Source organism: Cibotium barometz, chromosome 46 (assembly GCF_041138505.1).
Source record: "Cibotium barometz isolate CiBa-2024 chromosome 46, ASM4113850v1, whole genome shotgun sequence".
Taxonomy (NCBI): domain Eukaryota; kingdom Viridiplantae; phylum Streptophyta; class Polypodiopsida; order Cyatheales; family Cibotiaceae; genus Cibotium; species Cibotium barometz.
In genome coordinates, this window is record NC_141091.1 from 44,402,301 (window position 1) to 44,474,389 (window position 72,089).

A 72,089-nucleotide genomic window follows, 5' to 3' on the forward strand; every position below is an offset into this window, starting at 1 on the left:
TTGCTGAAGTCATTAACGTCATTCTAGCTACGAACATTATCACAGGGACTCGTCCCATTCATCCTCATTGCGGTTTCGCTCAGCTTATTACATTTCAACCAAATTTCAGGGATCATCATTTTTCAATCAGAATCCAAATCAACTCATCAGTTCTCAACCAGAATTTAAAAATCATATCAACCACATTCGAATTCATCATCTGGATAGCATGAATGCTTATAATTTCAAGTCTTAGATTTACTCATAAATACTGCCAGTAAAGAACTGCAGTTATACCCTCGGTATATACGGGTAGTCATGGTTCTTGGAACTATAAGGTAAATACCATCTTGTCTAGGCCTCAAGCAAGTCAGGGATTCCATACAATTGCGGTACTTCCATCTGAAGACCCAATTACCAATTTACGAATTTCACTTTGAATATGAAATTGTATGAATTTTATCACACAATTACAACCTTTTAGTGCTTCTTGATAAATTTTTGACATATTTGGCTTCTCGGTTGATCCTCATTAGTCGAATAGCTTTTCCTTAACGTAGTCAAAAGTCTTAATTAACTGAACTAATCTGACCGAACTCGTGTTCCATAGTCAGATCAAGGGACAAATTGCACTTGGATCATAGAGACCAACGCTCTTTTCCTCATCGAGAGGCATAGCTGTTGATTCTTTTTCCATAGAACAATTTTTGTCCGGGATTTACTTCATCTATCAAACTAAATAGAAATTGAGTCTCGATTTACAGATCCATCAATCGAGCCTAACCCCATCTAGTCCCATGGGTTAGCCAACCACCCAACCACTATAGTGATGGGATTTATGATGAAAATCACTCTTTTAATATAAAAGAAATTCTTTTATGCATAAATTTATACATACAAATCATTTATGATAAAAATCACTCTTTTAATATAAAAGAATTTCTTTTATGCATATATTTATGCATACAAATCATTTATGATGAAAATCACACTTTTAATATAAAAATTATATCTTTTATGCATAAAAATCATTTACGATAAAAGTAACACTTTTATAATAAAAAAATTATTCTTTTATGCATAGAAATCAATAATGATAAACGTAACACTTTTATAATTTTAAAAAAATATTCTTTTATGCATACTTTTATGTATAAAAATCAATACGATGAAAGTAATTCTAAAAATTATACTTTTATGCAATATTTTATGCATAAAAATCCATAATGAAGAAAGTAACACTTTCATAATAAAAAATTTATCATAAGGATCTTTCATAGAGTTTAATTCTATTGAAAATCATTCTTTTATAAAAATTAATCAATATGCATCTTTCTATGTATGAATGCAAATGACACTTTTAGAATACTCTAACGATGGGGATTACTCTTTTTGATTAATAAAAGATGAAATTTATTTCACAAATTTTCAAAAAATTTCACCATAACCTCCTTTGTATGGTTGACCATTTTTTAATTTTTAATTCACTAAAATTAATTAGAAGTTCACCAAGAGTATTTAAATCATTCTAATGTAAACATTTTCTACTTATTTAAGAGAAACATTATGAAAAACTTGATTTTATCCAATAATCAATCATCTAGGATAAAGAATGGTTGGATTTACTAAAGAAGAGAGGGGAATGCCTTTTCTCGATAAGGCATAACATCATTTGATTGTAGAGAAGACAAAAATCATAAAAAACCATAAAAGAAATAGAAAAGAGAAGAATCTCCAACTTACATAGATAATTTGAGAGCTTTCCTTTGGCTTGATGGTTTGAGGGTTCTACTCCTGTTTGAAAACAAGAGTGGCCACCAATCTTTTAGAAGAGGGAAGGTCAAAAACTAATGAATTATGAGTAAAATTCATTGTTTTTGGCACTTGGGAGAGACAGGGTAACAGTGCAAAAACACTATTGAGTTTCAACAAAGGGGAAGGCTTCTATTTATAAGAAAAAGTGAGCTTCTAACCAAGCAAACTGATTCTAGAATTTTTCGGATCAGTTTGGTCAATTTTTGACCATTTTTAGGTCACTTTTGCTCACTTTTTGGATCTAGTTGAAACAGGAGAGAGGAGAGATAAAAATATCTCTTTATTTGGGATTTTAAAACTCATTCAAGCATGTGAAATAGGCACCTCATTCATGAGGGGAATTGCCCCATACTGAGGTGTCAAAAATGCATCATTTCATCTAAATATCTCTCTTTTTTAACTATTAACCTTGTCCTTAGGCAACTCTTCATCTTATGTGAGTATTAACTCATTTTTGGGGGATTTTCCTTTTATTCTTCTATTTATCTCCTCCCTACATTTGGATGAATCTTATTGGTCCATAGGAACCTTAATTTAAAATTTTGAAAAAATCTTCACCCCCAGGATAATGCCTCTTGAACAGATTATACTTAATTTCTAATGCACCTTCTCAAAATCTTTTTGAACTTCTGTTTCAGGGGAACTTATTTTAATAAGATGATATATTTTTCTATCTAAAAATATTTAAAAACTGAATTACTACTCTCTAGAAGATTTTCTCTCTCTAGGCCTGGTAGAAACAAGATCTTTTATATTTCTGAAGAGGGATTTGACTACAGGGGAAGATTCTATACATCCTGAGAGGATGGGGAGGAATCTTACACACGAGATGCCTACATAACCATTTGACATTTATATCAGTAGTGGGTTTGGTAGGTGGCACCGACATTTCTTTGCCAGACATTCTACATCTGGACTATATCTACCGACTCCTCTTAGCCTGTTCTTATTATGGACCGCTTGTATATACTCTATTATGTATGTTAGTCACTTTATCTTCTTTTTATACCTCTTTTGTTGTGTGAAGAAGAAGAAGAATTTCAGCCTCTCACCTTGTGTGCTCTCTTCTAGGGTTGTGTGAGTGTGTGTGTGCTTGCAAGAGCTCAATCTCTCTTCTCTCCTACATCTTTTCATGGTATCAGAGCGTGGTTCATGCTAAGGGCTCAGTGGCAAGCAAGAGAAGAATAGGAAGCGGTACAAGGGTAAGAGCTTCATCTACTCTTTCCCCTTTGTGTTGGCTACTACACCCTTGTCTCGGGAGCTCTTTGGGAGGCACCGACAAGCGAACGCTGATTAAGGAGATTTCTTTGCAGGAGGAGAGCTAAAGGGAAACTATATTGTCCATTGGATCAATGTTGGATCAATGAAATATCAAGCAAAAAAGTACTCACTCTCCATCTCCAAGCTCACCCCAATTGCAACTTCGCATTGACATTATAAGATAGCCTTTTCAACTTGCAACTTAGCCTTGACATTATAAGATGTAGTCAACTCTTCCCAATTGTGGCACTTCTTTGCACTATACAATTTACTAAATTCGATGACTAGTTGCTCTTGAATGACTTTATCCTACTTCATTAGTGTGTTACACGGTCCGTCATGTAAATCTTGTCCTTAGAAGTACCCTCGGAAATCAAGATCATTCTGGCTTTTAGTTTGGACTGAATGATCTTCACCTCCTCGTCTTCTAGCCCACATAAGCATCTAAATTGAGAAGGGTTGGGCTTTCTTCCTTCAATTGACCCTTTTTCATCACCATCTATAATTTCTAGCCAGGTAGTAAAGATCTTGTTCACACAACCAACCATGTAAGACTGCTTCTATGCAAAGTAGGCACCTGTCGATGTTTCTACACTCACAATGCATTTCTACAAATATAAATGAACAAGAAAAAATAAGCAATAAGAATATCCAAAGTCTTACTTATCTATAAAATTTAAATCAGCTAGAAAACGTAAGAAATAATTACTTACATCCCAAACTGAGCAAGATACATGCTCCTTTATAAGTCTAGGTATCGGCCCTGAGGACATGATAAAAATCCAATTGGGTCCTTAAGCACTTAAGTATATCAATGTAGGCTTGTTGTTTAAACATTGTTTGGGCCTCCAAATTTGCCATCCTTAAGATAGCCACATAGAATTTTAGGGTGCATAAACGACAATCCAAGCTTTTCAAACCATATAAATATTCCTCAAAGAAATCATGTCTCAAGGCAATTGAGTCCTTAACACGACCTTGGCTACATAGATGGAATGTTTCCCATCTATGATCAAATAATCGTAATTTTGGAGCTTTTTAATTACCACCTCTTCTTTCGTCATTGCATTCCCTCCCTTTTTTCCAATCTTCTTTATTGGCATCAAATATCCACAAGACCTAGGGTTATTGGCACGCTCAACATACCACTTCACACATAGTTTGACTTTGTCCTTTTCCAATGGATGACATAAGTAATGTTTGGGAGCTTGCAGACATTTCATATCATAGAATTAAATCCTATGAAAGATACTTATTGATAATTTTTTTATTATGAAAGTGTTACTTTCTTCATTATGGATTTTTATGCATAAAATATTGCATAAAAGTATAATTTTTAGAGTTACTTTGATCATATTGATTTTTATACATAAAAGTATGCATAAAAGAATTTTTTTTAATTATGAAAGTGTTACTTTTATCATTATTGATTTCTATGCATAAAAGAATAATTTTTTTATTATAAAAGTGTTACTTTTATCATAAATGATTTTTATGCATAAAAATATATAATTTTTATATTAAAAGTGTGATTTTCATCATAAATGATTTGTATGCATAATTATATGCATAAAAGAAAATTCTTTTATATTAAAAGAGTGATTTTCATCATAAATGATTTGTATGCATAAATTTATGCATAAAAGAAGTTCTTTTATATTAAAAGAGTGATTTTCATCATAAATGAATTGTATACATAAACATATGCATAAAAGATATTTTTTTTGTGATTTTCATCATAAATGATTTGTATGCATAAAAGATATAATTTTTATATTAAAAGTGTGATTTTAATCATAAATGATTTGTATGCATAAATATATGCATAAAAGAAGTTCTTTTATATTAAAAGGGTGATTTTAATTTGTATGCATAAACATGTGCATAAAGGATATATTTTTTATATTAAAAGTGTGATTTTCATCATAAATGAATTAGATGCATAAGAGAAATTCTTTTATTCTAAAAGTGTAATTCCTACTAAATTGGATTTATGCATGGAAAGATGCATAAAGAATTTATTTTAATCCAAAAGTGTTATTTTCATCAATTTTGATTTTATGCATAAATAGATGCATAAAGTATTTATATTTTTAATTCAAAAGAGTTATTCTTATTAATATCGATTTTATGCATAGAAAGATGCATAAAAGATTTATTTTTATTTCGAAAGTATTATTTTCATTGAAATTAAATTTATGCATAGTTAGATGCATAAAAGTTTTTTTTATTTTAAAAGTGTTATTCTCATTAAATTGGAATTTATGCATAGTAAAATGTAAAAAAGGTTTTTTTTAACTCGAAAGTGTTATTTTCCTTAAAATTGAACTTATGCCTAAATAGATGCATAAAAGGATTTTTATAAAAGTATTATCCCTACTAAAATTGTCTTTATGCTTAATTAGATGCGTAAAGAATCTTTATATCAGAAAATTAGAATTCTCCTACATTCTATAAATAGATGTGACAAGATGTGATAGGAATCAGATAGATGTAAATGGATGTATAGATGTGAATGTGAATATGGATGTATGAATGTGGAATGTGGAAATGGATGTATGAATGTGGAATGTGGAAATGGATGTATGAATGTGGATGTGAAAATGGATGTATGGATGTAGATATGGATGTATGGATGAGAATGTGGATGTGGATGTGGATGTATGGATGTGGATGTGGATGTGGATGTATGGATGTATGTATGTGGATATGGATATATGAATGAGGATGTGAAAATGGATGTATGGATGTAGATGTGGACATGGATGTATGTATGTGGATGTGGATGTGGATGTGGAAATGGATGTATGGATGTGGATGTGGATGTATGGATGTATGTATGTGGATATGGATGTATAAATGAGGATGTAAAATTGGATGTATGGATGTAGATGTGGACATGGATGTATGTATGTGGATGTGGATGTGGAAATGGATGTATGGACGTGGATGTGGATATGGATGTATCAATGTGGATATGGATATGGATGTATCAATGTGGATGTGGATGTATGAATGAGGATGTGAAAATGGATGTAGATGTGGATGTGGATGTATGGATGTAGATGTGGATATGGATGTATGTATGTGGATGTGGATGTGGAAATGGATGTAAATCAATGTTTTATGTCAAGAATGCTGGGGAAGCATTTTAACTGTCTTAAGAATGTGGTTGTGGAGACCTGATAAAGTTGCAAGAGTTGACGGAGAGTCAACGGAGGAGGTCTCGCATAGCAAGGTCGGCCGAGGTCTTGACCAGCCTCGGTTCGATTTAAATTGTTTACTTCCGGTATGGTGGATGAGGGACCAAGGAAGCGGCCTATGAGTGAAGCGCTAGGTGACCTACGAAGGATCCTAGAGGGTGCTGACCATACGGTGCTCAGGCTCTGGGTCGTCGAAGATACCCACACGTGCATCGAGGAAGATATTTAGAACAAGGAGTAAGAGTTGTTTTCTAATACCGGGCATGGATCTGGTTGATTGACCTTGCTGGTCCTCAATGGATGAGTCCATGGCTCTTTTATATGGATTTGTTGGTTGATCTTGCTAATCTTCAACTTAAATAAGTAGAAAATGTTTACACTAGAATGATTTAAATACTCTTGGTGAACTTCTGATTATTTTTAGTGAATTAAAAATTGAAAAATGGTCAGCCATACAAAGGAGGTTATGGCAAAATTTAAAAATTTGTGAAATAAATTTTATCTTTTATTAATCAAAAAGAGTAATCCCCATCATTAGAGTATTCTAAAAGTGTCATTTTCATTCATACATAGAAAGATGCATATTGATTAATTTTTATAAAAGAATGATTTTCAATAGAATTAAATTCTATGAAAGATACTTATTGATAATTTTTTTATTATGAAAGTGTTACTTTCTTCATTATGGATTTTTATGCATAAAATATTGCATAAAAGTATAATTTTTAGAGTTACTTTCATCATATTGATTTTTATACATAAAAGTATGCATAAAAGAATTTTTTTAATTATAAAAGTGTTACTTTTATCATTTTTGATTTCTATGCATAAAAGAATAATTTTTTTTTATAAAATTGTTACTTTTATCATAAATGATTTTTATGCAAAAACATATGCATAAAAATATATGATTTTTATATTAAAAGTGTGATTTTTATCATAAATGATTTGTATGCATAAATATATGCATAAAAGAAATTCTTTTATATTAAAAGAGTGATTTTTATCATAAATGATTTGTATGCATAAATTTATGCATAAAAGAAATTCTTTTATATTAAAAGAGTGATTTTCATCATAAATGATTTGTATGCATAAACATATGCATAAAAGATATTTTTTTGTGATTTTCATCATAAATGATCTGTATGCATAAAAGATATAATTTTTATATTAAAAGTGTGATTTTCATCATAAATGATTTGTATACATAAATATATGCATAAAAGAAGTTCTTTTATATTAAAAGGGTGATTTTCATTTGTATGCATAAACATGTGCATAAAGGATATATTTTTTATATTAAAAGTGTGATTTTCATCATAAATGGATTTTATGCATAAATTAGATGCATAAGAGAAATTCTTTTATTCTAAAAGTGTTATTCCTACTAAATTGGATTTATGCATGGAAAGATGCATAAAGAATTTATTTTAATCCAAAAGTGTTATTTTCATCAATTTTGATTTTATGCATAAATAGATGCATAAAGTATTTTTATTTTTAATTCAAAAGAGTTATTCTTATTAATATCGATTTTATGCATAGAAAAATGCATAAAAGATTTATTTTTATTTCGAAAGTATTATTTTCATTGAAATTAAATTTATGCATAGTCAGATGCATAAAAGTTTTTTTTATTTTAAAAGTGTTATTCTCATTAAATTGAAATTTATGCATAGTAAAATGTAAAAAAGGTTTATTTTTAATTCGAAAGTGTTATTTTCCTTAAAATTGAAGTTATGCCTAAATAGATGCATAAAAGGATTTTTATAAAAGTATTATTCCTACTAAAATTGTCTTTATGCTTAATTAGATGCGTAAAGAATCTTTATATCAAAAAATTAGAATTCTCCTACATTCTATAAATAGATGTGACAAGATGTGATAGGAGTCAGATAGATGTAAATGGATGTATGGATGTGAATGTGAATATGGATGTATGAATGTGGAATGTGGAAATGGATGTATGAATGTGGAATGTAGAAATGGATGTATGAATGTGGATGTGAAAATGGATGTATGGATGTGAATGTGGATGTGGATGTGGATGTATGGATGTGGATGTATGGATGTATGTATGTGGATGTGGTGTATGAATGAGGATGTAAAATGGATGTATAGATGTAGATGTGGACGTGGATGTATGTATGTGGATGTGGATGTGGAAATGGATGTATGGATGTGGATGTGTGGATGTGGATGTATGGATGTGGATGTATGGATGTATGTATGTGCATGTGGATGTATGAATGAGGATGTGAAAATGGATGTATGGATGTAGATATGGACGTGGATGTGGATGTGGATGTATGTGGATGTGGATGTGGATGTGGAAATGGATGTATGGATGTGGATGTGGAAATGGATGTATGGATGTGGATGTGGATATGGATGTATCAATGTGGATGTGGATGTATGAAGAATGAGGATGTGAAAATGGATGTGGATGTGGATGTGGATGTGGATGTGGATGTATGGATGTAGATGTGGATATGGATGTATGTTTATGGATGTGGATGTGGAAATGGATGTATGGATGTGGATGTGGATATGGATGTATGAATGTGGATGTGGATGTATGGATGTGGATATCGATGTGTATGTATGAATGCGGATGTGGAGTTAGATGTATGATGTGGATGTACGAATGTGGATGTGTATGTAGAACAATGAATGTGAATGTGTATGTGAAATCATGTGTCGTCGTCGATATGAGTGAATGGATGAGATGTGATGACATGATGTGAATTGGGATGTGAATTTATGATATGTGATGTGAATGAAATTGATTTGATGAGATGGAAAATGATGTGATTGGATGAGAATGAGTACATATATGAAAGGGAATGTGGAATAAGTAATGTGGACTGATGAGGGATAATGTGGAAAGATGAGAGTTCAATATAGAAACTGCATTTGGGACCTGTTTGTAAATGACTGTTTTATGTCAAGAATGCTGGGGAAGCATTTTGACTGTCTTAAGAATGTGGTTGTAGAGAACTACCTGATAAAGTTACAACAGCAGACGGACAGTCAACAGAGGACGTCTCGCGTAGCAAGGTTGATCGAGGTCTTGACCAGCCTTGGTTCGATTTAAATGGTGAGCTTCCGGTACGGTGGATGAGGGACCAAGGAAGCGGCCTATGAGTGAAGCGCTAGGTGACCTGCGAAGGATCCTAGAGGTGCTGACCATACGGTGCTCGGGCTTTGGGTCACCGAAGATACCCACACGTGCATTGCCCTAGGGCCAAACTAGATTCTCTTGCAAGGTATCTTGGCCCTAGGGACAAGCTAGATTCCCTTACAAAAGGATCACTCTTGGCATGCACATGCATTGATGGGCCCAAGGGCCATTCTACCACACATGAGAATCTAGCTACCACATATAAGAGAATCTAACTTGGTCCTAATGTCAAGCTACCATGAACAAATCTACATCATCTTTGCTGGCCCTAGGGCCAAGCTAGATTCTGTTACAATGTAGCTTGGCCCTAGGGCCAAGCTAGATTCTCTTGCCAGGGTCACTCTTGCCATGCACATGCATAGATGGGCCCAAGGGCCTCTCTACCATGCAATCTTAAGAGAATGGCTCTAGGCAACATAGGAAAATCTAGCTACCACACACAAGAGAACCTAGCTTGGCCCCCGTTAAGAAATCTACATCATCTTTGCTAGAGCAGCTTGGCTTGGGCCAATATACCAGCAAAGGTGGTGTTTTTTCGTTGATGGTAGTATGGACATAGGGCCAATCTACAAGTAAAGAGAGGACGTAGATTTGTTCATGGTAGCTTGACCCTAGGTCCAAGCTAGATTTCCTTCCAAGGATCACTTCTGCTATGCACATGCAAAGATGGGCCCACGGGCCATCTTATTGTGCAATCTTGATATAATGGCACTCTGAAACACAAGAGAATCTAGCTATCACACACAAGAGAATCTAGCTTAACCCTAGGGCCAAGCTACAATAAACAAATCAACAACATCTTTGTTGGCAGCTTGGCCATAGGGCCAATCTACCAGCCAAGATGGTTTTTCTCTTATGATAGCTTGGCACTAGGGCCAAGATACTAGCAACAAAGAGGATGTTTATTTGTTCTTGGTATATTGGCCCTAGGGCCAAGCTAGATTGTCTTGCAAGGGTCACTCTAGAATATCTTGTGTTCCTCCCTATGGTATATTTGCCCTAGCACCAAGCTATATTCTCTTGCAAGTGTCACTCTAGAATATCTTGTATTCCCTATGGGCCATACTAAATTATGTCAAGATACAAGGGAGTAGAGAATGGCCCTAGGCAACACAAGATAATCTACCTTAGCCATAGGGCCAAGCTATCATGAGAAAATCTACATCACCTTTGCTAGAAACTTGGCCCTAGGGCCAAATATTAGGAAAAATGGTGTTGCTTTGTTGATGGTAGCTTTACCACAGCAAAGAGGATGCAGATTTGTTCATGGAATCCTAGCCCTTGGTAGCATGGACCTAGGGCCAAGCTACAATCTTTTGCAAGAGTAACTCTTGCCATGTACATGCATAGATGGGCCCAAGGACCTTTCTACCATGCAATAATGAGATAATAACTCTAGGGAATACAAGAGAATCTAGCTTGGCCCTCGGGCCAAGCTACCATGAACACATTTATCAGCAAAGATGGTGTTACTTTGTTGATGGTAGCTTGGCCCTAGGGCCAAGCTACCAACAAAGATGATGTAAATTTGTTCATGGTAGCTTGGTCCTAGGGTGAAGCTTCCATGAAAAAATCTACATCATCTTTGCTAGCATCTTGGCCCTATGGCCAATGTACCACAAGAAAAGATGGTGTTGTTCTGATGATGGTAGCTTGATCCTAGGGCAAAGATACCATGAACAAATCATCATCCTCTTTGCTCGCAGCTTGGCCCTAGGGCCCATCTACTAGAAAAGATGGTGTTGCTCTCGTTATGGTAGCTTGGCCCTAGGGCCAAGCTACCAGCAAATAGGATGTTGATTTGTTCTTGGTAACTTAGCCCTAGGGCCAAGCTAGATTCATGGTAGAATGGTTGTATGTCCATTATTGCCATGCACATGGAGAGATTGGCCCATTCTAAAATTCACCCATTTTTGACACACGACGTAGAATGGCCCTAAGGCCATTCCACCATGCACAATGTGCATGAAAGAATGGCCCTAGGGAAATTTTAGAGAACATAATGGATGGTATAATGGACCTAGGGCCTTTCTGTCAAGAGATTTTCCCAAGGACCATTCTAAAATCTACCAAGAGTTGATACAAGGGAGTGGAGAGTGTCTCTAGGGCCATTCTCAAGAACATTGTGCAGATAGAGTGTCCCTAGGGCCATTCTATCTGCACATTATTGTGCAGATAGAATGACCCTAGGGCCATTCTAAAGTACATTGTGAATGTAAGAATGGACCAAGGGCCATTCTACATTGCACAATCCTTGTCTTTAATGCATGCACATGTAGAGATTGTCCCTAGGGCCATCCTAAAATTCCTTATCATGTGTGAGATCCCTCTCCCCACCGAGCAACGGATTCGGGGTACTAGCAGCGGAAGTAGCACTTCTCGCGCGGGTCAGGGGTCTCACACTCGGGGCCTCATCCATGGATATCCGGACAAGAGACTAATCCGTCGGTTTTTCCAAAACCGAACCCGGAAAAACTTCCCTTACCTAGAAAGCACGGGCGATTCCACCACGATAACTTTTTACTCTAACGTAGTCAAGATCATTACTGATCACGCTGATCCGACTGCACCTATAAAGATACTCGGTCAGATCAAGGAAGAAACTTGCACTTGGATCATTGGGATCAACGCTTTTATCTCCATCAAGAGACACAGCCGTTGATTCCTATCCATAGAACAATTACTATCCGGGATTTACTTTATCTATCGTAATAACAGAAATTGAGTCTCGATTTACGGATCCATCAGTCCAGCCTAACCCCATCCAGTCCCATGGGTTAGCCAACTGCCCAACCACTGTAGTGATAGGATCCAATTAAGAATTTGGTTAGGTTTTGTCTCGGGTACCAAGGAAAAGAGTTCCAAGGCCCCCTAGCCGAAAGTTCATGCAAACAGAAAATTAGTCACACCACTTACACACCCAATATGAAATTGCCTTTTTCTTAACATCAGCTAACTTTAAAACAATCCTTTAATGAAACCATTATGTCACTGATGACAATCCTCAAAGTCTATGGTTGAATCCTTATTTTCAGTCATTCATTCATCAGTATACTTATGGCATCATTGGCAACCAGAACGCTCACCACCTGTTCACTCAGGGGCCTTTTCCATAGTTCCTAGCTCATAGTAACCGGCAATATATTCATATAATAGAATGGAATCTCCGTGGAAGATCAGCAAGATCAACCCACAGATCCATATAAAAGAGCCATGGACTCATCCGAGGTCAATCAACTAGATCCATGCCCGGTTTCAGAAAACAACTCTTACTCCTTGTTCCAATATCTTCCACGACGCACGTGTGGGTATCTTCGGCGACCCAGAGCCCGAGCACCGTATGGTCAGCACCCTCTAGGATCCTTCGCAGGTGACCTAGCGCTTCACTCATAGGCCGCTTCCTTGGTCCCTCATCCACCGTATCGGAAGCTCACCATTTAAATCGAACCGAGGCTGGTCAAGACCTCGATCGACCTTGCTACGCGAGACGTCCTCCATTGACTCTCCGTCAGCAGTTGCAACTTTATCAGTTCGGTCTTCATGACCTTAATCCTCAAGACGGTCAAAATGCTTCCCCAGCATTCTTGACATAAAACAGTCATTTACAAACAGTCACAAAATACAGTTTTTATAACGAACTCTCGTCTTTCCACATTATCCGCTCTCGGACCACATTACGTATTCCCTATTCCATTCAATGTGTACTCATTCTCATCCATTCACTCATATAGACTACACATTATTTCACATACACATTCACATTCATTATTCTACATACATATCCATGTTCGTACGTCCATATCATACATCCAATTTCACATTCATACATACGCGTCTACATGCATACATCTATTTTCACATCCTCATTCATACATCCACATTATACATACATCCAATTTCACATTCATACATACGCATCTACATGCATACATCTATTTTCACATCCCCATTCATACATCCACATTCACATACATACATCTACATCCGAATCTACATCCATACATCCACATCTTCATTCACATTCACATCCATACATCCACATCCACATACATACATCCATTTTCACATCCTCATTCATACATCCACATCCACATACACACATACATCCGTATCTACATCCATACATCCATACTACATCCATTCTCACCCTAACACATCCCGTATACATCTTATCCCATCAGATACACTCTCTACCTCGTCCCATACACATCTTAACACATCCTAACTCATCTTAACACATTCTATCACATCTCATACACCTCTTATCATATCCTATCACATCTCATACACATCTTATCACATCTTTTCACATCTCATACACCTCTTATCACATCCTATCACTTCCCATATGCATCTTATCACATCTTATCACATCTCATACACCTCTTCTCACATCCTATCACTTCCCATACGCATCTTATCACATATTATCACATCTCATTTAAAAATCAATCTTTTATGCATCTTCCTATGCTTAAATTCATTTTAAATGAAAATGATACTTTTGAATTAAAATTTCATCTCTTATGCATCTTCCTATGCATAAACTCAATTTAGATGAGAATTGACACTTTTGAATTAAAAATCCATCTATTATGCATCTTCCTATGCATAAATTCAATTTGGATGAGAATAACACTTTTGAATTGAAATTCCATTCTTTTATGCATCTTCCTATGCATAAATTCAATTTAGATGAGAATGACGCTTTGAATTTAAAAATCAATCTTTTATGCATCTTCTTATGCATAAATTCAAATTGGTAGGAATTACACTTTTAGAGTAAAAAGAATTTCTCTTATGCATCTAAGTTATGCATAAAATCCATTTATGATGAAAATCACACTTTTAGTATAAAAAGAATATCTTTTATGCATACCTCTATACATGAAATCCAATATGATAAAAGTAACACTTTTACAATAAAATAATCAACTTTTATGCATACCTCTATGCATGAAATTCAAATATGATAAAAGTCACACTTTTATAATAAAAGTATCAACTCTTATGCATACCTCTATGCATGAAATCCAAATATGATGAAAGTCACACTTTTATAATAAAATAATCAACTTTTATGCATACCTCTATGCATGAAATCCAAATATGATAAAAGTCACACTTTTATAATAAAATAATCAAATTTTTTGCATACCTCTATGCATGAAATCTAAATATGATAAAAGTCACACTTTTATAATAAAATAATCAACTTTTATGCATACCTCTATGCATGAAATCCAAATATGATAAAAGTCACACTTTTATAATAAAATAATCAACTTTTATGCATACCTCTATGCATGAAATCCAAATATGATAAAAGTCACACTTTTATAATAAAATAATCAATTTTTATGCATACCTCTATGCATGAAATCCAAATATGATAAAAGTCACACTTTTATAATAAAATAATCAATTTTTATGCATACCTCTATGCATGAAATCCAAATATGATAAAAGTCACACTTTTATAATAAAATAATCAACTTTTATGCATACTTCTATGCATGAAATCCAAATATGATAAAAGTCACACTTTTATAATAAAATAATCAACTTTTATGCATACCTCTATGCATGAAATCCAAATATGATAAAAGTCACACTTTTATAATAAGATAATCAATTTTTATGCATACGTCTATGCATGAAATCCAAATATGATAAAAGTCACACTTTTATAATAAAATAATCAATTTTAATGCATACCTCTATGCATGAAATCCAAATATGATAAAAGTAACACTTTTATAATAAAATAATCAATTTTCATACATACCTCTATGCATGAAATACAAATATGATAAAAGTAACACTTTTATAATAAAATAATCAACTTTTGTTCATACCTCTATGGATGAAATTCAAATATGATAAAAGAAACACTTTTATAATAAAATAATCAACTTTTATGCATACCTCTATGCATGAAATTCAAATATGATAAAAGAAACACTTTTATATTAAAATAATAATTCTTTTATGCATACCTCTATGCATGAAATCCGAATATGGTAAAAGAAACACTTTTATATTAAAATAATAATTCTTTTATGCATACCTCTATGCATGAAATCCAAATATGATAAAAGAAACACTTTTATATTAAAATAATAGTTCTTTTATGCATACCGCTATGCATGAAATCCAATTATGATAAAAGTAACACTTTTACAATAAAATAATCATCAATTATGCATAACATAAAAATCAATTTCTCCATGATTACAAAATAAAATTCTTTCAATTAGTCTAGGATGATAATTCCGATAATATGGTAGGAAGTTCTCTTTTCATGCTTTGAATAAAATTATTTTATGTGTAATTTTTATAAAAATTTTGCCATAGCTCCGCTACTATGACTGATAAATCTCAATTTATTTTGCAGGATAAAGCTTATCATTAAGGAAATGATTAGAATGATTCCTAATTGGATCATTAACCTAATAATGGGTTGAATCATCAATATTCATGAAATACATAAACTATAAGCATAGAAAAAAGCCATTAATTTGACCTCAAGCATAGATTAATCTTGGATTAAGGAAAAGCTTTATGAAAAGCTTCATTTGGATTGAGAATGGGTCATGAGTATGACCATTTCTTGAGTGAGAGAGAGAAATTACATAAAAACCGTTAGAATTAAGCATAAATGAAAATTTATGTAATTCTTAACTATCATTAATCAATTAACTTCAATAGCATTCATCAAATTATGTAACTCTTCACTACCATTCATCAATTAACTTCAATAGCATTCAAAAACTATTCCAATTAAGCTTCTCAAGCTTGAGAGAGGTCGAGAAGAGAGAAACATTGAGAAATTATAGAAAATGATCAAAATTCACTAATTACCTTACAAATTGCTTGATTCTTTGTTCACGGTAGAGGCCCCCAACCAATCAATTGGTTAAGTATGTTGATGGAGCCACCAATGGGGATTGAAGAAAGAGGGAAGCTCCAATTTCTTCAATTTGGAGAGAATTTTAGAGAATAGTAGAAATTAGCATTATTTCAGCATAACTCTAGTATAGTAAAATTCTTCTATTTTTTTCAAAGAACTCATGTTCTATTTATAGGAGAGGGAAGCTCTAACCAAAGCTAACTGAATTCTAGAATTTTTCAAATTTAGTTTGGTTGAATTTGGACTAGATTTGGATCTAGTTTGGTTCCTTTTAGATTTGATTTGGTTCCATTTTGATTTGGTTTGATTCAAGAGAGAGGAGAGATAAAAATATCACATTAATTTTGAGTTTAAAACTCATTCAAGCATGTGAAATATGCACCTCCTTTAATGGACTCCCCTTCCTTACATATGTGTCAAAATGGAATTATTATACCCAAAATATCTCATATTTTTAATATTGCTCATAGTTTTTTACTAATAAACCTTGTACATTTTCAACTCTTCATCTTATGTGAGCATTTACTCATTTTTGGATACCCAAAATATCTCATATTTTTGATATTACTCATAGTTTCTTACTAATAAACCTTGTACATAGTCAACTCTTCATCTTATGTGAGCATTTACTCATTTTTGGGTATCTTCTTTTACAAATTGAATTTATCTCCTCCCTACACATGGATTGATGCTATTGGCCCAAAGGAACCTTAATTGGATCATAATCTAAAATTTTTGAAAATCTAGACCCTTAGGCTAAGGTCCTTTATACCCATTTCCAATTAATTCCAATTGCACATTGGAAAATTCTTTCTGAATTTCTGTTTCAGGGGAATTCATTTTAATAAGATGAGATATTTTTCTATCCAAAAATATTAAAAATTTGAATATTCTCTCTCTAGAATATTTTCTCTCTTTATGCCAAAACAGGCAGAGAGAAGATCTCTTATATTTCTGAAGAGGGAATTGATTACAGGGGAATATGCTGGACATTTTGAGAGGCTGGGGAGGAATCTTACAATCTCTCCCACTTGAAAAACGCGAGATGTCCTCATCTCGCAAACTTGGGATAATTTCGCAAGATGCACGAATATGATACTTAGAGAAAAATTTAATTAAGATTAACCACTAATTAAAAAAGTCTTAAAGAGAGTAAGGATCAAGACAAGAACAATATTTAAACTTTATTCATTCATGGAATATATACAATAAAGATAGAAGAACTCTTTACACTTCCATAAGCCCGTCCATCATATGATCACAAAAGCAGCACTCACAAGCTGCGCACGTATAAGGTAACTCATCTATAGGAATAATTCTATTGGTTATTGCCGCACCTATCTCAGTGGTATGAGGTGATCTAACAAAAGGACCTCTGAGAGGCAAACCAAAAACGGGGTAAAGGCATATCTTTTGATGAGGAAGAAAACACGCCAGTAAGAAGACCTGCTCAGAAAACCCAAGATGTCTTGATCTCATGACGCAGTAGTATCGGGGACCCAAACCCAAAGCTTCAATAACCATGGCCAAGCGGACATTGTTACAAAAGTGCTACTGACCCTAGGGTGTTACCCTAGTTATATCTTGATAGGTTCGCCATTTAGTCTGAGCTACAGAAGTTCCTAAGTGAGGAAAAAGTGAGCGCTCATACTGTTCTGTAAAATCCTTCTTCACAAACTCGCTTGCATCTTGAAGGTGAGAAATCATCATGGATAAAACTAATTCCTGTTGCCAAGCCATGAAGGAGATTAAGAAAGAAAGGAGATCGATGGAAGTAAGATTACTGTGAGCGACAAGTAAAAGTTACGACTTATATAAAGGAAGGAGCTAGCGTAACTTAGAAGCCAACGGTATCTTGCCCACTGAAGTTTTACCATCTTTCCATGATTTGGGTTTGGCACATATTTCTATAGAAGGCATTAAGAAATTTGAGATGAGGAGATAAAAGAAGTTCGTAGGCTAAGTCACTTACTTTCTTTGGTCCACAATATCTGGGGGATAACTACTTATACTCCCCAAGAGATAAAGAACTTCTTTTGGTCCATACTCAATGAAGACCATATCTGCTTCTTTGAATTTCCTTACTGTCCTCTTCTTATCTGTATATTGTTTCTTTCGATCCTACGCACCATTTATATCTTTATGAATTGCCTACATTTATTGCTCTATGTCGCCAAGCATTTGACTGGTCATCTCGACCCTAATCAATGGTTTAGACCTGGTTAATGGAGTTAAGCAATCTTGTCCGAGACGGACCCTGATTAAATTGGTATTAAAGAATTGGTCTCTGAATTTGGGTTCTAGACTTCCCTGTGCCCTTATCATGGTAGGAGTCGGGCAGTCTTTTAACTGATGACCAAAACCTTGGCATCCAAAACATCGGTTCTCACTTCTGAACTCATTCTTCTGAATCCTTAAAATAGGTGGGCTCCTGAGAAGTATTCTGGGAAAAGTGTCTTCCCTTTTTAAACAGAATCTTTCTTTTATTTTAGAGAGGGAAGGGAGATTCTTACTCCTGCATACCTCGAAGGCTGGGGAGGAATCTTACATTCTACCCCACTTAAAAAGTGCGAGATGTCCTCATCTCGCAAAGTAGAGGACAACTCTTTTTCTTAAGATCCAATTTATTCTAGGGTTCCTTATATTCTGGTCAACCCAACAGAATACGGGGATAATTATCCCTTAAATAGAACTCATCATTAAATAACAATTCATTCAAATCATATCATTCATCTCTTTAACACGATAATGGTCCATTAGACCGAAAAATTTCTTCATGAACATTCCTCCACGAAAATTTCAGACAAGTAAGTTCTCAATTTGTCATCCCTTAACTTGATCTACCATGTCAAGTGTTAACAGTAGCAATTTGACAACACAATCCACTAATCTCATAGTGATTTGCTGAAATCATTATCATCATACTAGTTATGAATATCATCACAAGAACTCGTCCCAATCATCCACATTATGGTTTCGCTTAGTTTATTACATTTCAACCCATTTTCAGGGGTCATCATTTTTCAATCAGAATCCCAATCAATTTATCAGTTCGCAAACAGAATTAAAAATCATATCAACCACATTCAAATTCATCAACTGGATAGCATTAATGCTTATAATCTCAAGCCTTATATTTACTCGTATATACTGTCGATAAAGAGCTGCAGTTATACCCTCGGTATATACGGTTAGTCATGATACTTGGAATTATAAGGTAAATACTATCATGTCTAAGTCTCAAGCAAGTCACGGTTACATATAATTGCGGTACTTCCATTTGAAGACCCAATTACTAATTTACAAACTTAGTTTGAATATCAATTTGTATGAATTAAATCACACAATTATAACCTTTTTGTGCTACTTGATAAATTTTTGATATATTTGGTTTTTCAGTTGATCTTTATTACCCAATTCGCTCTGATACCAACTGTGAGATCCCTGTCCCCACCAAGCAACGGATTCGGGGTACTATCAGCGGAAGTAGCACTTCTCGCGTGGGACAGGGGTCTCACACTCGGGGCCTCATCCACCACAGATATCCGGACAAGAGACTAATCCGTCGGTTTTTCTAAAATCCAACCCGGAAAAACTTCCCTTACTCGGAAAGCACGGGCGATTCCACCAGGATAACTTTTTACTCTAACGTAGTCAAGATCATTACTGATCACGCTGATCCGACTGCACCTATAAAGATACTCGGTCAGATCAAGGAAGAAACTTGCACTTGGATCATTGGGATCAACGCTTTTTTCCCCATCAAGAGGCACAGCTGTTGATTCCTATCCATAGAACAATTACTATCCGGGATTTACTTTACCTATCATAATAACAGAAATTGAGTCTCGATTTACGGATCCATCAGTCCAGCCTAACCCCATCCAGTCCCATGGGTTAGCCAACCGCCCAACCACTGTAGTGATGGGATCCAATTAAGAATTTGGTTAGGTTTTGTCTCGGGTACCAAGGAAAAGAGTTCCAAACCCCCCTAGCCGGAAGTTCATGCAAACAGAAAATTAGTCACACCACTTACACACCCAATATGAAATTGCCTTTTTCTTAACATCAGCTAACTTTAAAACAATCCTTTAATGAAACCATTATGTCACTGATGACAATCCTCAAAGTCTATGGTTGAATCCTTATTTTCAGTCATTCATTCATCGGTATACTTATGGCATCATTGGCAACCAGAACGCTTCACCACCTATTCATTCAGGGGCCTTTTCCATAGTTCCTAGCTCATAGTAACCGGCAATATATTCATATAATAGAATGGAATCTCCGTGGAAGATCATCAAGATCAACCCACCACACAGATCCATATAAAAGAGCCATGGACTCATCCGTTGTTGAGGACCAGCAAGGTCAATCAACCAGATCCATGCCCGGTTTCAGAAAACAACTCTTACTCCTTGTTCTAATATCTTCCACGATGCACGTGTGGGTATCTTCGGCGACCCAGAGCCCGAGCACCGTATGGTGAGCACCCTCTAGGATCCTTCGCAGGTGACCTAGCGCTTCACTCATAGGCCGCTTCCTTGGTCCCTCATCCACCATACCGGAAGCTCACCATTTAAATGGAACCGAGGCTGGTCAAGACCTCGTTGGACCTTGCTACGCGAGACGTCCTCCATTGACTCTCCGTCACAGCAGTTGCAACTTTATCAGTTCGGTCTTCATGACCTTAATCCTCAAGATGGTCAAAATGCTTCCCCAGCATTCTTGACATAAAACAGTCATTTACAAACAGTCACAAAATACAGTTTTTATAACGAACTCTCGTCTTTCCACACTATCCACTCTCGGACCACATTACTTATTCCCTATTCCATTCACAATGTGTACTCATTCTCATCCATTCACTCATATAGACTACACATTATTTCACATACACATTCACATTCATTATTCTACATACATATCCATGTTCGTACATCCACATCATACATCCAATTTCACATTCATACATACGCATCTACATGCATACATCTATTTTCACATCCTCATTCATACATCCACATTATACAACACCATATTGGGGAATATAGGAATTTCCCACAAGTTTGGGACACGTGGTCAAAAGTTTGGATTAACCATAACTTGAACACCACAAATCCAAAATGAGCGCTTTATAGCTCTTTAGATTCCATTTTTCAAGCGCTTTCCAATGATAGGTCATATGATAGGGTTTTGAGAAACTTACAAACATGTTATCCATGTCCCCTTTTTAAGTATTCAAAAATGGGAATTAGAAAATTCTCAAATTCACTAATATGGTGTTATACATACATCCAATTTCACATTCATACATATGCATCTACATGCATACATCTATTTTCACATCCCCATTCATACATCCACATTCACATACATACATCTACATCCGAATCTACATCCATACATCCACATCCACATCTTCATTCACATTCACATCCATACATCCACATCTACATACATACATCCATTTTCACATCCTCATTCATACATCCACATCCACATACATACATCCATTTTCACATCCTCATTCATACATCCACATCCACATACATACATACATCCGTATCTACATCCATACATCCATACTACATCCATTCTCGCCCTAACACATCCCATATACATCTTATCCCATCAGATACACTCTCTACCTCGTCCCATACACATCTTAACACATCCTAACTCATCTTAACACATTCTATCACATCTCATACACCTCTTATCATATCCTATCACATCTCATACACATCTTATCACATCTTTTCACATCTTATACACCTCTTATCACATCCTATCACTTCCCATACGCATCTTATCACATCTTATCACATCTCATACAACTCTTCTCACATCCTATCACTTCCCATACGCATCTTATCACATATTATCACATCTCATTTAAAAATCAATCTTTTATGCATCTTCCTATGCATAAATTCATTTTAAATGAAAATGACACTTTTGAATTAAAATTCCATCTCTTATGCATCTTCCTATGCATAAACTCAATTTAGATGAGAATTGACACTTTTGAATTAAAAATCCATCTTTTATGCATCTTCCTATGCATAAATTCAATTTGGATGAGAATAACACTTTTGAATTGAAATTCCATTCTTTTATGCATCTTCCTATGCATAAATTCAATTTAGATGAGAATGACGCTTTGAATTTAAAAATCAATCTTTTATGCATCTTCTTATGCATAAATTCATTTTGATAGGAATTACACTTTTAGAATAAAAGAATTTCTCTTATGCATCTAAGTTATGCATAAAATCCATTTATGATGAAAATCACACTTTTAGTATAAAAAGAATATCTTTTATGCATACCTCTATACATGAAATCCAATATGATAAAAGTAACACTTTTACAATAAAATAATCAACTTTTATGCATACCTCTATGCATGAAAATCAATACAAGATAAAAGTCACACTTTTATAATAAAAGAATCAACTTTTATGCATACCTCGATGCATGAAATTCAAATATGATAAAAGTCACACTTTTATAATAAAATAATCAACTTTTATGCATACCTCTATGCATGAAATCCAAATATGATAAAAGTCACACTTTTATAATAAAATAATCAACTTTTATGCATACCTCTATGCATGAAATCCAAATATGATAAAAGTCACACTATTATAATAAAATAATCAACTTTTATGCATACCTCTATGCATGAAATCCAAATATGATAAAAGTCACACTTTTATAATAAAATAATCAACTTTTATGCATACCTCTATGCATGAAATCCAAATATGATAAAAGTCACACTTTTATAATAAAATAATCAACTTTTATGCATACCTCTATGCATGAAATCCAAATATGATAAAAGTCACACTTTTATAATAAAATAATCAATTTTAATGCATACCTCTATGCATGAAATCCAAATATGATAAAAGTCACACTTTTATAATAAAATAATCAACTTTTATGCATACCTCTATGCATGAAATCCAAATATGATAAAAGTCACACTTTTCTAATAAAATAATCAACTTTTATGCATACCTCTATGCATGAAATCCAAATATGATAAAAGTCACACTTTTATAATAAAATAATCAACTTTTATGCATACCTCTATGCATGAAATCCAAATATGATAAAAGTCACACTTTTCTAATAAAATAATCAACTTTTATGCATACCTCTATGCATGAAATCCAAATATGATAAAAGTCACACTTTTATAATAAAATAATCAGCTTTTATGCATACCTCTATGCATGAAATACAAATATGATAAAAGTCACACTTTTATAATAAAATAATCAACTTTTATGCATACCTCTATGCATGAAATCCAAATATGATGAAAGTCACACTTTTAAAATAAAATAATCAATTTTCATGCATACCTCTATGCATGAAATCCAAATATGATAAAAGTAACACTTTTATAATAAAATAATCAACTTTTATGCATACCTCTATGCATGAAATCCAAATATGATAAAAGTAACACTTTTATAATAAAATAATCAACTTTTATGCATACCTCTATGCATGAAATCCAAATATGATAAAAGTAACACTTTTATAATAAAATAATCAACTTTTATGCATACCTCTATGCATGAAATCCAAATATGATAAAAGAAACACTTTTATATTAAAATAATAATTCTTTTATGCATACCTCTATGCATGAAATTCAAATATGATAAAAGAAACACTTTTATATTAAAATAATAATTCTTTTATGCATACCTCTATGCATGAAATCCAAATATGATAAAAGAAACACTTTTATATTAAAATAATAATTTTTTTATGCATACCTCTATGCATGAAATCCAATTATGATAAAAGTAACACTTTTACAATAAAATAATCATCAATTATGCAAAACATAAAAATCAATTTCCCCATGATTACAAAATAAAATTCTTTCAATTAATCTAGGATGATAATTCCTAGAATATGGTAGGAAATTCTCTTTTCATGCTTTGAATAAAATTATTTTATGTGTAATTTTTATAAACATTTTGCCATAGCTCCGCTACTATGACTGATAAATCTCAGTTTATTTTGAAGGATAAAGCTTATCATTAAGGAAATGATTAGAATGATTCCTAATTGGATCATTAACCCAATAATGGGTTGAATCATCAATATTCATGAAATACATAAACTAAAAGCATAGGAAAAAGCCATTAATTTGACCTCAAGCATAGATTAATCTTGGATTAAGGAAAAGCTTTATGAAAAGCTTCATTTGGATTGAGAATGGGTCATGAGTATGACCATTTCTTGAGTGAGAGAGAGAAATTACATAAAAACCATTAGAATTAAGCATAAATAAAAATTTATGTGATTCTTAACTATCATTAATCAATTAACTTCAATAGCATTCATCAAATTATGTAACTCTTCACTACCATTCATCAATTAACTTCAATAGCATTCAAAAACTATTCCAATTAAGCTTCTCAAGCTTGAGAGGGGTTGAGAAGAGAGAAACATTGAGAAATTATAGAAAATGATCAAAATTCACTAATTACCTTACAAATTGCTTGATTCTTTGTTCACGGTAGAGGCCCCCAACCAATCAATTGGTTAAGTATGTTGATGGAGCCACCAATGGGGATTGAAGAAAGAGGGAAGCTCCAATTTCTTCAATTTGGAGAGAATTTTAGAGAATAGTAGAAATTAGCATTATTTCAGCATAACTCTAGTATAGTAAAATTCTTCTATTTTTTTCAAAGAACTCATGTTCTATTTATAGGAGAGGGAAGCTCTAACCAAAGCTAACTGAATTCTAGAATTTTCCAAATTCAGTTTGGTTGAATTTGGACTAGATTTGGATCTAGTTTGGTTCCTTTTAGATTTGATTTGGTTCCATTTTGATTTGGTTTGATTCAAGAGAGAGGAGAGATAAAAATATCACATTAATTTTGAGTTTAAAACTCATTCAAGCATGTGAAATATGCACCTCCTTTAATGGACTCCCCTTCCTTACATATGTGTCAAAATGGAATTATTATACCCAAAATATCTCATATTTTTAATATTGCTCATAGTTTTTTACTAATAAACCTTGTACATTTTCAACTCTTCATCTTATGTGAGCATTTACTCATTTTTGGATACCCAAAATATCTCATATTTTTTATATTACTCATAGTTTCTTACTAATAAACCTTGTACATAGTCAACTCTTCATCTTATGTGAGCATTTACTCATTTTTGTGTTGGATTTATCTCCTCCCTACACATGGATTGATGCTATTGGCCCAAAGGAACCTTAATTGGACCATAATCTAAATTTTTTGAAAATCTAGACCCTTAGGCTAAGGTCCTTTATACCCATTTCCAATTAATTCCAATTGCACATTGGAAAATTCTTTCTGAATTTCTGTTTTAGGGGAATTCATTTTAATAAGATGAGATATTTTTCTATCCAAAAATATTCAAAATCTGGATATTCTCTCTCTAGAATATTTTCTCTCTCTATGCCAAAAAACAGGCAGAGACAAGATCTCTTATATTTTTGAAGAGGGAATTGATTACAGGGGAATATGCTGGATATTTTGAGAGGCTGGGGAGGAATCTTACATCATGGGTGTTAGAATGGACTTAGGCCCTACGGCCAAGATACCAGGAAAGAGGATGTTGATTTATTCTAGATAGCTATATTCTCTTGCAAGGGTCACTCTAGATTAGCTTGAGTTCCATAGGACCATTCGAAAGTGCATCAAGATACAAGGAAGTAGAGAATGGCCCTAGCCGGGAACACAAGGTAATCTAGCTTGGCCCTAGGGCCAAGCTACCATGAGAAAATCTACATCATCTTTGCTGGCAACATGGCCCTAGGGCCAGTCTATTAGCAAATATGTTGTTGCTTTGTTGATGGTACCTCTACTAGAAAAGAGCATGTAGACTTATTCATAATAGAATCTTGGCCCGAGGGCCAAGCTAGAATCTCTTGCAAGGGAGCTCTTCCCATGCACATACATAGATGGGCCCAAGGGCCATTCTACCATGCAATCTTGAGAGTATCTCTAGGAAATACAAGAGAATCTAGCTCGGCCCTAAAAACAAGCTACAAGATGTTATTACACAAGTCTTGGGAAAGAAGGTGCCAAAGCCCCATGAAGCTGCATCAAGTTCAAAGAGGAAAAGATCTTCTCCACAAAAAGAGGGCAACATTTTGTATGTGGATGAAGCAAAGCCTGCTCCATCGAGAGTTGGAGCTTCTCAACAGGTACCTTCAGATTTGAACATTATGAATTCTAGGAATCTGGCAAGGTATACTAAAAAGGTAAAGGATTTAGATATGGGAGTATGGACAAGTATGAAAAATATTTCCCACTTGGTTTGTACACGGAGTATGAAATTCCAGTAATGAAATGTGTGCAATCTCTCAAAAATTATGTGTCATCCATTGGAAAAGGACAAAGTCAAACTATGTGTGAAATGGTATGTTGAGCGTGCGAATACCGCTAGGTCCTATGCATATTTCATGCCGATAAAGAAGATTGGAAAAAAGGGAGGGAATGCAATGACCAAAGAAGAGATGGTAATTAAAAAGCTCCAGGATTATGATTATTGGATTATAGATGGGAAACATTCCATCTATGTATCCAAGGTCATGTTAAGGACTCAATTGCCTGGAAACATGATTTATTTGAGGAATATTTATGCGGTTTGAAAAGCCTGGATTGTCGTTGATGCACCCCCAAAAGTCTGTGTGGCTATATCTCAAGGATGAAAAATTTGGAGGCCCAAACAATGTTTAAACAACAAGCCTACATTGATATACTCAAGCACTTGAGGGCCCAATGGAATTTTTATCATAAACCCTCAAGGCCGGTACCTAGACTTGTAAAGGGGCATGCATCTTGCTCAGTTTAGGATGTAACTACTTATTTCTTATGTTTTCTAGTTTTTTTAAATTTTATAGATAAGCAAGACTTTGGATATTCTTATTGCTTACATGTTTTTTGTTCATTTATATTTGTAGAAATGCATTGCGAGTGTAGAAACATCGACAAGTGCCTACTATGCATAAAAGTAGTCAGACATGGTTGGTTGTTTGGATAAAATCTTTACTACCTAGCTAGAAAATTTAGAAGGTGTTGAAAAAGAATCAATTGAAGGAAGAAAGCCCAACCCTTCAAAATTTAGATGCTTGTGCGGGCTAGAAGACGAGGAGGTGAAGATCATTCCACACTAAAAGCCAGAACAATCTTGATTTCCAAGGATACTTCTAAGGACAAGATTGACATGACGGATTGTGTAACACTAATGAAGTAGGATAAAGTCATCCAATAGCAACTAGTCATCGAATTTAGTAAATTGTATGGTGCAAAGAAGTGCCACAATTGGGGAGAGTTGATTGGGGAGAGTTGATTGCATCTTATAATGTCAATGCTAAGTTGTAGGTTGGAAAGGCTATCCTAGAATTTTCTTTGTATGTAAAAAACTACATTCAATGAATTATCACTATCAACAAACAAATTTCGGCTTCTAATGATTATCCTTCCTTGGTGTGTTTCTGTGGTGAGCTTGGAGATGGAGGGAGAGTAGTTTCTTGCTCAATATTTCATTTATCCAATGGAGAATATGTTTCCTTGTAGCTCTCCTCCGGCGAAGAAACTTCCTGAATCAGAGTTTGTTTGGTGCATTCCTAAGAGCTCCCGATAAGGGTGTAGTAGCCAACAAAAAGGGGAAAGAGTAGATGAAGCTCTTACCCTTGTACCTTTTCCTATGCTTCTCTTGCTTGCCACTCAGCTCTTAGCATAAACTAGGCTCTGATACCATGAAAATTATGTAGGGGAGAAGAGAGCTTGAGCTCTTGCAAGCACACACACACTCACACAGACCCTAAAAGAGAGCACATAAGGTGAGAGACTGAAAATACCCACTGTATATACAGGTGGTCACGGTCCTTGGTGTTATAAGGCAAATGCCATCATATCTAGGACTCAAGCAAGTCGCGGATTCCACACAATTGTGGTACTTCCATCTAAAAACTCAATTCCCAATTTATGAATTTCCATTTTGAATATCAATTCGTACGAGTTTTAACACATAATTACAATCCGTTATTGGTAAATCAGAAATTTTTGACATTTCTTACTTTTTGGCTTATCAATTTTAGCCAATTTGCTCTGATACCAGCAGTGGGATCCCTGCCCCCTCTACGCGTCGAGAATTCTGGAGTGCTAGCAAAGCGGGAGTAGCAACCTTGCGTGTGCATGGGTAGAGCTTCTCACTCGGGGCCTCGCCCACAAATGTCTGGACACGAGAATAATCCGGCGGCTCTTCCAAAACTGAACTTGAAAAAACTTCCTTCACCCAGAAAGCATAGGCAATTCCTCCGGGAGAAAAACTTCTAACGTAGTCAAAAGCCTTAACTATCCTTTCTATTCTGACCAAACCCGTGGGTCACATGGCCAAATCAAAGGAGGAACTTGCACTTGGTTCATAGAGACCAACGCTTTTTCCCCCATTAAAAGAGGCACAACCGTTGATTCTTTTCCATCTCGTAGAACAAGAATTATCCTGTGACTTACTTCAACTATCGTAACTTGAAAGGAATCCATTGATCCAGCTTAGCCCCATCCAAATCCCATGGGTTAGCAAACGACCCAACCACTGTATTGATAGGATCCATTATAAAAACTTGGTTATGTTTTGTCCTTTTCTTAGGTACGAGGGAAAAGAGTTCCCAGGCCCCCTAGCCGGCTCTCATGCAAAATTTAAAGACACACCACTTACACACCCAATAGGAAATAGCCTTTTCTCTTATTCAACTATTTCCAAAACAGCATGCAATAAAACCACAGTGTTTCCATCATAATTCTCATTATTCCATTTCCAAGTTCTATTTCCAACTTTTCTACTTCCTCACCATAAAATCCAAATTTCAATCATTCCTTCCTCAGCGTACCTATGTCATCATCGGCCAACCAGAATGCTTACCACCTGCTCACTCAGGGGCCTTTTCAATAGTTCCTAACCCATAGTACCTAGGAGTATAATCACATAAAATCCATATGGACTCTCTATTGAAGATCAGTTAGATCAATCAACAAGATCCATGTAAAAGATCCATGAACTCATCCGTTGAAGACCAGCAAGGCCAATCAACCAGATCCATGCCCGTGTTCAGAAAACAACTCCAACTCATTTTCTTCCTCGTCACACGCATGGGTATCCTGGTGGGCGACCCAAAACTTGAGTACCGTATGGTCAGCACCCTCTAGGCTCCTTCGTAGGTCACCTAGCGCTTCACTCATAGGTCACTTTCTTGGTCCCTCATCCACTATACTGGAAGCTCACCATTTTAATTGAACAACCAAGGATGGTCAAGACCTCAGCAACCTTGCCACGCGAGACGTCCTTCATTGACTCTCCGTCAGCTGTTTGCAATCTTTTCACTTAGGTCCCCCCACGACCTCATTCCAGAAGATAGTCAAAATGCTTCCCCAGCATTCTTGACATAAATCAATCTTTAAAAAGCAGGTTTCACATACAAATATAGTTCCAAATAAAATTCCCATCTTTCCTCATCATTCTACATCCTTTCACATTATTCCTCATCATTTCTCATCATTCCTCATAATTTCTCATCATCACATATCATTCCACGTCATTTCTCATTATCCCACATTTTTCTACATTAATTCACATCACATCATTTCACATCAATTCACATCCATTCACATCAATTCACATCCATTCACATCATCCCACATCATTTCACATCAATTCACATCCATTCACATTTGACATCATTTCACATCCATTCACATCATTCCACATCCATTCACATCATCCTACATCATTCCCACATTTATTTACATCATCCTACATCATTCATTCACATCATCTCATATCATTTCACGTCCATTCACATCATCCCACATCATTCCCACATTCATTCACATCATTTCTCATCCATTCACAACACCTCACATCATTTTACATCATTCGCTTCAATCCACATCACTCTACATCTTTACATACATCAACTAGATTAAAAGTATAGTTACCCTACTTTTTATATTGACACGACTTTCTAAGTCTCGACCATTACTTGAATCGGTTAAGGATAACTTTTCTCGACTCAATTCAGTTAAGTCTAAGTTTCCATTCTCTTTTGGATCCTCAATCCTTTCAAGAGTTCCCGATTCCTTTCCTAGGGAAGCTAGAAATAAGTCAATCATAATTATTCATATTTATCCAACTAGGGGTGTTTTTGGTCTTTTTTTTGGGAAATCCTTTTCCCGTTAGGAATGTACCCCAAGATTCTTTTTTTCAAGAATCTAGACATATACTTCGTACTTCCAAAAGTTAATTATGTTCGTGATTTCTCTTTTTGATTAAATTTTATCCATGATTTCTCGATTCATTTCCATGAATATTTTCTCATTCTTATCTCAATTTTTCCAAAATAAAATATACTCATTATTCCTCTTTTTGAATAAAAGATTTATGCATACGATCTTATGGGATTTACAAAATCAATAATACCCATATTTCCTCTTTTTAATTATAATTTATCTATATTTTCTCAATGCACCCCTATGAATATTTTCACCTTCTTTTTTCTATTTTCCCTAAATAGTATATCACGGAAATCCCTCTTCTAGCATAAAATATTTATGCACACGTACTAATCCATTTTATCTAAATTAATTATATTCATAATCATTTTCATAATTCTCATAAATTAAACGAATCTAGAGAATTTGTGCATAACCTTCTTTATTTTTTAAGACAAATGAATAATGCTCAAAACTCCAATTTTGCATAAAATTAACTATGCATAATTTCATTTTCTAATGATATAAAGTTTTCCATAGCTTCCCCACATTCTCTAAGAAATGATAATACTCAAAATTCCACTTTTGATATAAATGTTATTTATGCATATATTTCATTTTCTAATGATAAAGATTTTACCATAACTTCCCCATATTTTCTATGAAATGAGAATGCTTAAAATTTCACTTTTAGCATAAAAATTATTGATGCAAAAAATCATTTTTTAATAATAAAAGTCCTGCCATAGTTTCCCCACATTTTCTATGAAATAATAATACTCAAAGTTCCTCTTTTAGAATAAAAATTATTAATGCATAAACCTTCATTTTCTAGTGATAAAAGTTTACCATAACTTTCCCACATTTTTTATGAACTAAAAATAGTTAAAATAACACTTTTAACATAAAAATCATTTTATGCTTAAACCTAAGATTAAACATAAATATAATTACATTTAAGCACCTTGTTTATTTAAGAAAAAAATACTCAAATATGACTTTCATATGAAAATATTTATAAGAATGTTAGCACAAGCTCACTTTCACTTTAGAATGAATAAATATGAATTTTCTTAACATAAAAATGCTTAATGTTTATCTCTAGCTTGTTAGGCCTAGAGATTTGGTTTAAAAAATGAGATTAGGACTAAGATCTATCCTTCCACGAAGGTTTAATCCATAAAGGTGAGTATTCTTACAAAAAAGAGAGATTTACAAATCAAAAACATTACATTTAAGCATAACAGATTAGCATTAATCCATTGTAACAATATAAATCAATAAAAGAAGAACCATAGATTAAAATTATTCCCAATCATTAGGGAGGTTGGGAAGAAGATTACCATTTAGAAGAGAGTAAAACACCATTGTTTTAGGCTTACCCTTGGTTTTTGGCTTGATTCTTTAGGGAAAAGTGAATCCCACAAAGAAGAATCTTGGCCACCAAGTAAAAGAGGGTAATCTCCAAGAGAAGAAGAGGATTAGTGAAGCCCCAAAGCTTCACAACAGAGAGGCAAGGTAGAGAGATAATAGAAATATACTAAACTGAAAAATTACACTAGCATAGAGTTACTCCAGTATGAAAATACAAAGGAATGGGGGTCTATTTATAGGTGAGGGAGGCCACCAATCAAGTCCAACTAGAATCTAGAGGCTTCCAGCTCCGAGCTCCAGTTTGATCCATTTTGGACAAGTTTTAGACTAGTTTGGCTCACTTTTTGTATTTGGTTTGAACGAGGAGAGAGGAGAGAGGAGAGAGGAGAGAGGAGAGAGAAGAGAGGAGAGAGGAGAGATGAAATATCTCATTTTTTTGAATTAAAAGATTCCCCCTTGATGTGATTTCTAGGCGCCTCCTTCATGTGCCCCCTCCCCCCTTTGTGAGGTGTCAAAATTCCATTTTTATACTAATAAATCCCATTTTGTTTACTAATAAATCCCAGTACTAGTCAACTCTTCATCTTATGTGAGAATTTACTCATTTTTGGGAGATTTTCTTTTATTCTTTGCATTTTTCTCCCAACACTTGGATTAACCCTATTGGCCCTTTAGAACACTCTTTGGACCTTAATTAGAATTTTTCAGAAATTATGTACCCCTAGGCAAAGATGTCCAGTACACATAATCATTTAATTTCTAATGCACATTGAAAAACTCTTTTTAAGATTCTGTTTCAAGGGATCTCTTCCTATTTATTGGGAGAAAATACTTATCAAAAAATATTTCAAAATTTTATTATCTCTTTCTAGACCAAAAACAAGGTTAAATAATATTTTCTTGCATTCTGAAATAGGGGATGATTACAGAGACTGAAGGGGAGGTTCTTACACCTTTACATCTCAAAAGCTGGAGGGAGGAATCTTACAGTAATCAAACTATAGAATCTCTTACGAAGATATGTCGGTGCCAGCTACCAAACTTGCCAGTGATATAAATGTCGAACAGTCATGCAGGCACCTCGTGAGTGTCAGCTCATGTTGAGCTTGACATCTCAACACTTTGCTGATAGCTTAGCCCTAGGGCCAAGTACCATAACCAGAGCAACATAATCTTTTCCTATGGTGGATTGGTCCTAGGGCCAAGCTGCCAATAAAGATGATGTAGATTTGTTCATAGAAGCTTGGCCCTAGGGCCAAGCTACCATGAACAAATTTACAACACCTTTGCTAGTATATTGGCCCTAGGGCCAAGTAACCATCAACAAAGCAACACCATGTTTGCTAGTAGATTTTTTCATGGTATCTTGGCCCTAGGGCCAAGCTAGATTCTCTTGTATTCTCTAGAGCTAGTCTCTCAAGATTGCATGGTAGAATGGCCCTTGGGCCCATCTATGCATGTGCATGGGAAGAGTTCCCTTGCAAGAGATTGTAGCTTGGCCCTCGGGGCAAGCTACCAAGGGCCAAGATTCTATGAATAAATCTATATCCTCTTTTTGGATAGAGGTACCATCAACAAAGCAACAATAGTTTGCTAATAGAATGGTCCTAGGTAGCTCAAGCTAATCTAGAGTGACCTTTGTTTTGCAAGAGAATATAGCTACCAATAATAAATCAACATCCTCTTTGTTGGTAGCTTAGCCCTAGGTCCTAAGTCCATTCTAACACCCATGATGTGGAATTTTAGGATGGCCCTAGGGACAATCTCTACATGTGCATGCATTAAATATCAATATTGTGCATGGTAGAATGGCCCTTTGTCCATTCTTACATTCACAATGTACTTTAGAATGGCCCTAGGGCCATTCAATCTAGACAATGTGCTTGAGAATGGCCCTAGGGACACTCTCCACTCCCTTGTATCAACTATTGGTAAATTTTAGAATGGCAAATCTCTTTAGAGAAAGGCCCTAGGTCCATTATACCATCCATTATGTTTTCTAGAGTTTCCCTAGGGCCATTATTTCATGCACAGTGTGCATGGTTGAATGGCCCTAGGGCCATTCTACCTCTTGTATCAACAATGGGTGAATTTTAGAATGGGCCAATCTCTCCATGTGCATGGCAAGAATGGCCAAACAACCATTCTACCATGAATCTAGCTTGGCCCTAGGACCAAGTTACCAAGATTAAATAAACATTCTCTTTGCTGGTAGCTTGGCCCTAGGGCCAAGCTACCATCATCAGCGAGCAACACCATCTTTGCTTGTACATGGGCCCTAGGGCCAAGGTGCCAGCAAAGAGGATGATGATTTGTTCATGTTATCTTGGACCTAGGACCAAGCTACCATCACTAGAGCAACCCCATCTTTGCTTGGATATAGGGCCAAGATTCCAGCAAAGATGATGTAGATTGGATATAGGGCCAAGATTCTAGCAAAGATGATGTAGATTTGTTCATGGAAGCTTGGCCCTAGGACCAAGCTACCATGAACCAATCTACATCCTCTTTATTGGTAGATTGGCCCTAGGGCCAAGCTACCATCAACAAAGCAACACCATCTTTGCTGGTAGATCTGTTCATGATAGCTTTTTCCCTAGGGCCAAGTAGATTCTATTTTATCCCCTAGAGTTATTATCTCAAGATTGCATGGCACAATGGCCCTTGGGACCATCTATGCGTGTAAATGGCAATAGTTATCCTTGCAAGAGACTATAGCTTGGCCCTAGGGCCATGCTACCAAGGGCTAGGATTCCATGAACAAATCTGCATCCTCTTTGCTATGTTAAAGCTACCATCAACAAAGCAACACCATCTTTGTTAATATTTAGCCCTAGGGCAAAGTTTCCAGTAAAGAGTATGTATATTTTCTCATGGTAGCTTGGTCCTAGGGCCAAGGTAGATTATCTTGTGTTGCCTAGGGTCATTCTCTACTCCCTTATATCTAGACATACTTTAGTATGGCCCATAGGGAACACAAGATATTCTAGAGTGACCCTTGCAAGACAATCTAGCTTGGCCCTAGGAACAATATACCAAGAACAAATCATCATCCTCTTCGCTACATTCTCTTCGCTAGTAGCTTGGCCCTAGTACCAAGCTACCATCAGAGCAACACCATCTTTACTAGTAGACTGCACCTAGTGCCAAGCTGCCAGCAAAGCTAATGTTGATTTGTTTATCATAGCTTGGCCCTAGGGTTAAGCTAGATTCTCTTGTGTGTGGTAGCTAGATTCTTTTGTGGTCCCTAGTGCCATTCTATCAAGATTGCATGGTAGGATGGCCCTCGGGCCCATCTCTGCATGTGCATAGCAGCACAGTGACCCTTGGAAGAGAATCTAGCTTGGACCTAGGGCCATGCTACCATGAACAAATCTACATTCTCTTTACTCATAGATTGACCCTATGACCATATGTAAGATTCTTTCCTCTAGCTTTTGAGTTGTACAGGTGTAAGAACCTCCCCTTCTGATCTTATAATTATTCCTCTCTCTCAAATAAAAGAAAGATCTTGTTTTGCCCTATTTTAGCCTGGAGAGAGAAAATGTCTAGAGGGAGGTAATCCAAAATTGAGAAACTTTTGGATATGAAAATCCTCATAGTGTCTAAAATGGTTTCCCTTGAAACAGAAATTCAAAAAGAACTTTCCAATGTGCAATTGGAATTAATTGAAAATAGGTATAAAGGACCTTAGCCTAAGGGTCTAGATTTTCAGAAATTTTTGGATTGATTATGGTCCAATTAAGGTTCCTATGGGACCAATAGGATCAATCCAAATGTGGGGAGGAGATAAATCTAATTTATAAAAGAAAAATACCCAAAAATGAGTAAATGCCCGCATAAGATTAAGAGTTGACTAGGTACAAGCACTACTACATGTTAGCCTAATACCGGGGCTTGTACCGGCGCTATTTAACGGGGTCTAAAAAAGCCTCGTCATCGGTATAAGCGCCGGTATAAGCGTCGGAACCACAGCGTCGGTATAAGTGTCGGCTAACAATACCGACGCCTATACCGGTGCATATACCAATGCTCACCGGGGGTAATACCGACGCATAAACCAGCGTCTATACCGGTGCCTATACCGGGGTAAATACCGGGGTGTATACCGACTTTAATACCAGCAAGAATACCACGGTATATACCGACGTCGATACCGGGGCATATACCGACGCTGTAGCAGAAATTTTTTTTTGGGCAGAATAGTGCTGCCTGGCTGTTGCCTAGCTGCCTGCAATGAGCAGGATCAACAACAGCAAACAAACAGCACCATTCTGTCTACAATAGAGCACAAAAATAACCGTGCTCGTTTGCATATTTTCCTGATCGACAAACAAGAAATTAAATTAAACATTAATACTCAAGAATGTTTTGATCATATTTCATTAGTTTGAAGGTCATCTTACATCATGGTAATGCCTCCCAATTGACGGTCTCTCCTTCTTCTTCAAGCATCTCAAACAAGGCCACAAGGCCATGTTTGTGAGCGTACTTCTCCTCTCGCTTACTTGGTGGGCGATTCATGGCCAACTCCTGCACACACGATTAACAATTATAACTTTTAAAAATCAACATTTAGCCCACATACATACATTTAAATAAATAAAATTGCTACAAACACTTACGAATTCATGGCGCATGGTTTCGTAACCACCACTCCCGAGATGAGAAGCCCCTACTGTTTGGAGTCTTTCCCTTGCTGCCTCTCTTTGTTGTTGAAACCTGTCTGGTGTCTCGGTGAGCTCCTGAGCAATGGCTGCCCACTCCCTGTCATCTAGCCAAACAGGTTTCTCCTTCCCCTCTCTAAATGCGTCCCTCGCCTTTGACCTACGATGCCCCATCAAAATGCGAGCTGTATACTGTATCCACTCATTAGAGATGACATTCATAGGGTCAGATGGCTGGAACTCTTGCTTTATCTTTGTGTTTATATAATTTTTCTTCCCCTTGTCTTGCTGATCCCATTTAGTCATGACAGAGTCATGAAACTGTATAGTGCACAATTGACGAATGCGTGTCTTCATTGCCTTCCCTGCACTATCCATTATTGGTGCCCCATCCCTAATTGTGTAAATCTTGCTGTTGTCATGGTCATGTGCACCCCAGGGAGTGGAAGGTGACCCTATGGGTGTGCTATCAACAGATGAGAGCGAAGGACGACGCTCACGTGGTGGTGGTGTCACAGCATCTGTGGCACTACCACCACAACAACCTCCCCCTGAAGACCTACTACGTGAGCGCCGTCTATGTGAAGAGGTGGTAGATCGAGCTGTAAGAGGAGTGGAAGGCTGTGTGATATGAGGTGTGGGAGCTGCTGTCGTACCCACGGGTGTGGGAACTGGCGTCGAGAAGCCAGATGGTGAGGCAGATGTCCCTGCTCCAGAACCCCAATAACTCTGAGCCATGGCTCTCTGCTCTAGAGTCATGGACGAAAGAAAACCATATAACTGCTGGGGACTCATGCCCTGCGGTGTAGGATTAAATGAGAAATCTGGACTGTAGTCGTAGGGCGGTGAGTCACCCATGGCCTGTGGACAAAAAACCATATGACAAACTTGTACGAAATGAAAATTACATGGTAAACAATGAATGAAAGAACCATAAGATAAACATTAACAATGATAAACAAAATTGGTAAAACTATATCAACTTGCTCCTACAGTAGTGATTATGATGGTAAACATTAACAATGGTAAACAATGAATGGACCTTCAATGTCATAAAACCATTACAAATATGTCATAACTATTTGCATAATCATTAAGATACATCATTTTAAAAATCATTATCTATTCTATCATCCTCATTAAGATCAGTAGTCCCAAAGAGGTCTATGTCTATGTACATTTCAGCATCCTCATCATTAAAAGTCCCTTGATGAAGGATGTCTTCATCATCTATGTCCTCTTCCTCAACTTGTTTTTCAGCTTCCTTGGTTTGCACCTCTTCATTTGGATCTTGCTCTAGTTGCTCCTCTTCATTTGCTTGCTCCTCTTCATTGTTGATATCGGCTTGTTCTTGCTGCTCTCCATTACCCTGTGCATCCACATCACCTTGTTGCAGCTCCAATTCTTCAAAAATTTGCTTACTGCGGGGGGCGACTTGAACCACAAACAGCCAGCGTGGATCTTTTGGATCCGCTTTAAAGACAACCTGCTCACAATGCTCTGGGCGCACAAAAGTATCTTGCTGATCGGTCCATACCTTTGTGGAGTCCACTTGGATGAGGCCACTCTTGTCTCTACGTACAGTTGCATGTGGCCCATTCATGATTACCTTGAACCACTTCACATCAAAGATAAACAACTCAAAACTTCTGAAGCCAACCTTTAATATATCTTGAATGGTTCCAAAGTAATCAAGCATTCCAGTAATTGTGTTATCATCACTTGCACTTGCACGACTTTCTTGAACAAACTGTGCTGTGACACCACAATCAAAGGTTGCTCTTCTTTGGTCTATTCGTTCTACTCGAAAATGACGTCCATGTGACCAAAACGCCCCATATTTGTGATACTACAAATAGCACAAAAAGTTTGTTGATGGAGAATCAAACACAGAGACATGTAGAGAAAAAAAAGAGAGACATGTAGAACTTAAACACTTACATGCCAATCACATCCTTTTGTAAGCTCCTCCTCCTCCTCTGTTATAGCTAAACCAGCACGTTTGGCTTCTAAAATTGTAGCTTCTAGCCATCTACCTGTGGGAAAGTCCAGAAGAGCTTGCATACCTTCTGGATATGGGAGATTTCTTGTAGTGCGATTCCTTCTGAAACTTAAACGATCTTGTACTCGTTGTCACTTGAGAGCTTCATATGTCTCTATCCACTTCTCCACTACATGAGAGTTCAAGATGCAAAATTTGTTGATTTTTTCCCTCAAAGTGTTATCCATCTTTCTCTTAATGCCTTGGCCTTGAGGTTCCTCACCAATGACTCGCCTGTTGGACTCTTGAGACCATAGTCGAGGTATCTCTGGATCTGAGGAACTTAAATATTCAGTGATGTAAACAAGGGACTCTTGTATCAGCCACCCTTCTGACATACTACCGTCTGGGCGAGCCATTTGGCGAACAAATCCCTTTAATGTCTTCATAAACCTCTCCAAAAAGAACATCCATCTTGAATGGACTGTTCCAGCAACTGCAACCTCATCTACAACATGAACTAGCAGATGCATCTGGATTGTTAATAAACTTGTAGGGAAAAACTTCTCTACCATGCAGACTGCCTCTATGGAGTTTAAACGCGCTGTCTCCAAAGTGTCTCTCTATATCTCTTTTGAAGAAATCCAGCGCACCAATGTGCCAATCTTATAGATAGTAGCTCTAATGTCTTCAGTGAGGCAATCTTTTATTGCTATGGGTAGCACAAATTGTAGAAACTTGTGCCAATCATGACTCTTGAGACCACTAAGATCATCATCCTTTGTAAATGCACTTTTCAAGCAATACATACAACCTGTAGGAGTCCGAAACTCTGAAATTGTCCTCTTGACTTGTTGTTCCTCCATCTTGCTAAAAACCCATGGGGCTCTTGGAAGTAGCACCTTTCCATTGGGTCTAGTGCGAGCCCACAACTCTTGCATGCAACCAATCTCTTCCAAGTCATCCCTTTGCCCTTTAGTATCCTTTTTTCCTGTCATGGTCTTCCACAGAATGTCAGCTACATTCTTGAAAATATGCATCGGGTCAAGCAAATGGTTTATACGGAGATCACCCCAATAGGGGAGTTGGTGAAAGATAGAGAGCCTCTTCATCCCAGGACATGCCAAGTTGCCACATTCCTCCCATTTGATCTTCCAATCGCTTGCCTTCAATGCACTTGGAGGAGGTCTTCCTAGATTACCATCCCGCAATTCATGATTTTCTGGAAGATACCTAACATGTCCTTGGTAGACATTCTTTCGCAATGCTTTTGAGTATCTTGAATCAAGTCGAGGACCACATACACGACATGCATTGTAACCCGATATAGACAAACCTGAGCATTCTCCATAGCCAGGCCAATCATGCATTGTCCACATGAGAATACCTTGCACAGTTGTAAGTCTTTGGCCACTCTGCTGCTTTGACATGTCCTTCACTTCAATTCCGTTCCACAAGGTGCGTAACTCATCAATAAGTGGTGCCAAATATACATCCATGTTCTTCACCTTGTACTTTCCTGGAACTATTAATGAGAGCAACAGATGACCTTTCTTTATTGCTAACCATGGCGGAAGATTATAATTCACAAGGCAAACAGGCCATGTGCTCCATGAAGAGCTCCTTAAACCAAAAGGGTTTACACCATCCATTGCTAGGCCAAGACGGAGGTTTCTAGGTTCTTCCTTAAAAGCCGGCCATTTCTCTTCAATGTGTCTCCATGCGGGTGAGTTAGCAGGCACACGCATCACTTCATCTGTGGATCGAGTTGTGGCATGCCATGTCATCAAGCTTGCTATTGATTTGCACCTGAACATGCTTTTTATCCTTGGGATGATTGGAAAGTGCCTGAGAACCTTTACCGGGACAGCTTCCCCCTGAACATCTTCTCTATATCTGTTAGAGCCACAATGGGGACATTCTTGCAAATGCTCATATTCATGGCGGAAGAGGCAACAATCATTGCGACAAGCATGAATATTATTGTAATCCATGCCTATGGATTTCAATAACTTCTTCGCATCTGCACGAGATGGAGGCATCTCGTTGCCAGGGGGAAATATCTGATCTTTCAAAAGCCTGCAAGTATGGCAATATCTGATCGTTACTATTAAGATTTTCTCAAATACAAGTTGATAATTTATCATTTTAACAGTAGGTGTAATCTCCAAAAAAAACCTTACTTGAATAGTTCAATGACACTTGTATTAGACCATCCAAAAATTGACTGCAAATTTAGCATCGTAAGAGATGCACGCAATACAGATATGTTAGCACCATTGTATAATGGAAGGCGTGCAAGTTTACGCATGGCCTCTTCCTCTGGTTCATAATTTGACCGTTGAGAATGTCGTGGTTGATGATCTTCATGTTCATGCTCCTCGAAGAGAGCTTCTTGTTGCTCGATGAAGGCATCCAACATTTCTTCCATTGACCTTCTTCCATTTCCTGACCTTCTTCCATTCCCTCGGGTGCTGTTAATTGAGCTCCATCTGTCACTCCCTCCTGCGATATCCTCATCCTTTGTTGGGGACGAGAATTCACAGGTGTAATGTTATCAAGATGCGGCTGCACACTTGCTTGGTTGTATGATTGAAACCGTAAATTTTGCAAGCGCTCCATTGGAAATATGCCAGCGTCATGAACATGCTCGTTGCAAATCCTTCGTTTTCGAAAGATTTGGTACTTACATCGCATGCATGGACACGCTATTCTCTCTTCAAGATTGAGAGGCTCCATCTAGCAGGATAACATGTATATGCAGCTCATTAAACACAAATCAGCTTATCTCCTCTCCATACAAAATTAAATGGAATTTGAACAAGGATGGAGAGAGAAGCTATCTCTATTCATAAATAGCTGTTTATAAAGGCCTTATGCAATAATCTAAATGCATAGTATAAGTATAAGCTTGCATAATAAGGCTGCAAGACTTATGCATAAGCTCTATGCATAAGCCTTATGCATAAGCCATATGCATAAGCTCTATGCATAAGCCATATGCATAAGTCTTATGCACACGCTCTATGCATAAGTCTTATGCATAAGCCATATGCACACGCTCTATGCACAAGTCTTATGCATAAGCCATAAGCTCTATGCATAAACCCTAAACCCTCATTCAAGATGCCTTGCATCCATATTACCTTCCATGTCCTCATCACCAATGATCATTTCTTGCACAACATCCCCACCCTTGCTGCGTGGTCTTCCCTTCGGCATAGTGAAGAAATGTAAGATGTTGGTAGAATGCCCAAATGATGTCGGAATTGGACAAAAGAAGGTTCTATAGGTAGGTAATGGTGTCTACTATCCTCCCAAATGAACACAGTAAGAATTAGGTGTGGGCAAGTACTCTCTATTTTAGGGTTTGTGCAGGACAGCTGAAAGTAGTAATTTGGCTCTAAAACGCAAAATATATGTCGGAATCAGGATTTTGACGGCTCTATAGAAAGCTAACGGAAGATAGAACCTACCCCTAAAAGCATTTTGATTCAGTCAAAGTGGAAGTATATTCTGTTTGACTTTGACCGAGATTGTGATATCCGATTAAGGGGTTCTATGGCTCATTTGAAAACTCTCAAGGAGTAGAATAGAGTCGTGTAATCACTCGGACCTAATCCCAAAAACCCTAGGACTGAATTAGGATTTTGTAAATTCCGCCAGAGTCTCCTTTGTAATTGGAACCAAATCTCAAATGAAAATGCAACTTCTCAAATCACAATGCAATACTCTTTGTATCCCACAATGTCATGAAAGATCATATGCACTCTTTGTCCATTAAAGCATTTTCAATATCCACACAATATGACGGAAAAGGGGCCCCATTGCCCAAATGCATCCACAAAGTTGATGGTGAGGATTGTTGAGGATGCGCGTTGAAGCTTGCCGATCTCCCGGCCAAGCTCTTCTCACCCCTTCACCGAGTTTTCCTCCAAGGTGAAGGTTGAGGCCATTTCTTCACACCGGTGTACCTAATCCCCCTTTGTACCACTTTACCAAGCAATCACGGCACAAAGAGTTCAAGCCATTCTCCCCTTGGCCTCTCCAACCAATGCCAAGGTACCCTCACACATTGCTAGATTCTATAGAAACTTGAAGTGGTAGCAATGGTGAGTGTAGGTACAAAATGATGTGGATAATATCAAATGATAGAACAAGTTTGTTGGCTTACAAGTATTGAGCATGACTCATGCCCTTTTACAATTTAGAACTCATCAATAAAGCATGGACTCATGCCTCAATCCATCATCCAAAAGCTCCAACACAAACCAACAATTCACAATGCCCTCACCATGGCATTTGCATAAGCATTTGTTAACCACAATCAAGGCATTTGCAATTGCATTCCAACAATCCCTTTCACATAAGCCTTATGCACACGCTCTATGCAATTACGCTCTATACATAAGCCTTATGCACACGCTCTATGCATAAGCCATATGCACACGCTCTATGCATAAGCCTTATGCATAAGCTCTATGCATAAGCCATATGCATAAGTCTTATGCGTACGCTCTATGCATAAGCCATATGCATAAGCTCTATGCATAAGTCTTATGCATACGCTCTATGCATAAGTCTTATGCATAGGCTCTATGCAAGACTTATGCATAAGCTCTATGCTATATGCCTTATGCACTATGCTAACCCTTAATCCCATCACCCAATGGTGTAATAAACATGATCTTGTTTTACATGGATAATAGATCTTACCTTGATAACATATATAAACTCTATGAATAAAGAGAATACCTTATGCATAGAAAAACAGAGCATAAGACTTATATGTTATATGTATAAGAGAGTAAAAACATTCAAAAAGCTTTCAACAAGAAGGCTACGCAAGCTCTATGTACAATGTCCATGCAAGCTTTCAAGAAACCTATGCATAGAGATTTTATAAGCTTGTAAGAAACCCATGCATAGAGATTTTATAAGCTTGCAAACTCTATGCATAAAGCCTATGCATAGAGCTTATGCATAGAGATTTCACAAGCTCACAAGCTCTATGAATAGAGCTTATGCATAACGCTTGCAAGAAGGCTATGCATAGAGATTGCAAGCTTATTATAGGTTTTATGCATAGATATTAAATTAATCCTATGTGTAAGCTTACAAGAACCCAAAACTAACCCTAAACCATAAAACATGGATCCAATAATTCATAGAAAATAGCATAAACAAAAAAAATCGAAAGAGGATCTACCTCTTTTTTGCAAAGCTGAAGGAGAGGATTGGTGAAAGATTGGTGAGGTTAAAGAGCTGCAAAACAAAATATTAAACAAACTAATTAGTAAATTAAACACAAGAAAAAGAACTAATACAAAACCCTAAAATCTCTATGCATGCATTAGGAGATCTATGCATACATAGAGAGCTCTCAACATGCATAGAGAGCCAAAAAAACACAAAACCCTAAACGTCCTAATTCTTAAATTAAAAAGAAAAAGCAATTGCAAGAACATATTAGGAGAAGAAGAGGAGAAAAGAAGAAAGAAGGAGAAAAGAGGAGAGAGGAAAAAAGAGGAGAGAGAGAGAAAGACCTTCTTGGCTTGTTCTTGCGCTTCCTCTGCGAAAAAACCAGAAAATAGGCTCTCGGCTGTGAAAAACTTACGAGCGCCGGTATATGCTACGGAATATGCGTCGGAATATACGTCGGTATATACTACGGAATGTGCGCCGGTATAAACGTCGGAATATGCGTCGGTATAGGCGTCGGTATACGCGACGGGACACGAAAATTTAAAAAAACCCCGCCATGCTTGTCTCCTCCAGCATTACGACGGACATACCGACGTTCGACATTTGCGTCGGTATTTTAGCGTCGGTATGCCCTCAAGCTCTTGTAGTGAAGGTTTATTAGTAAAAAACTATGAATATTACTAAAAAAAGAGATATTTTTGGTATAATGATACATTTTTGACACTTTGGTAAGGAGAAGGGGGCTCTTCAAGGAGGCACCTATTTCACATGTGTGGAGGAGTTTTAAACTAAAAAATAATAAGATATTTTTATCTCTCCTCTCTCCTGGATCAAACCAAATCAAAAAGGGAACCAAACTGGTCCAAATCTTGTCCAAATTCAACCAAACTCAACCTGGAAAATTCTAGAAACTAGTTGGACTTGGTTAGAGGCCTCCCTCACCTATAAATAGACCCTTATCCCTTTGTAAAAAAATATGAGAACTATACCATGCCAGTATTATACTGAAATAATGATATTTTCTATTATCCTCTACAATTTGGAGAGAATGGAGTTTCTCTCTCTCTTCAACCTTCTTTGGAGCCTTCCTCAATATACTAACCAATTGATTGGTTGGGGGCCTCTTCAATGACTAAAGAATCAAGCAAAACAAGAGGTAAAGTGTGAGTTTATGGTCTTTTTCTTAATCTCTAAATGTTTCTCACTTCTCAACCCCTCTAAAGTTTGAGAAGTATTCAATTGAATGGCTCTTTAATGCAATTGAAGCTCTAATAAGTTTTAGTGATAAATTTTATAAAGTTTTCATTTATGCTTAAATTAAATGTTTTTTTTAAAAGCATATCTCTCTCCCCCCCAAAGAATGGTCATTCCTATGACCTGTTCTATATTCAAATGATGCTTCTCTCATGAAGCAATTCTCAAATCTAAAAGTAAATTCTATGCTTGTCAAATTTGAGGCCAAAGAAGTGGCCTCAAATTTATGGAAAACTTGGGAATCAAGTCCATAATTGGATATTGATCCAATTTTAGTTATTCTATCATATGGTATTACTAAACTTTATTCTTTCAAAAATATTAAAAATTATTAGTAATAGCAACGGAGCTATGGCAAAATTTTTAAAAAATTAACACATAAATCATTTTCATTCATAATATGAAAAGAGGACTTCCTACCATATTCTAGGATTAATCATCCTAGGTTAATTGAAAAATTCTCATCATAACCATGCAAAAATTGATTTTAATGTTTATGCATAAATAGTTAATTAGCAAAAAGAGAAATTTCTAGTAATTCATTTTTATGATGAAAGAGGAATTCCCATATTTGGAATCCAATCATTTGAATGAGAAAAGTGGAACTCCTAGCATATTGGAATTATTGGATATTTTATTTAAATTCAAAGATAAATTTTAGATAAATTTATTTTATCTATGAGAAATAATGAAATGGTAAAAGAGGAATTCCTATGAAATTTGGAATTCCATCATTTAGATGGGAAAAGAGAAATTCCTAGCATATTGGAATTATTAGATATTTTATTTAAATTCAAAAATAAATTTTAGATAAATTTATTTTATCTATGAGAAATGATTAAATGGTAAAAGAGGAATTCCTATGACATTTGGAATTCCATCATTTAGATGGAGAAAGAGAAATTCCTAGCATATTGAAATTATTGGATATTTTATTTAAATTTAAAGATAAATTTTAAATAAAATTATTATATCTATGAGAAATATTTAAATGGTAAAAGAGGAATTCCTATGATATTTGGAACTCCATCATTTATATGGGAAAAGCGAAATTCCTATCATATTTAATTAATGGGTATTTTAGTTTAGATGAAATTATTTTATGAGAAATATTTGATGATAAAAGAGGAATTTCCATGACATTGCAATGCAAATAATTAAATGCAAAAAGAGGAATTCCCATGACATTGCAATGCAAATAATTAAATGCAAAAAGAGGAATTCCCATGGTGTTTGAGATCCAAGAAATTAAATGGGAAGAAGAGAAATTTTTAGTATAATTTAATTTATGATTATTTATCAAAAGTGGAAATATGGGTAGAATTGATTTCTGTAAATCCCATGAATTCTTTTATTCAAAAGAGGAATATTGAATATAATTCAATTGAGGAATTGAGAAGGAATATGAAAATAGTCGTCCAGAAAAAGAATCTTTATCTAAGCCAAGCAATTGGTAGCAATTTAGAAAAAGTCCCATTATCAGTATCAAAGTAGAAAAAGCTACTAAATGGGGATAGGATGTGATAAGATGTAAATGGGATGCGATAGGATGTGAATGGATGTGATAAGATGTAAATGGGATATGATAGGATGTGAATGGGTGTGATAAGATGTAAATGGGATGCGATAGGATGTGAATGGATGTGATAAGATGTAAATGGGATGCGATAGGATGTGAATGGATGTGATAAGATGTAAATGGGATGTGATAAGATGTGATGTAAATGGATGTGGATGTGAATGATGAGATGAGAATGAGAATGAGAATGAGAAGAGAGGATATGTGAAAGGGTGAGATGGAAAGTAAATGGATGTGGATGTGAATGTGATGAAAATGGATGTGAATGTGTATGTAAAGAATGGATGTGGATGTGTATGATGTGAATGTGTATGTGAAGAATGGATGTGGATGTGGATGTGAAAGAATGGATGTGGATGTATGTGAAAGAATGGATGTGGATGTGTATGTGAAGAATGGATGTGGATGTGTATGTGAAAGAATGGATGAGATGTGATGGGATGTGAATCGGGATAGATGTGAATGAATGTGATGTGAGGTGAAATGGATGTGATGTGATGATGTGATGGGGATTGGAGTAGATATGAATGGATCAGATGTGAATGAATGTGATGTGATGAGATGTGGATATGGGTAGATGCGAGTGGATGAGATCTGATGAGGATAAATGAGGAAAGATGTGATGAGATGGAAAATGATGTGATTGGATGAGAATGGAAATATGGGTAGATGCGAGTGGATGATGAGATGTGATGATGAGGATAAATGAGGAAAGATGGAAAATGATGTGATTAGATGAGAATGGGAATACATATGAAATGGATGTGGATTAAATAATGTGGATTGATGTGGAACAATGTGGAAAGACAAGAGTTCATTATAGAAACTGTATTTACGACCTATTTTTTGGTTCGATTTAAATGGTGAGCTTCCGGTACGGTAGATGAGGGACCAAGGAAGTGGCCTATGAGTGAAGTGCTAGGTGACTTGCGAAGGATCCTAGAGGGTGCTGACCATACGATGCTTAGGCTCTGGGTTGCCAAAGATACCCACACGTGCGTTGGGGAAGATATTAGAACAAGGAGTAAGAGTTGTTTTCTGAATTTGGGCATGGATCTAGTTGATTGACCTTGCTGGTCCTCAATGGATGAGTCCATGGCTCTTTTATATGGATCTGTTGGTTGATCTTTCTTATCTTCAATGGATATTCCATTTTGATTCTTATAAGTGAATATACTACCAGGTACTATGAGCTAGCAACTATTGAAAAAGCCCCTGATGAGTGGACAGGTGGTGAGCGTTCTGGTTTCCAATGATGCCATAGGTACACCGATGAAGGAATGATTGGAAATTAGGATTCATCCAGATATTTTGGAGGATTATGATCAGTGACACTATGGTTTCATTAAATGATTGTTTTAAAGACTATCACAGTTGAATCTGTTTTAAAGACAGCTGAATCTGTGAAAAAGGCAATTTCATATTGGGTGTGTAAGTGGTGTGACTAGCTTTAAGTTTGCATGAGTATCCAGCTAGGGGGCTTGGGAACTCTTTTCCCTAGTACCCAGGACAAAACCTAACCAAATTCCTAATTGGATCCCATCACTACAGTGGTTGGGCGGTTGGCTAAACAATGGGACTAAGGCTGGACTGATGGATCCCTAAAGTGAGACTCAATTCTGTTATGGTACGATAGATGAAGTAAATCCCCGATGAAAATTGTTCTATGGAAAAGAATCAACGGCTGTGCCTCTCAATGAGGAAAAAGCGTTGGTCTCATGATCCCATCCAAGTGCAAGTTTCTTCCTTTATCTGACCAAGTGTCTTTATAGGTTTGGTCGGATCAGTTTGGTTAGTGATGACCTTGACTACATTAGAGTAAAAATATCTTTGAGGAATCGCCCGTGCTTAGGAGAAGTTTTTTTCGGTTCGGTTTTGGAAGAACCGAGGGATTAGTCTCTTGTCCCGATATCCATGTGGGCGAGGCCCTGAGGAGTAAGGGACCCTGCCCCATGCAAGAAGTGCTACTTCCACTGCTAGCACCCCAGAATTCGTTGCGCGGAGGGGATAGGGATCTCTCACCAAACTACCGCATTAGGACATTTTGGAGGTCATTCGTAGGGCCTTGTAAGAAAATAGTCGATTCTTATTTTCTCTCTAGAAAAAATCTTGAAATATTAAAATAAAGAGAATGTAAAAGTCATAAAAGTGTAGTCTCTGAGCTAGAGAGGTAAATTTTCTCGCACGCGGCCGTCTTAAAGTTCATTGGAACCTTCTTTGAAATGATACATTCGAAACTGCAAGAATAAGGTTAGTTCAGGAGGATATTATTGCACGGAAGACAGTTTGGAGGGAAATATAACCTTCATCTCCAATTTCAAAAGACAAATAAAAGCCTTCTCTCACCATAACCAGTCCTATTCTTTCACTTTGCATCATATAGTATACTTACTCATTCCTAGAATACTCCAATGGAGAACAACCATGTACACACTCATTCTTTTGAAGAGTCCAATCATGAAAGCATTAAGAGAAAGTACCATCTACACATTGATCTAGATAGTGCGTATGCGTCCATTCAAAAATGTAGAAGTGGACAACTAATGCTCTCATCAGATGTTAAAGATCATAGGAGGTTGTCGGGGAAGCAACACAGAACTTTGGTGTGATGGCTCCATCTATCCTATTGACCCTTGTACTACTTCACATCCTCCCTTTTCAAATCCCACAACTCTCTTACGTTTTGCAGCACGTGATGGCGCCACAGGCATACTAGGATATTGCAAGTCAATTTCTTACATACAAGAAAGAGAAAGACATTATTCATCACAAAACTCAGCAAATGAGCTTCTTGGCTTGTCTGGTGAATGCAAGACACAGAAAGTTAGATTGGAAGAACAAGAATGTCAAATCAATAAACTAAGAAGTGAATTCCGCAAATATAGAGAAAAAGACACAATCATTGGACGGTGCATACGGAAAAGAAAGCTTAAAAACGTCAAGAACTTGAGGCTCGGTATTTGGGCAAACTGAAGAAGAGAATCCAAGCCATAAGGTAAGATTGCACTGAATGCATTCCCATTCACATGTCTTTTGTGCTAGCAATTAATATTATTTTTTTTGCTGGGCTTCTTTGGGGTTTACATGTTCTCTATGTTAGTAATGAGTAGTGCTATATTTGTAGGGTTGTCATACATATCCTAAGACAAAGAGAATATTAATCCCAATCTCAATCTAGCAAAGCAACTAAAACCATTCGTGGACATCAAGAATGGTAAGAGAAATGATAAAAGAGAAGAAGTTCAAGGTGGTTCAACGAGATATAGTGGATGAATTTGTAACCAACAATACAGTTTCAGCCCTGTGCGATATTCAATATGCCATGGATTCAAGTGGAGTGAGTCATAAGGGTTATAGTGCCATCTAGAATTCAGTGTCATCCCTCCTTGAGGCCAAAGGCATTAAAGAAAAGCTACTTCCAACACCTACAAAAGTTTGGAGACATAGGGAGGAATTAAACACAGAATAACTTCACTATGTTAGTCACTCATACCACATTGTAGGAGAGTTTAAGGGAGAAGGTGGCAGCATATTCTACAATGAACACAACAATATATTCATGGAATTGGAGCTCTTGAAAAAGAGAATGGTGGAGTTCTATGATATTACATTTGAGGAGGTAAGAGGTGTACTTCAGTTTGTCATCAAACTTGATGAGTGCGAGATTATCAAGGAGAAAAAGACGAAAAGGGTCACAATAACACTTATGAATAGGGCTCTTTGTAATTGTAGTAGGGATGATCCAAAGTATTTTAGTGTGCAGTCTGAGACGAACATCTAGTGGCTAGCTTCATTTGAGGTCAAGAAAGAGGACCATGAATCCTTGTTTTGGGTATTTCATCACACATATCCCCAATCTCATCAAAGAACAGATGAATGCAAACACGATGCTCCATGTAGAGAAAAGGGAAGAATTTCAACTCCAATGGCATCTTGCGGGTGATTTGAAGACTCTCAAGTGCTTATTTAATTGCAGCAAAGGGGCCAATGCAAAATCTCCATGCCTTTACTGCATGGACTCCGCAAGGGTGATGGACTCTAAGTGATTGGAGACGACCACCTAGCAGACAAATTTTGGATGAGAACTTTAAACCAGTGTTTGAGATTCTTCTTTCCAATGTTGTATCATAGAGAAATTGGTATATCTCTACATTGGTTTTGCTTGGAAGATCAAGAATGTAGCAGAGAGGAAAGAAGCCATCAGTGCATTGGAGAAGGTGCTATAAGAAATTGGACTACATGGAGGTAATGTCCAGATTCTGAAGGACACTAAAAGTCATCAAATGAAAAGGAAATTCCAATGAAGCCCTCCACCATTGGAGGTGTTAAGGCAAGAAGATTTCTTTCCAAGCCAATGAATAATCAGCAACACAAACTTACAAAGTTAGGAAAGCAATATACGACAACCTACACAAGTCGAATCGAATACCAATAGTGGAAAAAGCTTCATAATGCAGTGAAAGACCATGAAGGTGCTTGAAGGAATGTCAAAGCAGATGTTTGGCATTCAATTGATACTCTGTTCCAAATGTGTGAGAAAGTCAACTACTCCCAGCAAGACAAAAAGAGCTTTCAAGACAACTTGTAACAAGCACTCAAAAAAGCATTCAGAGCTGCTAGGACTGACACCAACATTACACACTATATGGTATGTTTCTAGCTTACTCTTGTATCCTAGCCATCGATACTGTATGGCATCATATTCTCTACAACCACATGCCTTACTTTATACACAAGGACTTGATAAATCACACTATATGGCCCAAAATGCATATTTCAGGCACACACAACATGGTGGTGGAAAAAGTAAGGCAAACAGCCTACAAGAAGTGTTCCAATGGTTCTATAGAAGGATACTACAACAACTACATAAAAAAGAAACCTTGAGGTCAGGCATGTATGATGCTGGATTTGTATTAACAACCACTTGTGGTTGTGAGGGACCGGCAATTGTTGAGACCTCCTGGGGTCTGATAGAGCTAACCATAGGTGATGTCCCCATAGGGCCATAAATTAATTCCCTCCGTCATTGCTGACCCAGCTGTACCTCTTCCCAGTTTCTAGCTTCTTGTTTGGCCGCATTCAAATCAACAGGCCGACGAAGCCCAACATACTTCTGAGCCTCTGGATCCCTTAGACCATCAATCAAACGACGCTTTTGTGTGTCATCATTAGGGGATGCTACTCCCATCTTCCTCACAATGGTCTCCATGCGTTGTATGTAATGGTCAATGCTCTCGTTCACTCCTTGCAACAAGTAGTCTAATTGCTGGGCCAATCTATCTTGAAAACCTTGCCTTCTAAATTTGGCCAAAAAATATGTTGATAGATTTTGGTACGTGGCCTTGGAGGCTGCATCCAAGTTGCTATACCAACTTGCTGCTTCGTCTTTAAAAGTTGCCGGAAAGATATGCAGCTTTTGATCTTGATCAATTATCTCGTTAGCAACACATGTCACCTCAAACTTTTGTAAATGCGCATCAGGATCCTCGTCCCAAAGTCCCGCAAATTGCACGAAGTCGGCTAACCGGATTGTTGCTCTTTGTGCTGGAACAGTCATTTGGAAAAATGGTAATACCTCAAAAGTTGGATCGTCCCAGAAATTTAAAGCTCTAGGTCTTACCCTAGGTAATCGCGGATAGCTTCTAAGTCCTCTAGGCACACTACCGCTAGTGCCTACAATAGTCTCTCTTTATTCTCTTGTTGGGCTATCAACTTGTGCAGGTCGATTGCTGACTCCTAAATCCCTTATTGTTTGGTCATCACACGAAAGATCTTCCCCGCTTAGACTAGAAGGAACGCTAACCTGAAATTGACCGCTGTCCAAGGATCTTCCTTGTGTCACGTTCGGTTCTTGCTCTCTCAACAATAGGTTCACTAACTCTAATCGAGACGGATTTCAGCTCGTTCAGCCCTCCTTTTTCCTCCTTTCTTCCCTTGCTTGTCTTGGGTCAATTGTTCGACCCTGAGTAGACTCACTCATGCACTTCTTACTTCCTGAGGTTCTTCGTGATTCTCTGGATTATCTAGCTTGACGGACCTTAAAATTGCCTTGATAAACCACTTCCACTAGATTGGTGCATGGAACAAACCAAAGGGCTCTATGGATCTAAGATAATCCTTACAGTATGTAGCCTTGATCTTACGTATCACATCACTGGGAAACAGTGCGTAATATTCTTGAATGAATATGTCCTCCCACTCTTGTCGTTCTTCTTCGTACGGAACCCAGTTAGCAAAACTCTCCAAAAAAATCACATGTGTTTACCAATGCCCCTCTGTCATTTGACTCCTCGCGGCCACTCCTAAGTCCTTCTGATCCTAGGAGTTGTGCCATTTTTTTTTTTGAACTCCTAAACCCTGGTTCTCACACGCAAAAGATATGCACTGAGATATCTCGTAGCTACTAACTAGCTAGTGATCTCCCGGCGAACGCACCAAAACATGACTGGCCTTCCTACTCTCTAGTCCAACGCACTAAATACCCACTAAAACAGTGAATGCGTCCTAAATAACAACCACACACAGCCTAAATCCTAGAAACACACACCGAAAAGATATCTTTTTGTATGAAATAATTTACAATGTTTTATTCACACACTCCCACACAAACACACAAATGAAAAAGAACAAACTACTACGACCCAACAGATCATCAAGACACAACTTCACCATTCTAAACTGAATAAAGAAATTTAATGTCAAAATGGTTTTGTGTAAATTGTTTCCAAGAATTTAATGAAAAAGAACCGATATTTCCAACACTTCTACATTTCAGTCAATCTGCAACAGCATCACTGCATTCAACATTTGGCTAATCTTCACTTCACTCCACTCTTCACTCTCTCTCTCTTTCATGCTTCAAAACTCTTTCTTTCTTTCTTCTCTCTCTCTACTCATTATTCTCGTGAACTCTCTTCTTCTTCTTCTTTCTTTCTCTTCCTCCTCCTGAAACACAAACACAAGAATAATGCATACAATCTAATACATTCTCTCACAATCTCATGCTTTTACTTTTAAGTATGCACCATGTCAAAGTGATCAAATCTCTTTCTCTCTCTTTCCTATTTTGCATGTACACACATAGCGTAGCCATATTGCCCTCTCTCTTCTTTCCTTCTTCTTCTACCCACACACAATGTCTCCTCTACTTGCTATGGTTCTGTAAGATTCCTCTCCCACCCCCTTTTTAATGTCTAGTATCTTCCCCTGTAATCAATCCCTCTTCAGAATTATAAAGACCTTGTTTCTAACTATTTTAACCTAGAGAGAGAAAATATTCTAGAGAGAGAATATTCAGATTTTGAATATTTTTGGATAGAAAAATATCACTTATAATTAAGATGAATTCCCCTGAAACAGAAATTCAAAAAGAAATTTCCAATGTGCAATTGGAATTAATTGGAAATGTTTATAAAGGACCTTAGCCTAAGGGTCTAGATTTTCAGAAATTTTTGGATTATGGTCCAATTAAGGTTCCTATGGGCCAATAGCATCAATCCATGTGTAGGGAGGAGATAAATCCAATTTGTAAAAGAAGATACCCAAAAATGAGTAAATGCTCACATAAGATGAAGAGTTGAAAATGTACAAGGTTTATTAGTAAACAAATATGAGCAATATTAAAAATATGAGATATTTTGGGTATCCAAAAATGAGTAAATGCTCACATAAGATGAAGAGTTGAAAATATACAAGGTTTATTAGTAAAAAACTATGAGCGATATTAAAAATATGAGATATTTTGGGTATAATGATTCCATTTTGACACATATGTAAGGAAGGGGAGTTCTTTAAAGGAGGTGCATATTTCACATAAGATGAAGAGTTGAAAATGTACAAGGTTTATTAGTTAAAAAAAAAACTATGACACATATGTAAGGAAGAGGAGTTCTTTAAAGGAGGTGCATATTTCACATAAGATGAAGAGTTGAAAATATACAAGGTTTATTAGTAAAAAACTATGAACAATATTAAAAATATGAGATATTTGGGTATAATGATTCCATTTTGACACATATGTAAGGAAGGGGAGTTCTTTAAAGGAGGTGCATATTTCACATGCTTGAATGAGTTTTAAACTCATAAAAATTGAGATATTTCATCTCTCCTCTCTCCTCATTCAAGTCTAGTTCCAAAAAGTTAGCTTAACTGACCTAAAAATGGTCAAAAAGTGACCAAACTGACTTGGAAAATTCTAGAATCAGTTTGTTTGGGTAGGAGCTCAATTTTTCCTATAAATAGAAGCCTCCCTTTGTTGAAAAATATATAGTGTTTATGCATCGTTACTCTACTCCACCTAAGCCAAGAACTGTGAATTCATTAATAATTCACTAGTTTTTGGAGCTTCCCTCTTTCTTCAATCCCCATTAGTGGCTCCATCAACATACTTAACCAATTGATTGGTTGGGGGCCTCTACCATGAACAAAGAATCAAGCAAATTGTAAGGTAATTAGTGAATTTTGATCATTTTCTATAATTTCTCAATGTTTCTCTCTTCTCAACCCCTCTCAAGCTTGAGAAGCTTAATTGGAATGGTTTTTGAATGCTATTCAAGTTAATTGATGAATGTTAGTGAAGAGTTACATAATTTGATGAATGCTATTGAAGTTAATTGATTAATGATAGTTAAGAATTACATAAATTTCTATTTATGCTTAATTCTAATGGTTTTTATGTAATTTCTCTCTCTCACTCAAGAAATGGTCATACTCATGACCCATTCTCAATCCAAATGAAGCTTTTCATAAAGCTTTTCCTTAATCCAAGATTAAGCTATGCTTGAGGCCAAATTAATGGCTTTTTTCTATGCTTTTAGTTTAAGTATATTGATGATTCAATCCATTATGGATTATTGATCCAATTAGGGATCATTCTAATTATTTCTTAATGATAAGCTTTATCCCTTAGAAAAATTGAGATTTATCAGTCATAGCAAACGGAGCTATGGCAAAATTTTTATAAAAATTATGCATAAAATAATTTCATTCAAAGCATGAAAAGAGGACTTCCTACCATATTCTAGGAATTATCATCCTAGATTAATTGAAGATATTCATTGTAATCATAGAGAAATTGATTTTTATATTATGCATAATTGATTTCATGCATAGAGGTATGCATAAAAGTAAATTATTTTATTATAAAAGTGTGACTTTTATCATAATTAGATTTCATGCATAGAGGTATGCATAAAAGTTGATTGTTTTATTATAAAAGTGTGACTTTTATCATAATTGGATTTCATGCATAGAGGTATGCATAAAAGTTGATTATTTTATTATAAAAGTGTGACTTTTATCATAATTGGATTTCATGCATAGAGGTATGCATAAAAGTTGATTATTTTATTATAAAAGTTTGACTTTTACCATATTTGGATTTCATGCATAGAGGTATGCATAAAAGTTGATTATTTTATTATAAAAGTGACTTTTATCATAATTGGATTTCATGCATAGAGGTATGCATAAAAGTTGATTATTGGATTTCATGCATAGAGGTATGCATAAAAGTTGATTATTTTATTATAAAAGTGTGACTTTTATCATATTTGGATTTCATGCATAGAGGTATGCATAAAAGTTGATTATTTTATTATAAAAGTGTGACTTTTATCATATTTGGATTTCATGCATAGAGATATGCATAAAAGTTGATTATTTTTTTATAAAAGTGTGACTTTTATCATATTTGGATTTCATGCATAGAGGTATGCATAAAAGTTGATTATTTTATTATAAAAGTGTGACTTTTATCATATTGGATTTCATGCATAGAGGTATGCATAAAAGATATTCTTTTTATACTAAAAGTGTGATTTTCATCATAAATGGATTTTATGCATAAACTAGATGCATAAGAGAAATTCTTTTATTCTAAAAGTGTAATTCCTACCAAATTGAATTTATGCATAGGAAGATGCATAAAAGATTGATTCAAAAGTGTTATTCTCATCTAAATTGAATTTATGCATAAGAAGATGCATAAAAGATTGAAATTTAATTCAAGTGTCATTTTCATTTAAAATGAATTTATACATAGGAAGAAGCATAAAAGATTGATTTTTACTTCGAAAGTATTAATCTCCCTAAATGGAATTTATGCATAAATAAATGTGTAAAGAAATCTTATATCAAATATAAGAATTCTCTTGTATTCTATAAATAGAAATGAGATGTGATAGGATGTGATAAGAGGTGTATAAGATGTGATAAGAGGTAATAAGATGCTAATGAAATAAGTTAGGAGGTGATAAGATGAATTAAGATGTGTATGGGATGAGGTAAGAAGTGTATGTGATAGGATAAGATGTATATGGGTTGTGATAGGACGAGAATGGATGTGATGTAAAAGATTAGATGTGAAGGCATATGGGGTTATATGAATGGGAATGTGAAAATGGATGTATGTATGTGGATGTATGGATGTGGAGATGAGAGTGTGGATGTATGAATGTGAAAATGGATGTATGCATGAGGATGTATATGCATAGATGTGAATGTGGATGTAGATGTGGATGTATAGATGTGAATGGGAATGTGGATGTGGATGTATGTATGTATGTGGATGTAGATGTGGATGTATAGATGTGAACGTGACTGTGGATGTATGTGAATGTGGATGTAGATGTGGATGTATAGATGTGAATGTGGAATGTGGATGTGGATGTATGTGAATGTGGATGTAGATGTGAATGTGGAATGTGGATGTGGATGTATGTATGTATGTGGATGTAGATGTGGATGTATAGATGTGAACGGGAATGTGGATGTGGATGTATGTGAATGTGGATGTAGATGTGGATGTATAGATGTGAATGTGGAATGTGGATGTGGATGTATGTATGTATGTGGATGTAGATGTGGATGTATAGATGTGAATGGAAATGTGGATGAGGATGTATGTATGTATGTGGATGGGAATGGGAATGTGGAATGTATAGATGTGAATGGGAATGTGGATGTATAGATGTGAATGAAAATGTGGATGAGGATGTATGTATGTATGTGGATGGGAATGGGAATGTGGAATGTGAATGGGAATGTGGATGTGGATGTATGTATGTATGTGGATGTGGATGTATGAATGTGGATGTATGAATGGAAATGTGGATGAGGATGTATGTATGTATGTGGATGGGAATGGGAATGTGGAATGTGAATGGGAATGTGGATGTGGATGTATGTATGTATGTGGATGTGGATGTATGAATGTGAATGAGAATGTGGATGTGGATGTATGTATGAATGTGGATGTGGATGGTTGTGGATGTGGATGTATGAAGACGACGTGATAGTGGATGTATGCATGTGGGTGTGGATGTATGGATGTGGATATGGATGTGTATGTATGAATGTGGATACGGGATGTGGATGTATAAATGAGGATGTGAAAATGGAGGGTAAGCATGTAGATGTGGATTTATGGATGTGAATGTGGATGTGGATGTGGATATGGATGTGAATATATGATATGTGATGTGAAGGAATCTAAAGTGAAGATATGGAAAATGATGTGATTGGATGAGTACATATATAAATGGAATGTGGAATAAGTAATGTGGATTAATGAGGGATAATGTGAAAAAATGAGAGTTAATATAGAAACTGTATTTGCTAACTGTTGTAAATGCTGTTTGTAAATGGCTGCTTTATGTCAAGAATGCTGGGGAAGCATTTTGATCGTCTTGTGATTAAGGTCGTGCAGACCTAACTCTTAAAGTTGCAACTGCCGACGGAGAGTCAGTGGAGGACATCTCGCGTAGCAAGGTCGGCCGAGGTCTTGACCAGCCTCGGTTCGATTAAAATGGTGAGCTTCCGGTACGGTGGATGAGGGACCAAAGAAGCGGCCTATGAGTGAAGCGCTAGGTCACCTGCGACAAATGATCCTAGAGGGTGCTGACCATACGGTGCTCGGGCTCTGGGTCGCCCAGGATACCCACGCGTGCGTCGAGGAAGATATTGGAACAAGGAGTAAGAGTTGTTTTCTGAAACCGGGCATGGATCTGGTTGATTGACCTTGCTGGTCTTCAATGGATGAGTCCATGGCTCTTTTTATGGATCTGTTGGTTGATCTTGCTGATCTTCAACGAGAGTCCATCTTGATTTTTATAAGTGATTATATTGCCGAGTATTATGGGCTAGGAACTATTGAAAAGGCCCCTCTGTGGACAGGCGGTGAGCGTTCTAGTTGCCAATGATGCCATAGATACTCTGATGAAGGAATGATGGGAAATTATGAATCAACCGGATAAATTGGAAGATTGTGATCAGTGGTACTATGGTTTCATTAAAGGATTGTTTTAAAGTTAGCTGATGCTAAGAAAAAGGCAATTTCATATTGGGTGTGTAAGTGGTGTGGCTAGTTTTATGTTTGCATGAACTTCCGGCTAGGGAGCCTTGGAACTCTTTCCTTGGTACCCGGGACAAAACCTAACCAAATTCCAAATTGGATCCCATCACTACAGTGACACTACAGTGGTTGGGCGGTTGGCTAACCCATGGGATTGGATGGGGTTAGGCTGGACTGATGGATCCGTAAATCGAGACTCAATTTCTATTATTACGATAGATAAAGTAAATCCCGGATAGTAATTGTTCTATGGATAGGAATCAACGGCTGTGCCTCTTGATGGGGAAAAAAGCGTTGATCCCAATGATCCAAGTGCAAGTTTCTTCCTTGATCCGACCGAGTATCTTATAGGTGCAGTCGGATCAGCGTGATCAGTAATGATCTTGACTACGTTAGAGTAAAAAGTTATCTTGGTGGAATCGCCCGTGCTTTCCGGGTAAGGGAAGTTTTTCCGGGTTCGGTTTTGGAAAAACCGACGGATTAGTCTCTTGTCTGGATATCCGTGGACGAGGCCCCGAGTGTGGGTCCTTGCCCCGCGCATGAAGTACTACTTCCGCTGCTAGTACCCCGAATCCATCGCATGGTGGGGACAGGGATCTCACAGTTGGTATCAGAGCATTTGGTTAATAAAGATCAACTGAGAAGACAAATATGTCAAAAATTTATCAAGAAAGACAAAAAGGTTATAATTGTGTGATATAATTCATACAATTTGATATTCAAACTGAAACTCATAATTTGGTAATTGGGTCTTCAGATGGAAGTACCGCAATCATATAGAATCCCTGACTTGCTTGAGGCCTAGACATGATGGTATTTACCTTATAATTCCAAGGGCCGTGACTACCCGTATATACCGAGAGTATACTGTAGCTCTTTACTGACAGTATATACGAGTAAATCTAAGACTTGAAATTATAAGCGTTAATGCTATCCAGATGATGAATTCGAATGTGGTTGATATGATTTTTAATTCTGTTTGAGAACTGATGAAATTGATTTGGATTCTGATTGAAAAATGATGAATTCTGAAATTTAGTTGAAATGTAATAAGCTGAGCGAAACCACAATGAGGATGAATGGGACGAGTCCCTATGATGATATTCATAACTGGAATGATGATAATGATTTCAGCAAATCACTATGAGATTAGTGGATTGTGCTATCAAATTGCTACTATTAATACTTGAGATGGTAGATTAAGTTAAGGGATGACAAATTGAGAACTTGCTTGACTAAAATTTCTGTGGGAGGAATGTTCAGAAGGAATTTTTTCGGTTCAATGGACCATTATCATGTTAAATATATGAATGATATGATCTGAATGAATTGTTATGAGTTTTGTATAAGGGATATTTATCCCAGTATTCCGTTGGGTTGACCAGAATATAAGGAACCCCAGAATAAAATTAGATCTTAAGAAAAAGACTTGTCCTCTACTTGCGAGATGAGGACATCTCGCACTTTTTAAGTGGAGTAGAATGTAAGATTCCTCCCCAGCCTTCGAGGTATACAGGAGTAAGAATCTCCCTTTTGATCTTATAATTATTTCCTCTTTAAATAAAAGAAAGATTCTGTAAAAAAAAAAAGATCCTTTCCCTAGAATACTTCTCAGGAGTCCTACCTGTTTTAAGGATTCAGAACAATGAGTTCAGAAGTGAAAATCGGTGTTTTGGATACCACGGTTTTGGTTTTCATTCGAGTACGGCCCAAAAAGAAGTTCTTTATATCTTGAGGAGTATAAGAAGTTATCCCCCAGATATTGTGAACCTTATCTGAATTCAATGAAAGTAGGTGACTTAGCCTACAAGCTTCTTTTATCTCCTCATCTCAAAGTTCTTAATGCCTTCTATAGAGAAATGTGCCAAACCCAAATCATGGAAAGACGGTAAAACTTCAGTGGCAAGTTACCGTTGGCTTCTAGGTTACGCTAGCTCCTTCCTTTATATAAGTTGTAACTTTTACTTGTCGTTCACAGTAATCTTACTCCCATCGATCTCCTTTCTTTCTTAATCTCCTTCATGGCTTGGCAACAAGAATTAGTTTTATCCATAATGATTCCTCACCTTCAAGATGCAAGTGAGTCTGTGAAGAAGGATTTTATAGAACAGTATGAGCGCTCACTTTTCCCTCACTTGGGAACTTCTGTAGCTCAGACCAAATGGCAAACCTATCAAAACATAACTAGGGTAACACCCTGGGGTCAGCAGCACTTTCGTAACAATGTCTGCTTGGCCATGGTTATTGAAGTTTTGGGTTTGGGTCCCCGATACTACTACGTCATGAGATCAAGGCATCTTCGGTTTTCTGAGCGGGTCTTCTTACTGGCGTGTTTTCTTCCTCATGAGAAGATATGCCTTTACCCCGTTTTTGGCTTGCCTCTCAGAGGTCCTTTTGTTAGATCACCTCATACCACTGAGATAGGTGCAGCAATAACCAACAGAATTATTCCCATAGAAAAGCAGCTTGTGAGTGCTGCTTTTGTGATCATATGATGGACGGGCTTATGGAAGTGTAAAGAGTTCTTCTATCTTTACTGTATAAGTTTCGAGAATGAATAAAGTTTAAATCTTGTTCTTATCTTGCTCTCTTTGAGACTTTTCTTGGTGGTCTCATATTCGTGCATCTTGTGAAATTACCCTAGTTTGCGAGATAAGGACATCTCGCGTTTTTTAAGTGGGGTAGAATGTAAGATTCCTCTCCCACCCCCTTTTTGATGTCTAGTATCTTCCCCTGTAATCAATCCCTCTTCAGAATTATAAAGACCTTGTTTCTAACTATTTTAACCTAGAGGGAGAATATTCAGATTTTGAATATTTTGGATAGAAAAATATCTCTTATAATTAAGATGAATTCCCCTGAAACAGAAATTCAAAAAGAATTTTCCAATGTGCAATTGGAAAATTAATTGGAAATGTGTATAAAGGACCTTAGCCTAAGGGTCTAGATTTTCAGAAATTTTTTGGCTTGTGGTCCAATTAAGGTTCCTATGGGCCAATAGCATCAATCCATGTGTAGGGAGGAGATAAATCCAATTTGTAAAAGAAGATACCCAAAAATGAGTAAATGCTCACATAAGATGAAGAGTTGAAAATGTACAAGGTTTATTAGTAAAAAGATATGAGCAATATTAAAAATATGACATATTTTGGGTATCCAAAAATGAGTAAATGCTCACATAAGATGAAGAGTTGAAAATGTACAAGGTTTATTAGTAAAAAACTATGAGCAATATTAAAAATATGAGATATTTTGGGTATAATGATTCCATTTTGGCACATATGTAAGGAAGGGGAGGTCTTTAAAGGAGGTGCATATTTCACATAAGATGAAGAGTTAAAAATATACAAGGTTTATTAGTAAAAAAAAACTATGACACATATGTAAGGAAGAGGAGTTCTTTAAAGGAGGTGCATATTTCACATAAGATGAAGAGTTGAAAATGTACAAGGTTTATTAGTAAAAAACTATGAGCAATATTAAAAATATGAGATATTTGGGTATAATGATTCCATTTTGACACATATGTAAGGAAGGGGAGTTCTTTAAAGGAGGTGCATATTTCACATGCTTGAATGAGTTTTAAACTCATAAAAGTTGAGATATTTCATCTCTCCTCTCTCCTCATTCAAGTCTAGTTCCAAAAAGTTAGCTTAACTGACCTAAAAATGGTCAAAAAGTGACCAAACTGACTTGGAAAATTCTAGAATCAGTTTGTTTGGGTAGGAGCTCAATTTTTCCTATAAATAGAAGCCTCCCCTTGTTGAAAAATATATAGTGTTTATGCATCGTTACTCTACTCCACCTAAGCCAAGAACTGTGAATTCATTAATAATTCACTAGTTTTTGGAGCTTCCCTCTTTCTTCAATCCCCATTAGTGGCTCCATTAACATACTTAACCAATTGATTGGTTGGGGGCCTCTACCGTGAACAAAGAATCAAGCAAATTGTAAGGTAATTAGTGAATTTTGATCATTTTCTATAATTTCTCAATGTTTCTCTCTTCTCAACCCCTCTCAAGCTTGAGAGACTTAATTGGAATGGTTTTTGAATGCTATTCAAGTTAATTGATGAATGTTAATGAAGAGTTACATAATTTGATGAATGCTATTGAAGTTAATTGATTAATGATAGTTAAGAATTACATAAATTTCTATTTATGCTTAATTCTAAAGGTTTTTATGTAATTTCTGTCTCTCACTCAAGAAATGGTCATACTCATGACCCATTCTCAATCCAACTGAAGCTTTTCATAAAGCTTTTCCTTAATCCAAGATTAAGCTATGCTTCAGGCCAAATTAATGGCTTTTTTCTATGCTTTTAGTTTAAGTATATTGACGATTCAATCCATTATGGATTATTGATCCAATTAGGGATCATTCTAATTATTTCTTAATGATAAGCTTTATCCCGTAGAAAAATTGAGATTTATCAGTCATAGCAACGGAGCTATGGTAAAATTTTTATAAAAATTATGCATAAAATAATTTCATTCAAAGCATGAAAAGAGGACTTCCTACCATATTCTAGGAATTATCATCCTATATTAATTGAAGATATTCATTGTAATCATAGAGAAATTGATTTTTATATTATGCATAATTGATTTCATGCATAGAGGTATGCATAAAAATTATTATTTTAACATAAAAGTGTTACTTTTATCATAATTAGATTTCATGCATAGAGGTATGCATAAAAGTTGATTATTTTATTATAAAAGTGTGACTTTTATCATATTTGGATTTCATGCATAGAGGTATGCATAAAAGTTGATTATTTTATTATAAAAGTGTGACTTTTATCATAATTGGATTTCTTGCATAGAGGTATGCATAAAAGTTGATTATTTTATTATAAAAGTATGACTTTTATCATATTTGGATCTCATGCATAGAGGTATGCATAAAAGTTGATTATTTTATTATAAAAGTGTGACTTTTATCATAATTGGATTTCATGCATAGAGGTATGCATAAAAGTTGATTATTGGATTTCATGCATAGAGGTATGCATAAAAGTTGATTATTTTATTATAAAAGTGTGACTTTTATCATATTTGGATTTCATGCATAGAGGTATGCATAAAAGTTGATTATTTTATTATAACAGTGTGACTTTTATCATATTTGAATTTCATGCATAGAGGTATGCACAAAAGTTGATTATTTTATTATAAAAGTGTGACTTTTATCATATTTGGATTTCATGCATAGAGGTATGCATAAAAGTTGATTATTTTATTATAAAAGTGTGACTTTTATCATAATGGATTTCATGCATAGAGGTATGCATAAAAGATATTCTTTTTATACTAAAAGTGTGATTTTCATCATAAATGGATTTTATGGATAAATTAGATGCATAAGAGAAATTCTTTTATTCTAAAAGTGTAATTCCTACCAAATTGAATTTATGCATAGGAAGATGCATAAAAGATTGATTCAAAAGTGTTATTCTCATCTAAATTGAATTTATGCATAGGAAGATGCATAAAAGATTGAATTTTACTTCAAAAGTGTCATTTTCATTTAAAATAAATTTATACATAGGAAGAAGCATAAAAGATTGATTTTTACTTCGAAAGTATTAATCTCCTTAAATGGAATTTATGCATAAATAAATGTGTAAAGAAATCTTATATCAAATATAAGAATTCTCTTGTATTCTATAAATAGAAATGAGATGTGATAGGATGTGATACGAGGTGTATAAGATGTGATAAGAGGTGATAAGATGCTTATGAAATAAGTTAGGAGGTGATAAGATGAATTAAGATGTGTATGGGATGAGGTAAGAAGTGTATGTGATAGGATAAGATGTATATGGGTTGTGATAGGGCGAGAATGGATGTGATGTAAAAGATTAGATGTGAAGGCATATGGGGTTATATGAATGGGAATGTGGAAATGGATGTATGTATGTGGATGTGTGGATGTGGAGATGAGAGTGTGGATGTATGAATGTGAAAATGGATGTATGCATGAGGATGTATATGCATAGATGTGAATGTGGATGTATAGATGTGAATGGGAATGTGGATGTGGATGTATGTGAATGTGGATGTAGATGTGAATGTGGAATGTGGATGTGGATGTATGTATGTATATGGATGTAGATGTGGATGTATAGATGTGAACGGGAATGTGGATGTGGATGTATGTGAATGTGGATGTAGATGTGGATGTATAGATGTGAATGTGGAATGTGGATGTGGATGTATGTATGTATGTGGATGTAGATGTGGATGTATAGATGTGAATGGAAATGTGGATGGGGATGTATGTATGTATGTGGATGGGAATGGGAATGTGGAATGTGAATGGGAATGTGGATGTGGATGTATGTATGTATGTGGATGTGGATGTATGAAGAGGACGTGTTAGTGGATGTATGCATGTGGGTGTGGATGTATGGATGTGGATATGGATGTGTATGTATGAATGTGGATACGGGATGTGGATGTATAAATGAGGATGTGAAAATGGAGGGTAAGCATGTAGATGTGGATGTATGGATGTGAATGTGGATGTGGATGTGAATATGGATGTGAATATATGATATGTGATGTGAAGGAATCTGAAGTGAAGAGATGGAAAATGATGCGATCGGATGAGTACATATATAAATGGAATGTGGAATAAGTAATGTGGATTAATGAGGGATAATGTGGAAAAATGAGAGTTAATATAGAAACTGTATTTGTAAACTGTTGTAAATGATGTTTGTAAATGGCTGCTTTATGTCAAGAATGCTGGGGAAGCATTTTGACCGTCTTGTGATTAAGGTCGTGGAGACCTAACTGGTAAAGTTGCAACTGCTGACGGACAATCAATGGTGGAGGACGTCTCGCGTAACAAGGTCGGCCGTGACCAGCCTCGGTTCGATTAAAATGGTGAGCTTCCGGTACGGTGGATGAGGGACCAAAGAAGCGGCCTATGAGTGAAGCGCTAGGTCACCTGCGAAGGATCCTAGAGGGTGCTGACCATACGGTGCTCGGGCTCTGGGTCGCCCAGGATACCCACGCGTGTGTCGAGGAAGATATTGGAACAAGGAGTAAGAGTTGTTTTCTGAAACCGGGCATGGATCTGGTTGATTGACCTTGCTGGTCTTCAATGGATGAGTCCATGGCTCTTTTTATGGATCTGTTGGTTGATCTTGCTGATCTTCAACGAGAGTCCATCTTGATTTTTACAAGTGATTATATTGCCGAGTATTATGGGCTAGGAACTATTGAAAAGGCCCCTGTGTGGACAGGCGGTGAGCGTTCTAGTTGCCAATGATGCCATAGATACTCTGATGAAGGAATGATGGGAAATTATGAATCAACGGAATAAATTGAAAGATTGTGATCAGTGGTACTATGGTTTCATTAAAGGATTTTTTTAAAGTTAGCTGATGCTAAGAAAAAGGCAATTTCATATTGGGTGTGTAAGTGGTGTGGCTAGTTTTATGTTTGCATGAACTTTCGGCTAGGGGGCCTTGGAACTCTTTTCCTTGGTACCCGGCACAAAACCTAACCAAATTCCAAATTGGATCCCATCACTACAGTGGTTGGGCGGTTGGCTAACCCATGGGATCGGATGGAGTTAGGCTGGACTGATGGATCCGTAAATCGAGACTCAATTTCTGTTATTACGATAGATAAAGTAAATCCCGGATAGTAATTGTTCTATGGATAGGAATCAACAGCTGTGCCTCTTGATGGGGAAAAAAGCGTTGATCCCAATGATCCAAGTGCAAGTTTCTTCCTTGATCCGACCGAGTATCGTATAGGTGCATTCGGATCAGCGTGATCAGTAATGATCTTGACTACGTTAAAGTAAAAAGTTATCTTGGTAGAATCGCCCGTACTTTCCGGGTAAGGGAAGTTTTTCCGGGTTCGGTTTTGGAAAAACTGATTGATTAGTCTCTTGTCCAGATAACCGTGGACGAGGCCTTGAGTGTGGGTCGCTGCCCCGTGCATGAAGTACTACTTCCGCTACTAGTACCCCGAATCCGTCGCATGGTGGGGACACGGATCTCACAAGTTCATCACCTTCTCTCTCCTCATTTTACCATGAGAGCATGGAAACCTCCCACATGCACACACACGTTTCTTTCTCTCTCTCACAGTCTACCATGGGTGGCCTTCCTAGGTGTATGCTTGCTCTCTTCATGAGCATCCCCTTAGCGGCCTGGCCAAGGGCCGCTATTATGGACCTTGCCTATGTGTGTGCCTGCCTGCTCCAAGACTCACGCATGGCCTTACTCCAAGCCACATGCACAGCCGGCCTCGCTTTCCATTGCGTAGGCTAGCAATCTGCCAACCAACCCTCATCCTAATGAGCCGGCCCTGTGAGGCTCACTCACCTTTGGTGGTCAATCCCAGCAGTGGCGCATGGCGCACAACCCCAAGCGCACCATGCTTGGCCTACTTGCGTGCAAGGCCAAAGACCTCAAGCGTATCCGCACGCTAGGTGGTCTAGCCGCATAAGGCGACCACACCACTACCCTCCACGTGCTCTTTGTGTAGGCCTATGCCCACTAGGCGACCAACTCTGTGGCGCACGGCACACAGCCCTGCCGGCGCTCCATTCTCTCATGCTTTCCAGTGCCACCTCCAGCCGAGTGAAACCTCAAGGCTCACTCCATCGAGCCCCTCTCCAAGGCACGTCGTTGAAGGATCTCCATTGCTAAAGCAGCCCGCTAGCCTCATACGTTTACGACCGTGGCCTCCTGCCAACCCGTCAAGCCACGAGCAGCAGCGCAAGTGCCATGAGGCACTCCCAGCCTGTACCCCGACGCGGCCTTGCCTAGGCACACTCAGCTGTGCAGATGACCAGCCCACTCACGCGCAAGGGCTTGGCCTCTCTGTGTTGTGCAGGCCGACTTGGCCAAGGACCTACGTGCAACGGCTGACGCTCTTCCTTGTGATACGTAGGCGGCCAACCCGCCTACTCCATGCGTAAGAGTTCCGCCCTATTGTGTTGCGTTGGCAGCCTAGGCCATGGTTAACCCTGTGCGTAGGCCTGTCTCATGCGCTCAAGGCATGGGTGCCCTCAACACCTGCCATCGCTAGCCATCACCGCCGTCGACCGCAGAGCCTCCGCCATCTTCTGCCTGCACCTACGCAAGCCCTCATACGCCTCTCTCTCTCTCTTTATGTACAGAATTCACACAAACGCATTAATCAACAAGCAAATAAGCAGGCTTACCTCCTCTTCCTCCTCCTCGTGTTCTTCATGCCAGCCAGAGAAAGAAGCGCTTCCTCTCTCTCTCTTCTATTTTATTCTCTCAAAAGGTTGGCGGATACCAACAACGGGTGCTAAAACTACCCACCCCTCCATTTTTTTAATTTGGAATTTTTCATTTGTAACCACATTAAGGTCTCCAAACTTGCATTCCCACCTAACCATCCTCAAAGCTTGAGCTCGAAACTCATCATACTAACCCTCGTTCTCTCCCCTCGATCTCTCTCTTCTCTCTACCCACTTACATACAACCTCCTCTTTATGTACAAAATAATATTAATCGTCACCATTCCCATGCAATGTGCTCACCAATGGACAACATCGACAATCATGATGCATGCAAATACCATGACATTCCACACACATATTCTTTCAAACACCATGAAAATGCACCTAAAATAACCACAATTGACCCTATATGTAAACCCTAAAAATTGCTAAAAATGGCTTCGATCCAGGGGTCATCAGTATTGTGTAAAAAGGCTGTTTTTTAACAAGCCTTGTGAAAAGGGCCTTAATTAAGGAACATGCTTATTTATGTGGTAGGATTAATTAGAAAATAAATTAACGCGTGAGTAGGGTGGAAAGTGGGAGGATGGAATGCCCCGACGACACCATCCTACGGACGGGTGGACCCGATTAGTCGGGTAGTGTAAGATTCCTCCCCCAAACCCCTTTTTGATGTCTAGTATCTTCTTCTATAATCAATCCCTCTTCAGAAATATAAAAGATTTGTTTCTAACTGTTTTAACCTAGAGAGAGAAAATATTTTAGAGAGAGAATATTCAGATTTTTAATATTTTTGGATAGAAAATTATCTCATCTTATTAAAATAAGTTTCCCTGAAACAGAAATTCAAAAAGAATTTTCCAATGTGCAATTGGAATTAATTGAAAATAGCTATAAAGAACCTTAGCCTAAGGGTCTAGATTTTCAGAAATCTTTAGACTATGGTCCAATTAAGGTTCCTATGGACCAATAGCATCAATCCATGTGTAGGAAGGAGATAAATCCAATTTGAAAAAGAAGATACCCAAAAATGAGTAAATACTCACATAAGATGAAGAGTTGAAAATGTACAAGGTTTATTAGTAAAAAATTATGAGCAATATTAAAAGTATGACATATGTAAGGAAGAGGAGTTCTTTAAAGGAGGTGCATATTTCACATAAGATGAAGAGTTGAAAATGTACAAGGTTTATTAGTAAAAAATTATGAGCAATATTAAAAGTATGACATATGGAAGGAAGAGGAGTTCTTTAAAGGAGGTGCATATTTCACATAAGATGAAGAGTTGAAAATGTACAAGGTTTATTAGTAAAAAATTATGAGCAATATTAAAAGTATGACATATGTAAGGAAGGGGAGTTCTTTAAAGGAGGTGCATATTTCACATAAGATGAAGAGTTGAAAATGTACAAGGTTTATTAGTAAAAAATTATGAGCAATATTAAAAGTATGACATATGTAAGGAAGGGGAGTTCTTTAAAGGAGGTGCATATTTCACATAAGATGAAGAGTTGAAAATGTACAAGGTTTATTAGTAAAAAACTATGAGCAATATTAAAAATATGACATATGTAAGGAAGGGGAGTTCTTTAAAGGAGGTGCATATTTCACATGCTTGAATGAGTTTTAAACTCATAAAAATTGAGATATTTCATCTCTCCTCTCTCCTCATTCAAGTCTAGTTCCAAAAAGTTAGCTTAACTGACCTAAAAATGGTCAAATATTGACCAAACTGATTTAGAAAATTCTAGAATCAGTTTGTTTGGTTAGGAGCTCAATTTTTCCTATAAATAGAAGCCTCACCCTTGTTGAAAAATATATAGTGTTTATGCATCGTTACTCTACTCCACCTAAGCCAAGAACTGTGAATTCATTTAATAATTCACTAGTTTTTGGAGCTTCCCTCTTTCTTCAATCCCCATTAGTGCTCCATCAACATACTTAACCAATTGATTGGTTGGGGGCCTCTACCGTGAACAAAGAATCAAGCAAGTTGTAAGGTAATTAGTGAATATTCATCTTTCTATAATTTCTCAATGTTTCTCTCTTCTCAACCCCTCTCAAGCTTGAGAAGTTTAATTGGTATGGTTTTTTTTAAATGCTATTGAAGTTTGAATAGTAGTGAAGAGTTACATAATTTAATAAATGCTATTGAAGTTAATTTTCATTTATGTTTAAATTCTAATGATTCTTATGTAAATTCTCTCTCTCACTCAAGAAATGGTCATACTCATGACCCATTCTCAATCCAAATCAAGCTTTTCATAAAGCTTTTCCTTAACCCAAGATAAAGCTATGCTTGAGGCCAAATTAATGGCTTTTTCTTATGCTTTTAGTTTATGTATATTGATGATTCAATCCATTATGGATTGAGGATCCAATTAGAGAATCATTTTAATTATTTCCTTAATGATAAGCTTTATCCCTTAGAAAAATTGAGATTTATCAGTCATAGCAGCGGAGCTATGGCAAAATTTTTATAAAAATTATGCATAAAAAATTTTCATTCAAAGCATAAAAAGAGGACTTCCTACCATATTCTAGGAATCATCATCCTAGATTAATTGAAAGAATTTCATTATAATCATGGAGAAATTGAATTTTAATATTATGCATAAAGGATAAATTTTTATATCAAAAGTGTTATTTTTACCATTTTTATTTTCATGCATAGAAGTATGCATAATGGATAAATTTTTATATCAAAAGTGTTACTTTTATCATTTTTAATTTTCATGCATAGAAGTATGCATAAAGGAAAATTTTTATATCAAAAGTGTTACTTTTATCATTTTTAATTTTCATGCATAGAAGTATGCATAAAGGAAAAATTTTTATATCAAAAGTGTTACTTTTATCATATTGGATTTCATGTATATAGGTATGCATAAAAGATATTCTTTTTATACTAAAAGTATGATTTTCCTCATAAATGGATTTTATGCTTAACTTAGATGCATAAGAGAAATTCTTTTATTCTAAAAGTATAATTCCCTACCAAATTGAAATCATGCATAAGAAGATGCATAAAAGATTGACAAGAGACTAATCTCATACAAAAGTGTTATTTTCATCATAAAGAGATTGTGATCAGTGGTACTATGGTTTCATTAAAGGATTGTTTTAAAGTTAGCTGATGCTAAGAAAAAGGCAATTTTCATATTGGGTGTGTAAGTGGTGTGGCTAGTTTTATGTTTGCATGAAATTCCGGCTAGGGGGCCTTGGAACTCTTTTCCTTGGTACCCGGGACAAAACCTAACCAAATTCCAAATTGGATCCCATCACTACAGTGGTTGGGCGGTTGGCTAACCCATGGGATCGGATGGGGTTAGGCTGGACTGATGGATCCATAAATCGAGACTCAACTTTGTTTTTACGATAGATAAAGTAAATCCCGGATAGAAATTGTCCTATGGATAGGAATCAACGGCTGTGCCTCTTGAAGGGGAAAAAAGCGTTGATCCCAATGATCCAAGTGCAAGTTTCTACCTTGATTTGACCAAGTACCGTTAAAGGTGCAGTCAAATCAGTTGATCCGTAATGATCTTGACTACGTTAGAGTAAAGAGTTATCCTGGTGGAATCGCCCATGCTTTCCGAGTAAAGGGAGTTTTTCCAGTTTTGGTTTTGGACAAACCGACGGATTAGTCTCTTATCCGGATATCCGTGGGCGAGGCCCCGAATGTGGGACCCCTGTCCCGCGAGAGGAGTGCTACTTCCGCTGCCAGTATCGTGAATCCGTTGCTCGGTGGGAACAGGGATCTCACAGTTG

At 36.5% G+C, this 72,089-nt stretch overlaps 1 protein-coding gene across 1 annotated transcript; it reads right to left on the reverse strand.

The window, feature by feature from the left end:
- Nucleotides 1-36,441: 36,441 nt before the first annotated feature.
- On the reverse strand, nucleotides 36,442-51,932 carry LOC147612263 (uncharacterized). Its single transcript, XM_086784195.1, has 3 exons — nucleotides 51,768-51,932; nucleotides 36,660-36,893; nucleotides 36,442-36,567 (listed from the first exon to the last, which is right to left on the reverse strand). Exons 1-3 carry the CDS (start codon nucleotides 51,930-51,932, stop codon nucleotides 36,442-36,444), a joined length of 525 nt encoding a protein of 174 aa, XP_086640321.1.
- Nucleotides 51,933-72,089: the final 20,157 nt, after the last annotated feature.

Bases quoted from the DNA above. Each gene is read 5' to 3' on its own strand.
- LOC147612263 (XM_086784195.1), bottom strand. From the start codon at position 51,932: ATGGAGACCATTGTGAGGAAGATGGGAGTAGCATCCCCTAATGATGAC. The intron at 36,894-51,767 runs GTACAGCTGGGT...GAGTGGATACAG, and splicing joins AAGCTAGAAACTGGGAAGAG to TATACAGCTCGCATTTTGAT. The intron at 36,568-36,659 runs GTAAGTGTTTGT...TCGTGTGTGCAG, and splicing joins AAACCATGCGCCATGAATTC to GAGTTGGCCATGAATCGCCC.